The sequence below is a fragment of the Euphorbia lathyris genome, chromosome 2, assembly GCF_963576675.1.
Source record: "Euphorbia lathyris chromosome 2, ddEupLath1.1, whole genome shotgun sequence".
Taxonomy (NCBI): Eukaryota; Viridiplantae; Streptophyta; class Magnoliopsida; order Malpighiales; family Euphorbiaceae; genus Euphorbia; species Euphorbia lathyris.
In genome coordinates this window covers 65,240,532-65,312,620 of record NC_088911.1, presented here as the reverse complement: position 1 = coordinate 65,312,620, position 72,089 = coordinate 65,240,532, and the positions used below count along the sequence as shown (strand labels likewise).

The window sequence follows — 72,089 nt, the reverse complement described above, 5'->3', positions numbered from 1 at the left end:
GACTTGTACTTCTTGTCGTTCAACTCAGCAGCTTCATCTTGAAGCAATTGATAGAAGGCTTCTCGATCCTTCTTCATGCTGAGCTAGTGCTTTGCTAGAACGACTGCGTTTTGTCTTCCTGGGTCGTGAGGTCTTGATCTGTTGACTTGGGCTTGACTTCCTCTTATGGGCCTTTAGGCTTTTTATCTTAATGTCTTATAAATCAAATTAACTCAACATTGAACAAACACATTAGTGTGAATAAATCAAAGCATTTAAATTTAATGTGTTAGAATATTTTTATCATTCACATAAATAATTTTGTCAAATCAAAATCATGTGGAAAGGTGTTTCAACAAACTCCCCCATTTTGATGTTGGCAAAAATATTCAGTAAGGAACTCAGTGTTGAGCTCCCCCATGATAGTTGACCTTGTTTTTCTCAAGATACTCCCTCGTAAGGGTTGAGCTACTGACTTAGTTTTACTTTAAACATTTCAAGGTTTAATCAAGTAAGTCTAAGGTCAGTTTTCAGAAATAGGTCAGCTCATGGAACATATTCTATTTAACTCAGTTAAGTTCGGCGGAAGATTTAGATATCAGAGTATGCTGAGTATATCTTTGTTCAATGAGTTTTAGTTAAGAAGACATATAAAAGAAGTCAACTTATAGATCAACACAGCAGACAATCATGAAGCAATGTAGGCACATAACACAGTTGATTTAATGAAGATACGTTAAATGTTTAGCACAAAACATAAGTAAGCATCACATAAGTTTAGTCAATTTGAAAAAGGTAGATGCATGCATAGTTTTGAATTGATGGTCAGCACAACAAAATACATAAGGAAAAGAGTACAAGTTTTAAAAGCTAAATCTAGCAATCCTAGTCAAGCTATTTTTTCTTGTAGTTGATATGGGCAGAATGCTCTTTGGCTTTTCCCTTTTGTTTCTGCTGACTTCCAGATGCTTCTCCTGTATGCTGAGTTCGTTCAGCTTGTTCTTTCTCCCCCGTTTTGCCAGCATCGGGAGGAGGAGGAATGAAGGTGTCGTTGAGGGCAGCACGAGTTAACCTTACAGAGAATGCCTTAAGCTTGCGCGTGCTTTCATTTATACTATAAAAAACAGGAACACCATCATCCAAGACAGAACGGGGAACCCTGACCGAGGCACTGAGCATACTTAGGATGTATTCTTGAGACTTCCCAACCCAGGTGATGCTATCTGTCACACCCGACCCGAAACGGGATCGGGTATGAACGGAAAATAGGATAACCAACTTCTAACAGTCTGAAAGGCGAACCTATTTTAAAAATTTATTCGGACTACCTAAAATTTTATTTATTATTTGGCTTGGACTTGATAATTCTATCAAGCTTCCTACGTATCCCGAACGTCTTATAATATTTAAACCGGGAATCAAAGCCACGCAGTTCTACCAATTTTAGGTAGTTCTGATAGGTAGTTCTCTTAACTTATTAACTCGTTTTAACTTATTGACACTTTGAATAACACACTAATACTTTAATTGTATATTTCACTTTGTTATAGTTTTTATATATATAAATCATTTTATCAAAATGAATCGAATTAAATAACCATTTTATCAAATCGAACAATGTTTATCAAATCTAGTTCATGAATAAATAAATGTTTTACCAAACCAAGTCGTAATCAAATAAATTGTTTTAACAACCAACTCGTAATCAAACAAACGGAAAACATTAAATTTCAAATCATCAAGTATTGTCAAAACGTAATACTAAATTTGCGTGTGTGTCCATCCTCGAATTCCACCCGTGTAGCTTATCATAACATCAATCATATCAATAATCGAGATATCTCATTCATATCTCGCCTTGCCTAACTTTAGGACTACCAGCCGTGCACTCTGGCCATACCGCCTTTAGGTATGGTCTTACAAATACAACTCCTACCCCGGGCAATCTTAGATGGACAAAACCATTTTATTTATCTTTCAAACGATCACAACTCATGAAAATCATCCAAAATAATAACAACTGCAATAACTTTCTCAATCCAAAAACAATTCGCATATAAGATCATCAAATTCATTTTCTCGACTAAATTTTTAAAATACCACGATAATAAATAATTATTCTTCAAATAATCGAAATCAAAAAGTATATGAATATTCTAAATAATATATTTTAAACAATTAAAATCAAAAGTATATAAAATCACTTAAATAATAATTTAAACCGAAACTTATACCGAATACGTTTATGGGACTTATTTTTATCTATCAGCATCAGGATCGTTAATTCCGACCGGAGGTTCAGTTAGACTCGTTATATTATCATAAATCTATTTGAACTAATTTTATATTCAAAATCATGTATTCACGCACCAATTTTATATTTAACTTTATACCGACCTAATTGACAAATATCGGTATTACTCCTTCTAATTTTATAACTTATTTTAATTCGATAAATTAACGTCACTTAATTATTTTATAGAATTAAATTTTAAACCGAATATTTCTATTAGACTATTTATGTTCGTCACCGAAATTGTAAACTGTCACACTAAACTGATATCGTTAATTCTGACCGAAGGTTCAGTTAGATTCGTGATTCTGCTGGGAGTCTATTCGTACAAATTTTATATCCCAAACTTTTATATTATTATTATTTTTTTCAATTCATAAAAATTTAGACCGTAACAATTTATTAATTAAAAAGCATTAATTCTTTTTGAAACCGAAACGTCCGATTATCGTTTATTTTTATTACGTAACTATTTAACTAAATCCCTATTAAAGAGAAAATAGAAAATAATATTACCTCTTGTAGACTACCGTAAAGCTTGACACATAATTGCGGCTTTTAACCCGTTCACGCAAAGCCGTTTTACTCTAATACACGATGTCCATTATTTTTGCTCTTTAAAAATTATAAAACTAAAATGAAATTTACATTTGCTTATATAAACCAAATCATTTTTTTTACCATAAACCATTTTTTTTATAACAAGGAAACTATTTGTAATTTAAAATATTAATATAAAACGATTTTTATTCACTTTTTCAAAACCAAAACTTTCTTCTCTTTTCTTTTCAATGAATCACTACCCAAAGATATATATATATATAGTTGATATAAGATTGAATAAAAAATATAAGATGCATGACATGTGGACTTTATATAGTTAGAATATTGACAAATGTATATAGATTTATTAAATTAGTCACATGTAATATATATGTGTCATTCAACATATTACTTATTCTTATCAATTTATTTTTTTTTAATTTGAAATACCATGAAATTGATTACCAAATACCAATATGATTTTAGAAACAAATATTAAATTTGATCCTTCTAATTTATAACCTTTTACAAAAGGTACCCAAAACATTTAATTTATAACTAAAAAACATTAAATTAAATCCAATAATATATCATATTAATTAATACCGTCTATTTCGAAAATAAAAATTAGAATTTTTTTTGTTGACACGGTCGTGACACTATCAGTCAGCATGGCATAGGCTTGATGAAACATTTTAAGTAGAGCCGAGTCATAATACTGACGCTGAGCATTCGAATGACGCACATGTTTGAAGATGGATTGGGAGTGTTGCAGAAGCTCATTCGTCTTGAGTTGGTCAGTTTCCATCTCTTCCTTACTCAAGTTGAGTAGACGAACAACCTCACTAATCTGCTCAATGGAGCATTGAGAGGTGGAAGAGAGTTGCTCGTTGGTTCTGGCTTGCTGAGAGTGAAGTTGGGTGAAGAGTTGATGAACTTCAGCAGAAGTTGTATACATTGAGTCCGCAGCTGATAGGTTTTGAAGTTGACCCTAGAGAGAGTTCATGTGATTGACCATTGTCAGTTGGAGTTCGACCAGCTTTGTTATTGATTCCTGCTTGGGCTGTTGAGACTGAAGTGATGTCATGACACTCAGAAGATCCTTAAGACCTTTGATTTCTGTGAGAAGCTGAATGACAGATGAAAGTTGAGTTGGCTCAACAGGAACTGACCCAACGGCTTCGGCATTGGTTTGATGAAGGTCCTGGAGCAAAGCTTGAATTGAGTCAATGATTCTTCGACCAGACTAAGTAGCGTGCAAGTAGTTGTAGGATCCATCAATGTGTGGCCCAAATGCCGGAGTATGAGTGGAACCGGATGGAGGAGGTGTTTAGTTCAGTTCATTATTGGAAGTGCCAGCATGATCAGCGTCTGGTCTTATGTTCAGATTGCCAGCAGAAGCTGACTGGTTGATATTCTGCACTTGAGGATTTGGAAGTGGGAGATCGGCAGAATTATCTACTTGCTCAGTGTCAGGCTAAAGCTGACTGGTTTGAGGAGGTTGAGGTGTTTGAGCACTGACCTGAGCAGGTGTTTCCTTTGCTATCTCAGTATGTTGAGGAGCAGGAACTTCGAGCACTTGCTCGGTATCAACTTGATGTTGAGTAGTAATTGAGTCGGCATGTTCCTTTAGTTGAGAAACAAAGGCTTGCTTTTCCGGGTGCTCTCTTGGAGGAGACTCAGTGGGATTGGAGAAGAACTTAAACTGCATATCAGAGAGATCAGTGATCGGATCCCGCAGTGGTGAGTCATCCATAAGGTCAATCACTGGGGATTTATGAGCCTTCTTTTTAAGTCTCCTTAATCTCTTAGTCTTTGGAGGAGAGGGGTCAGCAGGAATAGACTCAATTGAGTCAGTAGGTGAAGTTGCCCCTTGATCAGCATGATCCTTTGCTGTTGGTTCAGCTTCTTCTTCAACCAGCTCAGTGTTGGTTGGTTCATATTGCTCAACATCTGCTGTCTCATGTTGCTCGACATCTACTGTCTCCTCAGTATCAAACTGACCTTCCAATTCTTCTTCATCTTGGTCAGTGGGATTTTTCTCAAGATCAATGCCCTGACTTCTCACAAAATGAGAGTCTTCAGAGATAACGACTCCAAGTGGGGGTACGTCGATAGGACTTAACCCAGAAGAGATCTTCTTCTTCTTTCTCAGTGGTTGCTCAGGAGTGTCCTCTTTTTCTACTTCTTCCTCAAGCTCAGCTTGCCTTTTGAGGTTTTCTGCTGACTTAAGTCCAACCTGACCTTGTGCAATTGAGGCTTTGTTCCCTTAGACACAAACCGAAGCTTTTTCGGTGGAGCGTCAGCGTCTTTGGAAGAGCTTTGAACAACTTTCCTTTTTCTGTCCTGCTTGTCATCTTGAGCTTTCCTCACTTTCTTTCCTTTTCTGGCCAGCATCCCCTCTGTTTCCTGAACAGCGGCCCCTTTTCCTTTCTTAGGGACAATGGGTTGATCGTAGACCAAGCCGAATAGTGCAGCTGCAATAATTTCAGTCCCCTGGACATGAATTTCCTCAACCAAATTCACCTGGTGATCTTTGAGAATTCTGGTAATAAGGGAGCCTAACCTAAGGGTTCTAGTACTCCTTTGAAAACCACCGATCAGAAAGACTGGCATGTTGATCGGCTGGTAGGTCAGCATGTGCCAGATGAAGCACTGTTCGAAGTTCGACGCTGAGGAAGTGGAGTTGACCTTTGGAAAGAGGAAGTTGGCCAGTATGTGGTGGGCCATCTTTTGATTCTGACCCATCGAGGTGCTCGAGATTTCCCCGATATAACCGGCAGGTTTGCAAAACTCAGCGGGATAATCAATTTTATCTTGGTCACCTGATTTTCTAAGTTTAGCTCCTTCGTTTTTCAGTTTTAGCAGTGAGGCAAGGTAAGAAGGGTTGATGAAGATATCTTTTCCTTGAACCTTGGTGACCATGTAGTCCCGGTTATCATCATCGGCTCTTAGGTTAGTGTAGAACTCCTTCACTAACTCAGGGTAGGTGGCTTCTCGAGTCGAGAACAGCTCGGTCCAACCGTTCTTTGAGATCCACTCATAGAAGGGTTGCTCAGCTTCCATAAATCCCTTCGAGAACCAGCGGGAGTGGTCAACTTTATATCCCCTTACACTGCTGTAAACCAGGGAGTAGGTACGTTCCATCGGTTTCTTTCCCTTATCCTGCTTCTATTTCCCTTTCGAAGAGGTAGCTTGGTCAGCCTGGGTTTTCTTGCTCGGGGTAGTGACCTTAAAGTGGTCACGCTGACCAGGTTCTTGAGACTTGGTGGGAGTCTCACTATATTCCTGCTGAGCAGGAGATGGAGGGTTTTCATCGGAGCGGTTATCGTCGTAACCGGCACCGGAGACATTCTGAGAATCGTTAGACATGATTCTTAGAGAAATTTGAGAATTTTGGGAACTTTAGAGAAGAGAGAATTTGAATACCAGAAATTTCTAAGCATAAAGAGGTACAAGTAGGAATTCGTCCACTATTTATAGGGGTGTCGAGTTGATCTGAAGCGTTAAGGTGGCCGTTTGACCTCGAGATACTCAACCGACAAAGATTTTGGCATTTATGACACAATCGGCGCATGTATTTTCTAATTATTGCGCTTACGTCATCCTAGGTGGCTATTTAATTCGCGTATTTAGCATTAATTTGTGCAACAGATCTTTTACTCAGTGTTAAGAGTTCTAAGCGTTTAATGTTCTGAGTAGTCAGTTCTACGCAAAGGAATCATTCGAGTGCTTAATAGCTCAGCTTAAGACAACCACTCAGCGTGTATATCTACTCAGCATGTAATAGATATTGATTTGGCATAAATCACTCATCATGGTAATCAACTCAGCATGCATATATCACATATTATACTTGGAATTTACTGAAGAGGATTAAACATACCAATGGCTTCTCTAAGTATGTTGAATTGCTCACGAGCCAGTGGCTTTGTGAAGATATCAGCAAGCTGCTCATCCGTTGGGACATAGGTCAGCTTGATCTCTCCATTGAGTACATGATCTCTGATGAAGTGATGTCTTATGCTGACGTGCTTCATCCTGCTGTGCTGGATTGGGTTCTTTGATAGGTCAATGGCACTCTTATTGTCACATTTGAATTCAATTGTTTTAGTCTGAACACCAAAATCTTCTAGCCATTGCTTAATCTAGAGGACTTGAGCAACACAGCTTCCAACAGCAATGTACTCAGCTTCAGTGGTTGATAGGGCTACTGACGACTGCTTCTTACTGAACCAAGACACAAGACATCTTCCAAGGAAGTGACATCCTCTTGAGGTGCTCTTTCGTTCAAGCTTGTCTCATTTGTAGTCAGCGTCAGTGTATCCAATGAGTGTGAAATCATAAGTATTGGGATACCATAAACCTGCATTCACTGAGCCTTGCAAATATCTAAGGATTCTTTTTACAGCTATGTAATGAGATTCCTTAGGGTTAGATTGATATCTAGCACAATAACATACTGAGAACTGAATGTCCGGTCTACTAGCCGTTAAGTAGAGTAGAGAGCCAATCATACCTCGGTACAATTTGCTGTCTACTTACTTACCATTTTCGTCAGCGCAGAGGGCAGTGTCAATGCCCATAGGGGTAGATATTGACTTGTAGTTCTCAATTTCATACTTCTTCAATATCTCCTTAGCATACTTAGTTTGACTGATGAAGATGCCATTTTTACCTTGTTTGATTTGAAGTCCGAGGAAGAAGTTGAGTTCTCCCATCATTGACATTTCAAACTCAGTCTGCATTTGCTTACTAAATTCCTTGCACATTGACTCATTAGTAGCACCAAAAATAATGTCATCAACATATATCTTTACCCTTCCTCTTAATGAATAAGGTTGTATCAGCTTTACCTCTGACATAATTTCTAGTCAGCAGGAAACTGGTCAGCCTCTCATACCAAGCACATGGTGCTTGCTTGAGACCATACAGAGCCTTTTTGAGTTTATAAACGTGGTTTGGGAACTTGGGATCCTCAAACCCTAGAGGCTGATTAACATAGACTTCCTCGTTTATAACTCCATTAAGGAATGCACTCTTAACATCCATTTGAAATAATTTAAAGTTCATATAACTTGCATATGCACATAAGATTCTTATAGCCTCTAGCCTTGCCACTAAGGCGAAGGTCTCACCGTAGTCAATACCTTCTTGCTGACTGTAGCCCTGAGCTACAAGTCTTGCTTTGTTCCTGACTATGTTCCCTTGTTCATCTAGCTTGTTGCGGAAGACCCATCTTGTTCCTATGGTCTTCTGGCTTCTTGGATTTGGCACTAAGTCCCATACTTCATTTCTTCTGAATTGATCAAGTTCTTCTTACATTGCACTCATCCAGAACTCATCATGCTCAGCTTCAGAGAAGTTCTTTGGTTCCTGAACTGAGACGAATGCTACGTTGCTGAGGTATCTCTTGAGTTGATTTCTTGTCATCAGGGTGTTTTCAGCAGCATCAAGAATGGCACTTTCTGAGTGTCCTCTTGGTATTCTTATCTCTTTTGATAGAGTTATGTCTTGAGCTAGTTGTGTTTCAACAATCTCTGCAGGTATAGATTGGTTGATAGCTCCCATTTGTATAGGGTTTTTAGGCCCCTTTTAGCTTCCTTTTGCTTTATTTCCTTTCAGTTTTATTATCATTTTGTTATCTTTTAGTTAGAATTAGTAATTTCTCTTATTTTTGGCATTTTCTGTGTTTTCAGGTGTTTTTGGGCCTATTTGAGCATTTCCGAACCAGACCCAAGCCTATTGGAGCATTTCCGGATTCTTCAGGGACCATCAGAGCACTTTTGGGATTCATCAGGGACCATTAGAGCACTTTTCGGAAGCCCAGCGACCTAAACAGATAAAAGCCGGAGCAAAATCGCCCCATTTAGGACCTGTCTCGTCGAGACAATACATGTCTCGTCGAGACAGGCCCTCGTCTCGTCGAGACACTCATCGTCTCGACGAGACGAGGCGGGGAAAGGTGCACCAGCGCCTTCCCCCTTGCTGGAATGCGCGGATTTGGACCTAAAAGCCCATTTGAACACTTTGTAAATGCCCTTGTTACCCTTGAGGCATTAGGGTTTCCTCCCTAACTCTATAAATAGGGAGCTAAACCTAATCCTTGGGGGGGGGGGGGGGGGGATTAGCCATTCAATAAATTGGAGAGCCGCTAGGGCTTTCTCTCCTCCACAATGTAGATTTAGCTTTTATTTCAGTTTTATTTTCATGTTTCTAGATTAGGTATATTTCAGTTTTTATTTTCTTTTGTCAAGAACGATTGATGGAAGAAGCTCCGCATCTTCTATTTTTATAATTGGAATCGGCAAAACGGGTTTTGGATTTCTATCTCTTTCCCTTTCATCTTTTGCGATTATATTCCATTGTTCCTATTTTCCTATTGCTATGATTGGTTTGTCTATGAACTGCTCTCCATCCAATTTGGGATGGGGATGAAGTTGATTGTATGAATATGTATGATTAGGGATCTAGGACCTTTGATTGATTAGTTTATGCATGCTTAATGCCTAGAAATTGTTAGGAACAGGATTTATGCTAGAATGAACATTGATAATGATCAACTAGTCTGTTTATGTATATAATGTGCTTAATGCCTGTGACCCTGACATTAAATAGGATTATAGATAGATGAGAACTTGACCATGGAATCGTCTATACCGAACTTTTGTAAATCTGACTTCGCTAGAGACCACTAGGAATGAGGCTTTGTGGCTGGGCTACGGCTTTAGCCTTAGTTGTCAATAAACCTAATGCTTTGCATGACCTAGGGTATATGCCTAATCAAGCCGTCACCCGAATGCATGTGAATAGGTTAGACAAATTCCGTACAAATTTGTCTTTCACTTAGGACAATTACCTTCAATCATTGGTAAAACACAAATCTGAACTCCTTAAACCCATACATAGGATTTAATCAAAGGAATCCTCAACCTATATTGTGCCCTCCGTCAATTCACCTTCTACCCTGTCAATTGTTCACTTTATTTTGTTATCTTTATTGCTTTCAATTAGTTAATTAGTTATCAAAAACCCAACTTTTATCCAACCCTCTAAACAATTAGATCATTCTAGGTAGATTTGCTAGTTATAACGAATAGTCTTTGTGGTTCGATCTCGTGATTAGCACAATATTACTTGTTGCGATAGGATACACTTATCCTATTAAATGCTATATACTTTACGAGCATCAATTGGTCAGTGAAAAGAATTTGAGTTTCGCTTTTACCTTTGGTCAGCCCTTGAGGTAGTGACTCAGCGGCTGTTTCTTGGTCAGCGGGTGCTGAGTATGGATCATCCTCAGTCAGCTGCTTGTCTTTTCCTGCAGGGTTAGTTTCATCGAACTCAACGTGTACTGACTCTTCTAAGACCTGAGTTCGTTTATTGAAAACTCTATATGCTTTGCTGTTTGTTGAGTAGCCTAAAAAGATAGCTTCATCAGCTTTTGAATCAAACTTAGCAAGGCTGTCTTTAGTATTTAGAATGAAACATTTACAACCGAAGGCACGAAAGTATCCAATGTTGGGCTTTCGTCCTTTCCAAAGTTCGTATGGAGTCTTCTTTAATATGGGTCTGACTAGAGCCCTATTAAGTATGTAGCAAGCTGTGTTGACAGCTTCTCCCCAGCAGTACTTTGGAAGCCTATGCTCACTCAGCATTGTCCTGGGTATTTCAACCAAGGTTCTGTTTTTTCTTTCAACAACCCCATTCTGTTGAGGCGTTCTAGGAGCAGAAAAATTATGGTCAATGCCGCTGGCTTCACAGAATTCAACAAACTGTTGGTTTTTGAATTCTCCACCATTATCACTTCGGATGTGAGCTAACTTTAGCTCTTTATCATTTTCAAGTTTTCTTACTAATGTTGAAAATGTCTCAAAGGTTTCATCCTTTCTACTCAGCAAGATGATCCAAGTGTACCGAGAAAAGTCATCTATAATGACCAAGGAAAATCTCTTACCACCCAAGCTCAGCGGCTGGACTAGTTCGAAGAGATCCAAGTGTAGCAACTCAAGTGGACGCTTGGTTGAGACAATGTTTTTACTATGAAAAGATGTTTTAGTTTGTTTTCCAGCCTGACAAGCATTGCATAATTGATCATTTTCGAACTTAAGTTCTGGCAGTCCCTCAACTAATTGCTTTCTTGCTAATTTGGCCAGGAGGTCCATGCTTACATGACCAAGTCTCCTGTGCCATAGCCAGGAATTTTCTTCCTTTGACACTAAGCATACATTTTTCGAAAATTTCTTTTCCAAATTAAGCATAAAGACATTATCAATACGAGGGGCAGTTAAAATCAATTCATTTGTTTTTCCCTCGAGTATTTTACATCCAGTGTTATCAAATATAATTTTCTCCCATTATCACATAGCTGAGCTACGCTGAGTAAGTTATATTTAAGTCCACTGACTAGGGAGACTGACTCAATAGTAGGATTACCACCAACGGTTCCTGACCCTACTATCTTACCCTTTTTGTTGTCTCCGAAACTTACGCTTCCACCTCGTTTACGCACAAGTGTGATGAACTGAGTTTCATCACCAGTCATATGCCTCGAGCATGCGCTGTCAATGTACCACATTTTTTACTTCTCAGCACACCTCAGGCTCACCTGCAATATAGCTAGTTATCTTTAGGTACCCAAGTCTTTTTGGGTCCTTGTTTGTTAGGCTCAGCAGGTAAGGCATCATATTTAATCTTATGACGACACACTTGGACAGTGTGTCCATTTTTCCCACAGAAGTCACAGTTGACCTTCCGTTTGGGATATCTCACTGACTGGTCAGCACCCCAGTGCTGAGCATGTCAGCACACCTTTGTGGTGTGTCCCTTCTTCCCACAGAAGTCACACTGGACATTCTGCTGAGGATTCCATCTATGCTGACTAGTACTTCAGTACTGAGTGTTCAGAGGAATACTTCTTTTATTCGGAATCTTGAGTTGATTCTGAATTGATGTGATGTCCTTTCTCAGTTTCTTAGAATCTGATTGGACCTCTGAGACAAACTTGTGCATAGTTTCTACGTTGCTATGCAAAGTTGAGTTGTCTTGGAGAAGATATCGAAGGTCACTCAGTTTGACCTCTTCAATCTCGTCATATCGCCTGCTGAGTGCTCTAACCTTCTTGTTACACTTTTTGATAAGTGTGTAGAGGTCACTCAGGGCATTTATCATTTCATTTCTGAGCAGGGGTAGTGATATTACCTCAGTTGAGTGTGCCTCATCGTCAGATGCAATAGAGGGGTCAGCATGCTCAGAAACACAAAGCTCAGCAAGATCATCTGCCATGAAGCAGATCTTTGCTGACTCAGTGGCATCAGCTCCTGATGATGATGACTCATCACTATCACTCCAGGTTGCCACCATTGCCTTCTTGATGTTCCTCTTTTCCTTCCTTGAGGTAGAACAGCTTGATTTGATATGGCCAGTTTGATGACATTCAAAGCATGTGATTAGCTTTGAGCTGTCCTTCTTGTACTTGCTGTCGCTGGACTCAACTTTGTACTTGTCAAACTTCTTGTAAGGCTTCTTTGAATATTTATCATTCTTTCTGAACAGCCTTTTCATTTTTCTAGTGAACATGGCCATCTCTTCATCGTCTGTTGAGCTCCCGTCAGTGGAGTCAGCTTTCATGACAAGAGACTTTTGCTTCTTGTCCTCAGACTTCTCCTTCACCTCGAAGTTCTTCATTGAGATCTCATGGGTCAGCAGAGATCCAATGAGTTCATCATATTTGTAGGTGGTCAAGTCTTGAGCTTCCTCAACGGCAGTTTTCTTGGCTTGCCAGCTTTTGGAAGACTCCTCAGTATCTTCTTGACTTGCTCTTCCTCAGTAAAGATCTTGCCAAGTCTTTTGAGCTCGTTGATAATGTTTGTGAACCTTGAGTTCATTTCAGAGATTCCTTCATCATCATTCATTTCAAACAGCTCGTACAACCTCATGTGCTTGTTCACCTTGGACTCCTTAACTTTGTTGGTTCCTTCGTAGGTGACCTCCAGTTTCTTCCAGATTTCCTGTGCTGACTCACAACCTGAAATTTTGTTGTACTCTGCAGCATCTAACGCACAGTGAAGCATGTTTATAGCCGAAGCATGATTTTGTAGCTTCTTGAGGTCATCTTCTGTCCACTTAGCCTCAGCTTTGACAACCGTTTGGCCGTCAACAGTTTCAACAAGAACAAATGAGCCTTGGGCTATATAGAAAGCCATGCACTTATATTTGTTGCCTGAATGAAATTTTTCATTCTGTTCTTCCAAAAGGTATAGTTAGACCCGAAGAACAGAGGAGGCCGAGTAATGGACAGTCCCTCAGGAAGAATCTGAGTTGTCTGATTTCCTGGGAGGAAACGAGTGCTGTTCTCAGCCATTGTGGGATCAGCTCAAGATAGTTATATCATGCTCAGTGAGCTTTTAGGCTCTGATACCACTTGTTGGATAGGAACTATTTAAAATTTTGTCCGTTAAGGCTGACTTCTTTTCTTTGAGAAAAGGTTTACACAGCGGCGCTAAGTAGTTTTAAGACACAAGCTTAGTCAACTGGTGACTAAGTCTGCTTCTTTCCTTGAGTCAGGAGATAGCACTTAAGTCTATTCCTGAACTCAGCTTCTTAGTGCACTCCACTCAGTGTCTGTTCGTTACTTAGTCAGCTTTATAGCAAGCAATATATAAAGGAGTTTAAAGGTTAGAAATATGTTACTCAGCAGACATATCCTGGTTTGTCCTCTCCGCCTACGTCCAGTCTCCGAAACTCGTTCCGAGCTTTTTGAATCCTCTACTGAGCTCTTTAAAGGTAGAGCATAAAACCTTTTACAACAGAAGCTGAGTATACAAGAGTACCTTCCTCTATTCCTCTACTCACTCCTATAACTACCGCTGAGTACTATAACCGAGTACTCAGCTTCTCATTTCTATTCTTCTAGAAATGATAAGTGTTTGTCCTAAACAACAATTGCTAAGACACTTTAGATGAATGAAATCACTCTAGACTTTTACACAATGATTGTAATTGGTGTAAGATTTGCTTTGCTTTTCTCACAAAAATTCAAGTATGAATTTGGTCAGCGTTTTGACTTGATTGAAGATCTGCATCGAATGAAGCATTTGAAAGGCCTATTTATAAGCACCGGTGATTTCGAATTTCGAAATAACCATTGGAGGCTAATGGCTTCCTATCGCTTTCACTCTGGACGTGCTCAGTGTCGTTGGCCAATGAGATTCTTGTATCTTCTGTGTACGGCAGTGCTCAGCAGCTTTTTGTCAGATGAACAGAATGTTCCGACATTTATAGTAAAGTCTTCCAGACAGCTTACTGCGTCTTCTGAGCTTTACCCAAAGTAGAAATACTTTGTCTCTACGTTGGTTCTGTTCTGCCGCTGACTTGTACTTCTTGTCGTTCAAATCAGCAGCTTCATTTTGAAGCAATTGATAGAAGGCTTCTCGATCCTTCTTCATGCTGAGCTAGTGCTTTGCTTAGAATGACTGCGTTTTGTCTTCCTGGGCCGTGAGGTCTTGATCTGTTGACTTGGGCTTGACTTCCTCTTATGGGCCTTTAGGCTTTTTATCTTAATGTCTTATAAATCAAATTAACTCAACATTGAACAAACACATTAGTGTGAATAAATCAAAGCATTTAAATTTAATGTGTTAGAATATTTTTATCATTCACATAAATAATTTTGTCAAATCAAAATCATGTGGAAAGGTGTTTCAACATCAGTTACTTTGTTCAATGAGTTTAAATAAGAAGACATGTGAGAAAGGTCATGAATCTAAATCAACACAGCAGATAAGCATAAAGCAATAAACAAATAACACAGATGTTTAGAAGAAGATACGATAATATATTAACTCAGTCAAGCAAGAAACATGTCAGCAGCAAACACTAAGTTTACACAAGTTAAAACATCTATCTTCTAATGTTGACAGAAACTTGGTTCGATTTGGGCTTGGTTTGCTGACTGGGCTTCATTGTATCTTGTTGCTGAGGTTGTGTGCTGGGAGGGACAACAGAAGTTGATCCTGGATGTTTCTTCTTTTGAGTTCCTTCTGCCGGATGTTTGTCTTTCTCCCCCGTTTTGCCAGCATCACAGGGTTGAGGGACAACAGCATAAAACTTTCCTTGATCAACAGTACGAGTTAGCAAGGTTGAATACTGTTGGAGTTGACCCGTACTGTGCTTAAGCCCTTCAAACACTTGGATACCACCAGCCATGTTAGACGCCGGAATGTCCATATGAGAGCTGATGACACTGAGTATAAACTCAAGGGACTTGCCCATCCAGGTAATGGAGTCCATCATTTTGGCGTAGGACTGATGGTACATCCTGAGAAGTGCAGCATCATAGTGATGGCGCTGATTGGATTGATGTTTGACATGCTGATAAGTAGACTTGGTGAGTTAGAAGATTTCAGATGACTTCGCCTGATCGGTTTGCATCTCTTCTCTAGATAAGCTGAGCATGCGAATAGCTTCAGCGATTTTCTCTATAGTACATTGAGAGGAAGAGGAAACCAACTCTCTAGTAGCAGTCAGCTCAGTATTGAGTTAAGTGAAGACCTGAGCTACTTGTGCTGACTGAGCTACACCGGAGTTTGCGACAGATAAGGCATTTAGCTTTCCTTCAATAGTATCCATATGGTGCACCATATGCAGATGAAGGTTGGCCATCTTTGTAGCAAACTCCTGCTTTGTCTGCTGAGCAACCATATTGGTGAGAACACACATAAGCTCCTTAAGACTTTTAAGTTCAGTCAGAAGTTACGTTATGGTGCTCAGTTGAGTAGGCTCAACAGAATGATACTCAACATCAGAGGAGTGCGTTGAATGTCCGCGATCAGTTCTTGAGCAGCTTGCAGGATTCTTTTCCCAGAATGGGAAGTAGTAAGGAAGCTCAATGGATCGGCTGATGGATTCTCAGGAACTGAACTTTGGTTAGTAGCAGGTATCTAAATGTTGGGTTGCTGACCAGAACTAGAGGTGCCCTCAAGATTGAGTGAAGGGTGATCAATGGGAGTGTCATCCTGGGAAATGGATTCGTCTGTTGTAGCTGACTTGTTGACTTGTTGCTCAGATTGGATCGGACCAGTTTGCGCAGCAGCAGTGCCTTCCTACTCAGTTTCAGTCTGGAGCTGAGTATTGACTTGTGGAGGAGTCAGCTCGAGATTGTCCTGAGCAGGAGTGTCTTCAGATGCTTGTTCATTCATTTGAACAGCAGGTTCTTCGATCACTTCCTCAGTTGAGGTGTGAGCAGCAGTGTCGGCAGACTTCTGACCTTTAGAAGCATCAGCTTCGGCATGTTCCTGACTACGAGAAACAGTGATAGCTCCCATTTGTATAGGGTTTTTAAACCCCTTTTAGTTCATTTTTGCTTTATTTCCTTTCAGTTTTGTTATCATTTTGTTAGCTTTTAGTTAAAATAAGTAATTTCGAGTATTTATAGCGTTTTAGGCCTATTTGAGCATTCCCGAACCAGACCCGAGCCTTTTGGAGCAATTCTGGACAATTCAGGGACCGTCAGAGCACTTTTGGGATTCATCAGAGACCATTGGAGCAGAATTCGGAAGCCCAGGGACCAAAACAGAGAAAAACCCGATCTTTTGCCCATTCGGTTGCCTGTCTCGTCGAGACACAGGCCTGTCTCACCGAGACAGGCATTGTCTCGCCGAGACATTAGGCTGTCTCGACGAGACAGCCACTCGTCTCGACGAGACAGCCTCTGTCTCGACGAGACGAGGCGGGAGAGGCGTAAAAACGCCTCTCCCCAACTGGAAACTCGAAATTTAGGTCTTCTTAACACCTGTTTAACACGGGAAAAGACGTTTGTACCCCCGGAAGACCTAGGTTTGCTGCCTACGACTATAAATAGGCAGCTTAAATCAGTTCTTCGGGAGATTACACAGTTTTAATTTTGCAGACACTTTTACATTCTTTTCAGCTTTAATTCCAAACACTTTGTAGTTGTAGATTTATTTTCTTTGAAGAACAGCTCAAAGGGTGGAGGGTCTACCTTGTTTACATTGTAATCAGACAAACGGGTTTTAGAATTTCTTTCTCCTTCCTTTAATTTTTATTACATTTATTCAAGAATGCCATCGTTTATCCTTAATTGCATATTTATTATGATTGGTTTGTCTATGAACTAATCCCCATCCAATCTAGGATGGGGATGAAATTGGTAGAATTGTTATGAATGTTTAGGGTTTAGGGTTTAAGGAATTCGCTTTTGATTCGATCAGTTTATGCGTGCTTTATGCCTAGGTAATGTTAGGAACAGGATTTATGCTAGAATGATCATTGATAATGATCAACTAGCATGTTTATGTATATAATGTGCCTAATACCTGTAACCCTAACATGATAACAACCCAAATTATTCTTGAATAAGGAATAAGGGAAAATTAATAGAAATAATGGCAAACCATTATTCCTTCTAAAAGAGATATTTATATATGATTAATGTGGAATTAATGATAATTAATGCAGGGGCGAATATGAAAATAATGAGGAAAAGGAAGGAGTCTCTAGCATTATGCCACGCCACGTGGACCATGGCGAGATACGCCATAACGAGATACGCCCGATGAGAGCGAGTAGCGGAGACCCGCCATAGCTCTCAAGGAGAGCGTACATACGCCTTGACGGATCAAAGAATACGAAAAGGGATATTCATCTTACTGACAGAATATTATCCTAAGGACCAAAAGGGATATTCACCTTGAGAACGCCGCAAGAAGAACCGGATGGCGGATCTCCACGGTTCAGCTCAGTGAGATCCGTTGGCGAACCTATGAGGCGAATCTCCTCTTTCACCTGATTCATCACAGTAACGGCTAACCGCCGACTCGGCCATAAAGACCATTAATGAGCTATCAATTAGCTAACCGCCAGGTTAAAGGTAACCAGTAACCGCCAGCTTAAAGGTAACCAGTAACCGCCATTAATGGAGCATTAATGGAGACCTTCTAGTTGCTGAAGGTTACGACTTCCTAGCTATATATAGCCTACATCCCTAGGCTATCAAGGTACACTTTTACTTACCCTTTGTCAATTCAGTTTGCTCTCTTGTTCTTCCTTACTAACTTTGGCATCGGAGTGTCCCCGGCCGATCCCAATGGCGCCTCACAGGGAAGTGCTCTGATCAAGGATTTTTCCACAAGTTATCAATTGGTGCGGTGATCGTGGATCTCTAACAAACAGAAGATCACAAAATCTTAATTGTATAGAGTTTCACAAAGAACAAAACAATGGAGTCAACAGAATAGAAATCACAATCTCAAACTTTGGCTCAATCAGTACAACAAATCTATCCGAAAATACAGTTCTCCATATATTGGTGGGAAAGAGTTTTCTACATTAAATCTGGAACTTTATGATGAAAAAGATAAGTTTCCTCCCCTTTCTTATTCCATTTTTAATTAAAGAAAATTGAGATCCCTCACTCTTATAAAGTGCTATGAATATCATTACATGTTATTATGATAAATCTAATAAACTGTGAAAGATGAAGTCATAGACACAAACCTTTCATTAAATCTTACATGCTTACTATGCCCTCATATTTTTATGCATGACAAGTGTAATATGATATTATCATTGAATTAGTACAAACGCATGTATAAGACCCGTAATCTTGGGATTTACAAAAGAAAAAAATCATCCATTCAATGTGATTTTGTCATTTGATATTAAAATATCATAAAAGGGCTCATGTAATTACAATTGATTTAGATCTGGTCGGTCATTTAAATGAACATGCATATAATTATTAGAAGAAATTACAAAGAAAATCATATTTGGTTTTTTATGGTACAATTCACCATCATCTATTCACCACCATCTATGTATGGCTTTTCTCATATATAGTACTTTTAATATCAGAAATTCATATTTTTGAATATTGTTTTGTCAAACAGTTATTTCATCCCCTTTTTTTACAAGGATGTGTTTATTCATATAAAAACTGTTTATTTGACATTGTTAGAATTTCTGTTACCAACACAAGAGACTTGAAAATATTGAGTCTATTTGTAATTATCCTGTAATTGTCCCTAACTATTAAGGCCATTATGAGTTGATGAATTACCAAAGTGGATAAACAAAACTTTCATGTCCTAAGCTAACTACAAAATAGTGCAAGTGTCGGTTTCAGGACCAGAACATTAATTTATGCAAAATTCTTAGGATATACATGAGAATTCCTTAAAGATTGGAGGATTGTATGTGAAGGTAGGTAAGAGTGAATTTTGAGTAATTTTCCCTACACTCAAAATTGGAGGAGAATCATGGTACATGTATTTTTCTTCCAAAATTACCCTTTATATTTATTTTATTTATACAAATGAAATGATATAAGAGTAATTTCATATATAACTATATTTCTTTAATTACACCTCATTCAAATGAGGCTTTAATGATCTCTGAATGCCATTAATGTATGGATGCACAATATTAATTGCAAGTAAATAGCAACTATGTAAGATATCTTTCCTAATATAGAATGTCATAACTTTTATGATGTTTAAAATAAATATGCTATCTTGGATATTAATGTGCATTGAAATACAAAAGGACATTATTCTTAAACCATTCTCATTATGGTTATTTATTAAGAATTCATTATGATATTCATGTGCAGTAGCAATCTTTATGGTTATGACCGTTATACGTGATATTATTATTAAAACAAGCACGATTAAAGTTCTATTATGAATTTGTTTGACATATAATATTTACTCGGTTTTATCCTTTGACTAAGTTCATTCTAGAGTCAGGGACCAACGCGAAGGAATTATTAAGTTGATTCCAAGATGAACTAAAAATTCCATAAAGAGACATTGCATCATACATGATATTTGCCAACAAGGCCAATACAAACAGTCTTTTGCTATGAAGTATGTTCCATGGATCAAGCCATTGATCCCCAAGTGCCAAACACTAGCATGAAAAATAAAGCTCAATCCAGAGAAGTGTATATTCAGAGTCACTTCAGAAAAATTCCTTGACTATGTCATTAGCAAAAAAGGAGTTAGATCAAATCCAGATAAAATAAAAGCCTTGCGAGGAAAAAGGTGAAAAGAGCGTCTAAATAAAAGCCATGCGAGGAAAAAGGTGAAAAGAGCGCCTAAATGAAAACCCCACAATGGGTGAGAAAGATCCAGAGGTTGAACGGGCAGATCATCATACTAGAAATATTGTCAACAAGCATATCAAGGTATAAAACAATTCCTAGCAGAACCACCCTTGATGAGCAGACCAATCTGAAGGGGAGACCTGCATTTGTATCAATCTGTCATGGATAAAGCTATATGCACCGTGGTTATTCAAGAAGAAGAAGGTCAGCAGTTCTCCATCTATTATTTTAGCAAAATGTTGAAGGATGCGGAGACAAGATATTCGAAGCTAGATAAAATGGCTCCCACGGTTGTGACAACATCCCTCCGTGTTAAACCATATCTCCAAGCATAACCTCAACATGATCGAGATTAAGATCAAGAACCGGCTTCACCATCATGATTCAACATTGAACACACGAATGATGAGATTGAAAGGTGAGTGCATGCCGCTCCATATAGACAAGAGAACAATGCAGAAAGGTACGCCATCAAGTTAACATGAATTCGCCATTCACAGCACGGATCCTGGGGTACGAAGCGGACAGAATGTTTAAAGCTTCCAACTTGCCACAATATAAAAGAAAAGATTCAATATAAGCGGGACATTACATATCCCGAACCCAAAGGAGGGGAGCATGTAACCGTTGGAAGAAACGCCAAAGCGTACTACAGGTTGGCCACCACACTGAAGCTTGCTGGGAGCTGGCAAACTAGATAGCTTTGTCCAGAATAACAAATAACAAGATGACAAGCAGAAGACAGATCCCAAAAATAAATTCAAAAGTGTCATTAATGTCATAGCAGATGGACCAGTGTATCAGCCACCCGTGGAAAAAGCAAAAATATCCGCTCTGGATAAAACATCCCTCCATTGCTCCTTTTGCAGAAACAGGTCCGGTAATCTCTCCACATGCAGATGCATTGGTAGTAACAATGGCGATTCAAGGATGGGAGATAAAATAGAGCAAGTAAAGACACGGGCAGTTCTCGCAATGTCATCACCAAAGGTCACACTATCCGAACCAAGGGCCAGGTAACTTTGGAATGCAAGCTGGCGGATGATGATCAAGCGTGGATTGGTGATCTGGGGTTCTTTATTACGGATGGACAATTAGCTTATAACATCATTCTTGGGAGGCCATTCATCTCATAGGTTGCAGCCCTAATTTCCATCCACCGTCTGGCGATGTACATTCCCACCAGCAAAGGAGGAATAATGATTAGCGGGAACCAAAAGGTGGCTAAAGAGACTTATACTCGGAGTCACTATCAATCCGCCCAAAATCCAAAGAGGACGAAGGTGAGAAATATTAACTTGTCACTACAGCTTTGGGCGACACAGAAACACTCCTTATTGCTGATGGAAAGCGGGTGCGGATCGCCAAAGGATTAAAACTTGAGATCAAAGAGGATGTTAAAAAAAGTTCTCATTGAGTCTGAAAGCGTATTTACATAGGAGAATGAGATCCCCACAGGAGTAAGCCCAGATGTGATTACTCATAAGTTAAACATCATTGAGGATGCGGTTCTAGTTGCTCAGAAAAGACGGAACCATGGGCCTAAAAATCAGTATTTTTACATATTCTTATATGTGCATTAAACTGTTATAGTATCCTATATTTTATAATTTATTCTTTCTCGCCATACTTCTTATATTCATTTGCCTAGCTTTTAGTGCTGATATACGCCCAGTGGCTGGCGAATGAAAAGTTCCATAGGTGGATCAATTACCTCAAAGATAGGACAATTGATCCCATCACGGGCGGATCCCCTTTCCACAAAGATAAGAAGCACAGACCCTCAGGAGCTTTCAAATGAGCTCAACTCTCTCCTCAAAGACATGAAAAGGATTGACCACCATCAAAAGCGGGTTAAAATCGTCTCAAACATGAGATCATTACACCCTCAACTTTCTCCTCAAAGATAGGAGAACATTCTCATGGGCGGATCCATCTTTAGATGATCACCATTCGAGAAAGAGTTAAAACATTCCTTGGACGCAAGGACTTTACACTCTCTCACTCCCCCAAAGAAGGGTTCACAAGTCCTACGGGCGGATCGCTTCACCTCAAAGATAGGTAGCAAGTTGATCCCCTAGGCAGCTTTACTTCCTCTAGAAGGAATAGAACAGCTTCTAAACCTTCACAAAGGTTCATACATTGGGGTACGGCTGGCCACCTACCCTAAACAATCGGAGAAATCCTAAACCAGATTCTAGAAAATTACTTGCTAAAAGATATAATGCATTAGTAAAAATAGTTCTGGAAAGCAAAGGGTTCATCCAACTAATGAAGCCTCGTCTTCATCTCCAAATAATGAAGCCTCGTCTTCATCTCCAAATAATGAAGCCTCGTCTTCATCTCCCAATAATGAAGCCTCGTCTTCATCTCCAAATAATAAAACCTCGTCTTCATCTCCAAACAATGAAGCCTCGTCTTCATCTCCAAACAATGAAGCCTCGTCTTCATCCAATCAATGAAGCCTCGTCTTCATCCAATCAATGAAGCCTCGTCTTCATCCAATCAATGAAGCCTCGTCTTTATCCAAAAAATGAAGTTCGTTTTCATCAAAGTAATGAATCCTCATCTTCATCATAGAAATAACAAAGTCTCGCCTCCACAAAATGCACAACAGTCCCTAAATGGCTGATCATTCTTACTGATCCCTAAGGGCGGGTCATTCTCCTCAATACGGCAGAACTGAAGAAAATAAGTCCCTAAAGGTGAATCATAATCCTATGGGGTAGGAACAAATGGTCCCATAAAGGGCAGGTTATTCCTTTCTAAAGGAAATATAACTCTCAAGAAGCCCCTAGAGGCTAACACTGGATACGGTTGGCCACCTATCCACGAAGAAGCAAAATCCCCTAAAAGCGCATCATTTCCATATATGATCCCCCATCTAGGGCGGGTCCACTTTCCTCCAAGATAGAAAAATAAAACACCATTTAGACAGCCCTAAAGAGCTTTTTATACCTTTAGGGGGGGCTTCTGATAACAACCCAAATTATTCTTGAATAAGGAATAAGGGAAAATTAATAGAAATAATGGCAAACCATTATTCCTTCTAAAAGAGATATTTATATATGATTAATGTGGAATTAATGATAATTAATGCAGGGGCGAATATGAAAATAATGAGGAAAAGGAAGGAGTCTCTAGCATTATGCCACGCCACGTGGACCATGGCGAGATACGCCATAACGAGATACGCCCGATGAGAGCGAGTAGCGGAGACCTGCCATAGCTCTCAAGGAGAGCGTACATACGCCTTGACGGATCAAAGAATACGAAAAGGGATATTCATCTTACTGACAGAATATTATCCTAAGGACCAAAAGGGATATTCACCTTGAGAACGCCGCAAGAAGAACCGGATGGCGGATCTCCACGGTTCAGCTCAGTGAGATCCGCTGGCGAACCTATGAGGCGAATCTCCTCTTTCACCTGATTCATCACAGTAACGGCTAACCGCCGACTCGGCCATAAAGACCATTAATGAGATATCAATTAGCTAACCGCCAGGTTAAAGGTAACCAGTAACCGCCAGCTTAAAGGTAACCAGTAACCGCCATTAATGGAGCATTAATGGAGACCTTCTAGTTGCTGAAGGTTACGACTTCCTAGCTATATATAGCCTACATCCCTAGGCTATCAAGGTACACTTTTACTTACCCTTTGTCAATTCAGTTTGCTCTCTTGTTCTTCCTTACTGACTTTGGCATCAGAGTGTCCCTGGCCGATCCCAACGGCGCCTCACAGGGAAGTGCTTTGATCAAGGATTTTTCCACAAGTTATCATAACATTAAATAGATCATAGATAGATGAAATCCTGACCACGGAATCGTCTATGCCGAATTTGCATGAACATGACTTCACTAGAGACCACTAAGAATGAGGCTTTGTGGCTGGGCTACGACTTTAGCTTTAGTTGCCAAAGAACCTAATGCTTCGCATGACCTAGGGTATATGCCTAATCAAGCCGTCACCCGAATGCATGTGAATAGGAAGGACAATACTGATCACATTAGCCTTTCACTTAGGGCAATTACCTTCAATCACTAGTTGAACTTAAACCTAAACCCCTATAAACCCATTCATAGGAATTAACCAATGGATTCCCTCTCCTAGGTTGAAACTATCATTAATCACAATCCACCATGCGGCTAGTTCTGTTTACTGCTTTCTTAGTTTAGTTATTTATTTTATTAGATTAAACACAATATTGCTTTTCAACCCTGCTAAACAGATAAATTACCTTTTGAATTGACTGATTAGGATAGTAGTCCTTGTGGTTCGATCTCGTGCTTAAGCACTGTATTACTTGTTGCGATAGGATTCACTTGTCCTATTTATTGCTATATACTTTACGAGCATCAAGTTTTTGGCGCCGTTTCCGGGGACTATTGTAATTTTGATTAGTTTAATTTTGATTGGTATATTCGTTTGTTTAGCTTACCATGAACCGACGTTCTCGGAGTCATTCTCCATTACGGTTTGATCCTGATATAGATCGTCTTTCTCACAGGTTAAGGAAAGAACGCCAGGCAGCCTTGCTTAGATAAAGAGCCGACGAGAACTTCAACACAACAATCCCCGAGGAAGTTTGTGAAGAGGAACCAATGGCAGATAGGTCTATTATGGAGCTGCTCAAGGCACAGAGGCCGGCTGCGACCTCAAGCATCCTTGATCCCGAGATTACGGCAGCTTCCTTTGAGATCAAACCGGCGATGATACATATGATCCAGAACTCGGGTCAGTTTGGTGGGGATTACCATGAAGATCCCAACGCACACCTCAACAAATTTATGGAGTATTGTGGCACCTTCAAGTACAAAGATGTTACACCTGGACAAGTCTTCATGAAGCTGTTCAGATTTTCTCTGAAGGATGATGCTGCAGACTGGCTGAGCTCACTAGCATCGGGTTCTCTGACGGATTGGAACGTCACAATGGCTGCATTTTTGGCCAAGTTCTTCCCGCCATCAAAGACTGCACAGTTCAAGAGCGACATCACTTCGTTCCGGTAGTTTGAGAGTGAGAACCTGCATCTGGCATGGGAGAGATTTCAAAAGTTGTTAAGGAAGTGCCCCCACCACGGTTTCGAGGTGCACCATCTTGTTGACCTGTTCTATTCAGGTATCACTTCTGCTAGCAGAGCTTCACTGGATGCCGCAGCGGGAGGTAATCTGTTCAACAAGACGGCAGCTCAAGCTTATAGTCTAGTAAAGGAGCTGGCCGAGAGGAGTGCACATTGGCAGATAGAGAAGCCAAGTCAGAGGAGGGGAGTGTTTGCAGTCGCTGCCCCAAGTACATCTGCAGAACTTGATCCACAGATTACAGCACTGACTGAGAAGATGGACCTCTTGGTGGCTCAGTTTCAGAAACCTGAAGTAGTGGCAAAGTGTGAGCTTTATAGCAGTGGGCACAAGAAAGCAGAGTGCCCGATGGTCATTGAGTCTGTGAACTACATCAAATAGTAGGGGCCGTATAGCACGTCTTGGAGGCAAAACCATCCAGGGTTCAGTTGGTCCAACAACCAAGCAGCTTTAGGACCACCAGGATTTGCAGCTCCTCCACCTCAGCAGAACCAAAACCAGAACCAGGGGCAAAGGCCCAAAAGTGGGATGGAGGAGAAGATTGATGCTATGGTGAAGATCCTTGGAACAATGGAAGGTAGGCTAGCCAACAATGAGGCCTTCTGCAAAGGCCTGGAAACTCACATAAGCCAACTGGCTAAAATTAATTCTGAGCGAGCTACCGGACAGCTACCGCCTAATAATGAACCGAATCCAAAGGACAGATAACCACCAATACCCTGAGGGGGATGGACAGTCTAAAGCTCTATAGACTTTAAATAATTCTTTCTCTTTTATGTTAATTTCTATCATAAGGACAGATAACCACCAATACCCTGAGGCACCCCAAAGATGAGTACAATTTTTTTGAATAATTCTTTCTCTTTTATGTTAATTTCTATCAAACTATCTGATTTATTAACTTCTTATCATTTTCTTATTTTTATTAGGATTTCATTAGGATTTGTTTTTCTTTAAGTTTTAATTGAAATTTTGTTTATATTAGTTGTTTAGGTGCATTAGAATAGAATAGATTAGATAGAACTAGAATAGAATGGATTGAATGAGTTAGTGAATAAGTACTCGTTTTAGTAAAAAAAATATGAAATGAAATGAAGTAAAAAAAAAAGCAAAAAAATGAATTCGGCCTTGTCTCGGCGAGACAGCTAGTGTCTCGTCGAGACAAAGGCACGTCTCGTCCAAACAAAACACGTCTAGACGAGACGTGTTTGGGGGACCGCAACGGCATTTCTGCCAGCCGCATTGTCTCGTCGAGACACACAGTGTCTCGACGAGATGAGCCGCCAAAGGCTTATCTTGGGCGGCTCATTTAGGGGATTGGCCGAACCAATCCCCAAAAACCCCCCCAACTTCCCTAATCTAACCCTCACCTAACCCCTTTTTAACCTACCCCTTCACCTCCTATCACCACCATAACTCTCATTCCCTTTCTCTCTCTTCAAATTCCTTTACTCTCTCTCTCTATCTCCATAAACCCAAACTCTCTTTTACCTTCTTCCACATCTCCTCAACTCCATTCTTTCCTTCCTTTCATTTGTTTTTCAAGATCATTAGCTGGTAAGTTTTATTTTACTTTGATTTTAGTGATTTTGGTTGATTTCTGCTTGTTGGTTCCTGGATTTGAGATTGGAAGAATTGGGGATTTGCATGTTTTAGGGTTTACCTTTCTTATTGCTTTATTTTAGGTTAACTTAGGGATTTTGACTGAGATAGAGCTTATTAGGGATTGCTTAAGAACTTAATTTTGATGAAATTAGAGATTGATTGTTTTGAGGGTTATGTTGGTTTTAGATTATCATGTTTAGGGATGGTTTCTTGTTTCGCATTTCTTAGATTTGGGATTTGTTTTCATGGTTTTTGTAGAAATTAGGGATTTGCATGTTTCAGGTTAATTTTACGAATTCCTTTTCCATGATTTTCCTTTTTGATTTGTTTGTTAACTTTTCTTATTTAGGAGTTAGTTCGTTTTGGGTTGCTTAATTGTTCCACTTTCTATTGAACAATCTTGCCTACCTTTTAGGAACTTTTGTTAACTTTAGTTGTTATTGTATTTCTTTTGTGTTCGTGTTCTTTGTTTTGTAGATTCAGTGGAAGATCAACCACCACGCCGTCGTCTCCGTCGCCGTACCGACACACTCCCGGAAGAGTTGGTGCCTATCCCTGGCCCCGTTCGTGCACGAATTGTCGATCCTCCTGCCCCCGCACCAACCGCAGACCGTTACCACCAAAGCCCACTATCACAGAGGTATAAATGTCCTTTCCTTTTAGAGTCTGTGGATGAGGGAAAACTTTTTCGAAAAATCAAGAAATATGATTGTGCAATCCCTCAATTTTTTGATTGGGATTGGTTGAAACAGTGTGGTTTCCATGAGCGTGTTCAAACTTTTCTGTCTAATATAGGTTGGTTAATAATTGAAAGGCGTCGTCGCCCTCTATCTCCCTCTTTTATTTTAGAGTTCTACACGACTCTGAAATTGGAGACAGACGACGACGGAGCTAAAAATTTACATTTTCGCCTTAATAACATTGCGCGCATTTGGACTGAGGAGGATATGAATCAGGCCTTCGAATTCAAAGAGGCCGATGTCACTGAGTGGGCACGGGACTTATCCCACAGCCAATACTTCACTAAAGTATCAAGAGAGCCTTGTTATAGCAAGAAAACAGCCACTAATGCAAGTTTGACGGACCTAATGGACCGTCTAATGCACAAGTGGATTTCATTTAACCTTAATAGTTAGAGGGAGGCTGATAAGGTCACCGAAACGGACCTTCTGTTGTTGTGGTGTATGAAAAAGGGCCATCCAGCTCGGATGGCCCACGTCCTGTGATCCCAAATGGCTAATTTCCACTTCACTAAGCGCACTACCTTCCCGTTTGGGGCTATAATTAGCCGAATGGCATTTTTAGAGGAGCTCCAAACGGAATTAAACGCCAGACCCTCCACTCCATTCTTATTGCTTGATAAAAATTACCTGAATAGAGCAGGCATTATTCACAAATCTGGTGTGTGGACTAGAGATTATAAGGCAGTACAGCTGGAGCCAGTTCATCTAGAGCAGGTGCAGCAGATATGATGGCAACAAGTTCTGAAGAGGAGGACGATGAAGATGAGGATTACCAACCGGGTCACACTGGTGCACTCGAGGAACGGTTGGAGCTAGCCATTGTTGTGGGTGAACAAAATAGGGAGAGTATCCGGGCACTCAATTACGAATTCCAGGATTTTCGCCTCGATTTCAACAACTTGGCGAGTGATATTCGGGGTTGGATGGATCGCCACCCCTAGGGAGTATTTCTATCCTATTTTTCTTTTTAGCACTTTACTTTATGCTTTGCGTTTGCATTTCTGGAATAAATGCATATCGTAAGTGTGGGGAGGATGCAATAGGATAGAAAACTTCGGAGTTCTTCCATTGATTATGCATGTTTTTACTTTTAATGTATTTTGCTTGGCTGTGTGTGTGCGTGTTAGTTTTTAGGATTTCTGAGTTTTGTGTTTTCCCTGTTTTTGTCATTAGCTGTTAGGAATAAAAAGAATCCTAAGCAGTTGATTTTGATGCATTTAGTAATCTTGACATGACAGTTGAAATTGTGCCCTAAATATCTGAAAGCTCAGTTGAAATTGATGATGCATGTAAAGACTTGTGAACAACATTTGGGTCTCCAAAGAGTGTCATTTAACTAAAATTGACATGGAACGATTCGTTAGGTGAGGCTAGGATTGTTACAAATAACCCCTAAATTGTGAGTTAGAGCCTAAAGGTCAATATTTTAGATTCATTTTTAGGAACAGTTGATCTCTTAGGTGTGGGATTACAATTATTGTCATTATGCTCATAGGAATTGCATCCAATACTGGTTGAATGTTGTGTTATAATTGAACTTGAAATGTTTAGGCAATCTAGGTATAGCCCCTTATGAACTTAGCCTTTTCTTTGATTAGCCAAAATCCCTTAACAACTCCACTAGTTAAGCCCCTTTGAGCCTTATTTACCCATTTTCTTTGATCAACCTAGTTACAAGGCCTTAGCCTTCTTAAATACCCTTTTCTCACCCTAGTTAATTGACTCAATTTAGTTTTGATAAACCCTTGGGCACACACCCGGAAAATTTCCATTAGCAACAACAGAAAGGTTGTAATTCTATACAGAGGAAGTAACCCAATTGACCCTTTGTCCCCTCTATCTCAAAAGAAAGAAAAAGAAAAAAATTACATATGGTTCCAAACGAAAAAAAAGAAACTAAAAAAAAAGGAACCGAATAATTGTAGAGGATTCTTTAGTTGCTTCCCAAACTGAAAATTTAAAACAACCTTGAGCTGTCATCTTGCACATAGCAGAAAAAGTGCCAATTTGCAAATAAATCCTAGCTAGTTGAGTCATTAACTTTGAGCCTAAATTCCCTTTTTCCTACCCCCGAACCTTTAGCCTTGTTACAACCCGGTAAAGACCTATAATCTTGTTTAATTATGATGTGTAATTTCGACCGGATGGATGATGCAATCCCAACGTGACCATTTTGTGCAATAAACTGTAGAGCGTTTACCAAATGCATATTTTGTTGGGGTTTAGTGTCCTATAGACAATTGTTCTAGGATACAAACTTAATGTAAATGAATTGTTCTTTATATCATTTGTTTAATGAGATATATGTTTTATAACTATATAAAGGCAATCCCTTTTAAGCACTAAATAAAGTCTAATAAAAGGAAATCCGTAAGTTTATTTAAAGTGATTATAAAGTGTTCATACAAGCATGAAGTGAGACAAAACTTTATAGTAAACTGATAAACTTAAAACCACCCCAAGTCAAGTGATATGTTTGGGATTGACATATCACTGTTGAGACTTGTATGTAACAATGTCTTCTGTTCGACAGAAAGCTGATCTCACAAGCTTCATATATACAGATATCTGGACAGTTACATAGATCCGATGAAACGTTGTTCATTAGGATTGGGGATCCGATTTGAGATAACAGGATGGGTAGATTCATCCTTGTCACCTGTTCATCTCATTAGTATTAATAGGTATAACTAATCCTCAGACTCAAAGGAATATTAATTGGTATTCTGGATTACGGAATGTGATGCTTTGACTCTGGTGTAACACGATCCTTAACAGAGATGACTCTGGGGTGTGAACAGTAGACGTTGGGTATCACAGGAAGTAATTGCGGAGTCGTTATATATTGGATTGAGCATTTATCACTCCCGATAAATGGGAGATACATCCATGGATCGCTTGTGGAAGACTCGACTCTAAATCCTTGCAAGGTGATAGCTTAAGAGTAAGAAATACAGATTTCACTTAACCTATCTTTTGAGTTGACTCGGCCTGTACAAGTAAAACAAACGTCTCGCTATATGTGACTTGACATCACCCATAGTCATAAGATTCAGTTCAAGGATGTAGTTGATAAAGGATCGAATTATATTGTAACTAATACGGAAAGGTTAACGACAGAATCAACCTGTCTTCTTATAGCTCTGGGGGAATGATTACGGACTTGCTAGTCACATACTCTGTACATCATTCCGTTATGCAAAGATTAAATATAATTCTTTGAAAATTAATTTAATAACGTTGCATACGGCTAGAAGCAATAAGAACCTAATGGATCACACATAAGACTTGGAACCTAAAAGAGAGATAGATGTTAATTAATTAATAGACTCCCAATTGAGCCCAATAAGGCCCATGGACATAAGGGGGTCGAAATTCATGTAGTGATATACATGAATAATTAATTTGATTTTGTTAATCCTAATTAGATTAGGAATATGAATTAAATTAATTAAAAGATAATTAAGTTAGGAGTTTTAATTAGATTAATATACTCATATTATTATCCAATAAGGTTATTATTATTATCCTTAATATATTAGATATATAGTGAGATAATAATTAGGAATTCTATTCCGAATGGAATTCCTATTCAGTAACCTAATTCTATCTAATTAGGGATTAGATACAAGAGATTATAAATACCCCTTCCCTTGAGATTTTCGAAATCCAAGCAAGCCATACCCTACTTGTGATTTTCGAAATTCACCTAGTCCAAGAGAGAGAAAATTCGACACCCCTAGTTCGAGGATGAGATTTCTCTACGGCTTCGTTTGATCAATTGATTTTCATCTATTTCTTTTATCCTTGATCTTGTGTTGATTAGTTAGAGGCAATCTACTTTGGTTGCTATTCAACGGTTGATTCCAAATTAATCCTTCCCGTGTTTTATTTCGTGTTTGGGAACTCGAAGAAGAAAAACAAACAAAAGGGAGAAATTCGTTTTACTACTCCTACATCAGGTCAGTTCACGATTTTGCAGATTCCCGGAGATTGAACCGTTGGATCGTCGCGATTTTTGGGCAGGAGCTTCTAGACATATTCTTCCACGTTTCCACCGAAGGGATTTTCGTTCGGACGTCTGTTTCGGATAGGGGCAGATTGGTAGACAGTTTCTATCTCTTTTGAAGTTGTGGGCACTTCGTTTGCAACGGTAGATAGAACTTCTAAAAGGTATTTCTTCTTATCCTTCTTTATATGAAATAACGGTTAACGGATCTTGTGGTTAAATGGAAATAGGTTAAAATTTTTATATTTCCGCTGCTATACCTTAGCCTAATTTCCAACAGTGGTATCAGAGCCATCGTTAAATCCGTTATTTCATATATGGAAATTTAGAAGTTTTTCAATAGGATTGAATAAATATTTATAGTTAGGATTAATTAACAAATTGTTTTGATTAATTGATTCTAAAGATAAATAAGTTTTAATTAATTGTTAATTAAAACAGATTATGCGTATGTTCCTAATTATTTTGGTTGATAATCATCATAACAAAATCTATTAGTTTTATAGTTAGATTGATAAAATCAGTTTTATTAATTCTAAAGATAAAACGGAAATCTATAGTAGTTTTTCCTATTTTCTGAAAATCGTTTTAAAACCGTTTTAGAACTGATATATATATATTTAAAATCGTTTTTATATTTAAATATATATGTTTCAGAAATTGATAGTTTTCTGTTTTGATTATCGAATGAAAATTTGTTTAAAAGTTTGTTTTACCAATTTGTAAATCAAAATGTTAAATGAATTAACATCAAAATAATTGGGACGTGCATAATTAAAGTTTTGTATAGTTATATTAATCTAAAGATTAATATAAAAGATACGAAACTATTAGAAGTAAAATTGGATGAAAGTTAATTTGATATGTTAATGTGATTAACATAAATATTACATAAGATAGTTATGTAATCAACCAATTAAATTTATTTAATTGAATCTATGCATGTTTGGAGTTATGGATATATTTGGACCCTCTTTAGTCTTTTGGTATTTTTGAAATAGGGCCTGTGAGTCCTGTCTTTCTACTATCTATTGTAATTTCTCCTCTCATCTGATTCCCTTCAATTCAATTGAAGTTTTCTTTAGTAGTATAGAAATTAATATGTAATTTCAAGGCGCCATGGAGAAGACGGAGGACCTAAAGAGAAATATGTAATAGTTAGTATTTCCTTAGGTTTGCCCTTTTATTCCGTCTCTGGCTCGACGGAATAATTTAGATGATATGTCCATAACGCCAATGTATGTGAATGTATGTGTCTGATGTATGCTAAAGCAAATCAAGACTAAGTTAGATTATGAGACCTAAAATAAAATCCCTCATTAAAAAGTTAAGTAAATAAACAAGTTATTAAAATCGGTTGCCCCTCCCTAATATTATAATTCAGCCGGCAGTGCTGAAGGCCTTTGGGTTGTTGAGCAAACTCAAGCTCGGGGTCCTTTCGGTAACACTTGAATTATCGAAAATCATTTTTCATGAATATGAGGTAATACTTAAATTAGATTATGATAATTGGATGAGTAAACTCATGTTGTCATAAACTAATGGGCAAGACGGTTGGGATTAATATGAATAGCATATTAGTTACTAATGTGGTTAGTAACCCAATAACCTAGGAATCACATTAAAGATGTGATTGATTACATGAATCTACCTAATGAATGAGACTAGCTTGTTGAGTAAACTCAAGGCGAAATCTCAGGAGTTAGGATCCTAGCTCACTAAAGGATTTGTGAAATTCTTCGAATTAATATGGAGGGCTATTAATTTGGCAAAATAGTGGGAGCAATCTAAAATAAACTAAAAGGCCTATAATTTTAGATTGATATACTTTAAGCAAATGAATGACATACGTTTACTCTTTCTCACTCTCAGGTTTAATTAAACCCACTCTTATAATCATGACTAAAACCAATCTGCAAAACATTCTTACCGATAACAAATTGAATGGTTCAAACTTCACCGACTGGTTTCGTAACCTCAAAATTGTTTTGAAGTTCGATAAAATAGGGTATGTACTTGATACATCGATACCCCCTCTCCCTGCTGATGATGCTCCCATTGAGGAAATTGATGCTTACCATAAGCATAAGGCTGATGATGATCATGCCGGATGCATCATACTTGCATCGATGACACCGGAATTACAAAGGCAACATGAGGAAATGGATGCCTATTCCATCATCATGCACCTAAAGGAATTGTTTGGGAAACAAACCAGGTGCGAACGCTACGAGATATCCAAGTTGCTATATTGTAGTAGGATGCAAGAGGGCACATCTGTCATGACACATTGTGTCAAGATGATTGGCTACATTACCAAACTTTCTAGTATTGGATTTGCGATGGATAACGAATTAAGTATAGACTTAATTCTTCAATCCCTCCCAGAAAGTTATTCACAGTTCATTATGAACTATCAGATGAATGACTTGCAAACCTCTCTTGAAGAGCTTGCAAATATGCTCAAGTCAGTTGAGCCCAATATAAAGAAAGACAAAGCCATACCGGCTCTTGTCATTGAGGGATCAAAGAAAAGGAAAGGGAGCTATCCCAATCCTAATTATCCCAAGAAAGGTAAGAAAGTCGTGCCCTACAAAGCTAAGGGAAAGAAAGTGAAGAAGCCCAAAGGAGAGTGCCACTTCTGTGGTAAAGACGGGCATTGGAAAAGAAACTGTTGGTGTACCTAGCCTTCCTCAAAAGGGGAAGAAGCTGGGACTTCAACATCTGGTATGTTTTATATTGAAATTTCACAGTCTGAATCTTTTGGTACTTGATACCGGATGCAGCCTGAGGATATTCCAGGAATATCTAGAAATATTATTTCTATTAGCCGCCTTGTTGACGACGGCTTTTCATATTTCAATAAAAGACAAACGTTGCGATTTTTATAGAGATTCGATCTTCTATTTTTCAGGAATATCACAAAATGGGATTTATGTGTTAGATGACAAAATTTCTGGTTTCGCAAATGATACCAAAAGACATAAGCTAGATAATTCAACTTACTTGTGGCATTGTCGTTTAGGCCATATAAACAAAAGACGCATGCTTAAGCTATATCAAGATGGGCTTATAAATTCAATTGATCCTGAATCATTGGAAACATGCGAATCATGTTTAAAAGGTAAAATGACAAAGACACCCTTTAGCAATAAAGGTGAGCGTGTATCAGACACTCTAGGACTTATTCATTCAGATGTAAGCGGTCCTATGTCAGTCCAAGCAAGAGGAGGATTCAGATTCTTCATAAGCTTCATAGATGACCATACCCGATATGGTTACATCTACTTGATGAAGCACAAGTCAGAAGCTTTTGAGAAATTCAAATGCTTCAAGAATGAAGTAGAAAATCAATTGGGAAAGAAAATAAAGACACTTCGATCTGATCGAGGTGGCGAATATCTTTCAGATGATTTTCTGAATTATCTAACTGAATGTGGGATATGCTCACAATGGACACCTCCATATACACCACAACACAATGGTATGTCCGAGAGGAGAAACCGTACCCTATTAGATATGGTACGATCCATGATGAGCATGGCCTTACTTCCAAAGACGTTCTGGGGCTATGCCTTAGAAACTGCCCTCTTCACCCTAAATCGAGTACCAACTAAATCCGCTAGTTCCACACCATATGAATTGTTCGTTGGTAGGAAACCCGTGTTTTCATTTATGAGAGTATGGGGTTGTTCAGCCTTTGTCAAACGCATTGCGTCCGACAAACTAGATTCGAAATCTGATAAATGTTTCTTCATTGGATACCCTAAGGAAACTATGGGATATTACTTCTATCATCCAGATGATCAGAAAGTAATCGTATCCAAGCACGCAACCTTCTTAGAGAAAGAGTTTCTCGAAGAAACACAAAAGGGAAGCATGATTGAACTTGACGAAGTTCAAGAAGAAGAAACACCGACTGAAACAACAGAGGCGGTTGAGGTACCCGAAGGAGTCCCATTAGATGAGACTCCAGTGCCACCTATTCGTAGATCACAAAGAGTTCGTGAACTCCCAGTTAGATATGGTTTTCTAGTGGGAGATGATAATGAGGTTCTCGTGTTAGACGACGAACCCGAAAACTACGAAGAGGCTCTTACTAGTCCAGATTCTAAAGCATGGCTTGAGGCCATGGATTCTGAAATGGATTCCATGTATACTAACCAAGTGTGGACTTTGGTTGATCCACCCGAAGGGATAATACCCATTGGGTGCAGATGGATCTTCAAAAAGAAGACAGACATGGATGGAAAGGTTAGCACCTACAAAGCTAGGTTAGTAGCGAAAGGATATCGTCAGAAGCAAGGAATTGATTATGACGAAACTTTCTCTCCTGTGGCTATGTCCAAATCAATCAGAATCATGCTTGCAATTGCCGCTCACTACGATTATGAGATTTGGCAAATGGATGTGAAAACAGCTTTCCTAAACGGAAACCTGCTTGAGGATGTATATATGATGCAGCCTGAAGGTTTCATATCGAAGGATGCAAATAAAGTTTGCAAACTTCAGAGATCCATTTATGGACTCAAGCAAGCATCTAGAAGCTGGAATAAGCGTTTTGACGAAACCATAAAACAATTTGGTTTTGAACAAAATTGCGAAGAAGCTTGCATTTACAAGAAAGCAAGTGGGAGCTCTATAGCATTTCTCATACTATATGTGGACGATATATTATTAATGGGAAATGACGTTGCTCTCTTACAGTCAGTGAAAGTATGGTTATCTGGTAACTTCTCAATGAAAGACCTTGGTGAAGCAGCTTATATACTTGGTATAAAGATCTATAGAGATAGATCGAGAAGACTGATTGGTCTTTCACAGGCTACATACATTGAAAAGGTGCTAAATCGGTTTAGCATGCTTGAATCGAAACGAGGTAACTTACCCATGTTACATGGAGTAAAGTTAAACAATCATCAATGTCCTAAAACCGATGATGATAAACGACGCATGGCTGTAGTCCCGTACGCCAGCGCAATCGGTTCGATTATGTATGCTATGCTATGCACTAGACATGACGTAGCGTTCGCGTTATCTGTAACGAGTCGTTACCAAGGGAATCCGGGAGACGAGCATTGGATTGCCGTCAAGAACATTCTTAAGTACTTGAGAAGAACTAAAGATATGTTCCTAGTGTACGAAGAAGGTGATCTGAAAATAGAAGGATTTTCAGATGCAAGTCATCTCACAGATGAGAATGATTATAAATCCCAATCAGGATACCTGTTTATCTTGAATGGGGGCGCGGTCAGTTGGAAGAGTTCCAAGCAGGGAAGCGTAGCTTTCTCTACGACCGAGTCAGAGTATATCGCAGCTGCGGAAGTAGCAAAGGAAGCAGTTTGGATTAGAAAGTTCATTACAGAACTAGGTGTGGTGCCTGACATTGTCAATCCCATTACACTGTACTGTGATAACAATGGAGCCATTGCGCAAGCAAAGGAACCACGGTCTCATAATGCATCCAAGCATTACCTTAAGCGATACCACATCATTAGAGAGATTGTGGCTAGAGGAGATGTGAGAATAGAAAGAGTACCTACAGAGGACAACGTTGCAGATCCGTTGACAAAGCCTTTAACCCAGAGAATACATGATCGTCATTTAACTTCTACTGGGATAAGTTTTAGAAACAATTGGCTTTAGTCCAAGTGGGAGTATGTTGGGGTTTAGTGTCCTATAGACAATTGTTCTAGGATACAAACTTAATGTAAATGAATTGTTCTTTATATCATTTGTTTAATGAGATATATGTTTTATAACTATATAAAGGCAATCCCTTTTAAGCACTAAATAAAGTCTAATAAAAGGAAATCCGTAAGTTTATTTAAAGTGATTATAAAGTGTTCATACAAGCATGAAGTGAGACAAAACTTTATAGTAAACTGATAAACTTAAAACCACCCCAAGTCAAGTGATATGTTTGGGATTGACATATCACTGTTGAGACTTGTATGTAACAATGTCTTCTGTCCGACAGAAAGCAGATCTCACAAGCTTCATATATACAGATATCTGGACAGTTACATAGATCCGATGAAATGTTGTTCATTAGGATTGGGGATCCGATTTGAGATAACAGGATGGGTAGATTCATCCTTGTCACCTGTTCATCTCATTGGTATTAATAGGTATAACTAATCCTCAGACTCAAAGGAATATTAATTGGTATTCTGGATTACGGAATGTGATGCTTTGACTCTGGTGTAACACGATCCTTAACAGAGATGACTCTGGGATGTGAACAGTAGACGTTGGGTATCACAGGAAGTAATTGCGGAGTCGTTATATATTGGATTGAGCATTTATCACTCCCGATAAATGGGAGATACATCCATGGATCGCTTGTGGAAGACTCGACTCTAAATCCTTGCAAGGTGATAGCTTAAGAGTAAGAAATACAGATTTCACTTAACCTATCTTTTGAGTTGACTCGGCTTGTACAAGTAAAACGAATGTCTCGCTATATGTGACTTGACATCACCCATAGTCATAAGATTCAGTTCAAGGATGTAGTTGATAAAGGATCGAATTATACTGTAACTAATACGGAAAGGTTAACGACAGAATCAACCTGTCTTCTTATAGCTCTGGGGGAATGATTACGGACTTGGTAATCACATACTCTGTACATCATTCCGTTATGCAAAGATTAAATACAATTCTTTGAAAATTAATTTAATAACGTTGCATACGGCTAGAAGCAATAAGAACCTAATGGATCACACATAAGACTTGGAACCTAAAAGAGAGATAGATGTTAATTAATTGATAGAAGCCCAATTGAGCCCAATGAGGCCTATGGACATAATGGGGTCGAAATTCATGTAGTGATATACATGAATAATTAATTTGATTTTGTTAATCCTAATTAGATTAGGAATATGAATTAAATTAATTAAGAGATAATTAAGTTAGGAGTTTTAATTAGATTAATATACTCCTATTATTATCTAATAAGGTTATTCTTATTATCCTTAATATATTAGATATATAGTGAGATAATAATTAGGAATTCTATTCCGAATGGAATTCCTATTCAGTAACCTAATTCTATCTAACTAGGGAATAGATACAAGAGATTATAAATACCCCTTCCCTTGAGATTTTCGAAATCCAAGCAAGCCATACCCTACTTGTGATTTTCGAAATTCACCTAGTCCAAGAGAGAGAAAATTCGACACCCCTAGTTCGAGGACGAGATTTCTCTACGGCTTTGTTTGATCAATTGATTTTCATCTATTTCTTTTATCATTGATCTTGTGTTGATTAGTTAGAGGCAATCTACTTTGGTTTCTATTCAACGGTTGATTCCAAATTAATCCTTCCCGTGTTTTATTTCGTGTTTGGGAACTCGAAGAAGAAAAACAAACAAAAGGGAGAAATTCGTTTTACTACTCCTACATCAGGTCAGTTCACGATTTCACGGATTCCCGGAGATTGAACCGTTGGATCGTCGTGATTTTTGGACAGGAGCTTCTAGACATATTCTTCCACGTTTCCACCGAAGGGATTTTCGTTCGGACGTCTATTTCGGATAGGGGCAGATTGGTAGACAGTTTCTATCTCTTTTGAAGTTGTGGGCACTTCGTTTGCAACGGTAGATAGAACTTCTAAAAGGTATTTCTTCTTATCCTTCTTTATATGAAATAACGGTTAACGGATCTTGTGGTTAAATGGAAATAGGTTAAAATTTTTATATTTCCGCTGTTATACCTTAGCCTAATTTCCAACATATTTTACCTAAACACTTGAGTGCAAGAGCGACCACCTGTGAGCTAGCAATCTTAGTCCTCGCCTTTCATTTTTGCAAAGTGTTGGTTGATAAAATTACTTGATCAGTTTTGGAGATTATGTTGAGGTTCACTTCGTTTTTAATTGAACTTGAGTAGTCTGAAACCGTATGGATAATAAAGGTGCAATGGATCCTTGTCCGTGTATGGGAGCTATTTGTTGATGTTTCACTGCTTTTGATTCTTTCTTGCTTGAGGACAAGCAAGATTCAAGTGTGGGGAGGTTGATAGCTCCCATTTGTATAGGGTTTTTAGACGCATTTTAGTTCATTTTGGCTTTATTTCCTTTCAGTTTTGTTATCATTTTGTTAGCTTTTAGTTAAAATAAGTAATTTCAAGTATTTATGGCGTTTTCTGTGTTTTCAGGTGTTTTTAGGCCTATTTGAGCATTCCCGAACCAAACCCGAGCCTTTTGGAGCAATTCCGGACAATTCAGGGACCGTCAGAGCACTTTTGGGATTCATCAGAGACCATTGGAGCAGAATTCGGAAGCCTAGGGACCAAAATAGAGAAAAACCCGGTCTTTTGCCCCTTCGGTTGCCTGTCTCGTCAAGACACATGCCTGTCTCACCGAGACAGGCACTGTCTCGTCGAGACACTAGGCTGTCTCGATGAGACATCCACTCGTCTCGACAAGACAACCTCTGTCTCGACGAGATGAGGTGGGAGAGGCGCAAAAACGCCTCTCCCCAACTGGAAACTCGAAATTTAGGTCTTCTTAACACCTGTTTAACACGGGAAAAGATGTTTGTACCCCCGGAAGACCTAGGTTTGCTACCTACGACTATAAATAGGCAGCTTAAATCAGTTCTTTGGGAGATTAGACAGTTTTAATTTTGCAGACACTTTTACATTCTTTTCAGCTTTAATTCCAAACACTTTGTAGTTGTAGATTTATTTTCTTTGAAGAACAGCTCAAAGGGTGGAGGATCTACCTTGTTTACATTGTAATCAGACAAACGGGTTTTAGAATTTCTTTCTCCTTCCCTTAATCTTTATTACATTTATTCAAGAATGCCATCGTTTATCCTCAATTGAATATTTATTATGATTGGTTTGTCTATGAACTAATCCCCATCCAATCTAGGATGGGGATGAAATTGGTAGAATTGTTATGAATGTTTAGGGTTTAGGGTTTAAGGAATTCGCTTTTGATTCGATCAGTTTATGCGTGCTTTATGCCTAGGTAATGTTAGGAACATGATTTATGCTAGAATGATCATTGATAATGATCAACTAGCCTGTTTATGTATATAATGTGCCTATTACCTGTAACCCTAACATTAAATAGATCATAGATAGATGAAATCCTGACCACGGAATCGTCTATGCCGAATTTGCATGAACATGACTTCACTAGAGACCACTAGGAATGAGGCTTTGTGGCTGGGCTACGGCTTTAGCTTTAGTTGCCAAAGAACCTAATACTTCGCATGACCTAGGGTATATGCCTAATCAAGCCGTCACCCGAATGCATGTGAATAGGAAGGACAATACTGAATTACCTTCAATCACTAGTTGAACTTAAACCTGAACCCCTATAAACCCATTCATAGGAATTGACCAATGGATTCCCTCTCCTAGGTTGTAACTATCATTAATCACAATCCACCCTGCGGCTAGTTCTGTTTACTGCTTTCTTAGTTTAGTTATTTATTTTATTAGATTAAACACAATATTGCTTTTCAACCCTGCTAAACAGATAAATTACCTTTTGAATTGACTGATTAGGATAGTAGTCCTTGTGGTTCGATCTCGTGCTTAAGCACTGTATTACTTGTTGGATATGATTCACTTGTCCTATTTATTGCTATATACTTTACGAGCATCAAACAGATGCTTGTTTTTCCTGAGCTGGTGAAGGTTTTGCAATTGGTTTGGAGAAAAAGTTGAACTCCAATGCAGTCAGGTCAACAATAGGATCACGCAATGGAGAGTCATCCAGAACATCAAACACGGGTTGTTTGCGTGACTTCCTTTTGAACCTCTTGTCACTGCCTTCTTTGGATAGTTTTGGAGAAGGGGTTTGGTCAGCAGAGATGGTGTTTGTTGACTTAGGAGAAACATCAAGATGGACGTCCTCAGCTTGTTCTTCTATAGGCGTGGTGTCAACAGGAGACTCAGTTTCTGGCTCAGTGGCCTGTACTTTAGCAGTTGAGTTGCTGGGTGCATTCTTCCCTGTCTGCTCAGCAGAGACATATTTATCCTGTTGATCACAAGGAGTTGTTTCAAGGCCATCAGTTTCTTGAGCTCGAAGGAAGAAGGAGTCTTTTAGAACAGCAAAGTCTAGAGGAGTTGCGTTCAAAGGTGTGACTCCAGAGACCTTCTTCCTCTTTAAGGGTTGCTCAGTTTCCTCCTGTTCATCCTCAATCTCTTGGACATCAGCGGGTCGTTTTTGGGAAGCCTTAGTAGGGTCAGCTTTCTTCTTAGCTGACTCAGCTGGAGAAGGTCTGGTCATTACCACTTTAATTCTTTTGGCAGTTTGGATTGCCGGCTTAGCTTTCTGTGCAGCTGACGTGTTTGCTTTTCTCTTTTTCCCTTTACTGGGCAGCTCAATTTCCTCTTCATCTTCTATCACAGTTTCGTTTCCTTTCTTTGATTTGGATTTGAAAGGAAGGATGTGTGCTAGTCCAGTAAGGATCTCAACAGTGATTTCCGTCCCCACTACACTTTCTTTGCCTTTGAAGCTGATCTTATGATCCTTCAGGATCTCGGTGATGAGTGATCCCATTCGAAGAGCACCAGTGCTTTGTTGAATTGCCCCGATAAAAAACACAGGCATATTTAGAGGTTTGTAGGTCAGCATGTGCCAGATGAAGCACTGCTCGAAGTTAGATGCGGAAGATGTGGCGTTGACCTTTGGGAACAAATAGTTGGTCAGGATATAGTGGGCTTATCTTTGATGCTGACTGAGTGAAGTGCACGAGACTTCACCTACATGTCCTTCTGGCTTACAGAACTCAGCAGTGTACTTGACTCGTTTATAGTCATTGGTTTTCCTTAATTCAGCTCCTTCCTCCTTTAAGTCTAAGAGTGTGGCTAGGTATAAGGGGTTGATGATGATTTGTTTGTTATTTACGTATGTGACCATGAAATCAACATCGTCTTTAGCAACCAGTAAATTTGAGTAGAACTCAGTCACTAGTCTCGGGTAAGTCAGGCCGTTGAGAGAAAAGAGTTTAGTCCATCCATTTTTGGATATCCATTTGCTGTAGGGTTTCTCAGCTTCAACGAAGCTCTTGGAGAACCATCGTGAGGGAACGACATCGAGGTTCTCAACATCTGAAAACACAGATAGGAAGGTTCTTTCCTTAGGCTTCTTACCCTTGTCCTTCTTCTTCTTCTTTGAAGGAGTTGAGTGTTCGGTGTTGGGGTCAATGCCAAGGATGCTGACTTCATCCATGGGTTTGTCGTGCCGACCATGACCCGTTTGAGCTTCTTCTTCAGAGGTTTCATCATACTCCTGCTCAGGTGGAGAGGCAGGATTGATATCTGATCGGTTGTCTTCGTACTGGTCATCGGAGATATTCTGGGAATCAGACATGGTGTTCTTAGGAATTTTTCGAGGGATTTGGGATTTGAGAGAGAGAGAGAGAGAGAGTGCAAAAATCAAGCGTAGAAAGTAAATAGTGAGAAATCTTTCACTATTTATAGCCGGTAAGTGTTGATTTGATAGGTCGGAGAGAACGGTGGGAATTTGAACCATCGATAATCAGTTATTACTGACATTAATTGCGAGAAACGGCGCGTGGTTTTACTAATGATGACGCTTACGTCATCCTAGAGGCTACTTAAATATGCGTGCAAACCCTAGTTGTGCAAGTTGCTTTACTCAGCAACGTAGTTACTCAGCAGTTCAAGTGCTGAGTGTATAAGTTAGTTTTATAACTTTGCATAGTAAAAGCACTCAGCATGCATAGCCACTCAGAATGTAACAAATCACTCAGCATGAATAATACTTAGAATTTATTGAAGAGGATTAAACATACCGATAGCTTCTCTAAGTATGTTGAATTGCTCACGAGCTAGCGGCTTTGTGAAGATATCAGCGAGCTGCTCATCCGTTGGGATGTAGGTCAGCTTTATCTCACCTTTGAGTACATGGTCTTTGATGAAGTGATGTCTGATGCTGACGTGCTTCATCCTGCTATGCTGGATTGGGTTCTTTGATAGGTCAATGGAACTCTTGTTGTCACATTTGACTTCAATCATTTTAGTCTGAACACCATAATCTTCTAGCTATTGCTTGATCTAGAGGACTTGGGCAACATAGCTTCCAGCAGCAATGTACTCAGCTTCAATGGTTGATAAGGCTACTGACGACTGCTTCTTACTGAACCAAGACACAAGACAGCTTCCAAGGAAATGACATCCTCCTGAAGTGCTTTTTCTCTCCAGCTTGTCTCGTCCATAGTCAGCGTCAGTGTATCCGAGAAGTGTAAAGTCATGAGTGTTGGGATACCATAAACCTGCATTTACTGAGCTTTGCAAATATCTAAGGATTCTTTTCACAGCTATGTAGTGAGATTTCTTAGGGTTAGATTGATATCTAGCACAATAACATATTTAGAACTGAATGTCCGGTCTACTGTCTGTTAAGTAAAGTAGGGAGCCAATCATACCTCGATATAATTTGTTATCTACTGACTTACCACTTTCATCAGCACAGAGGACAGTGTCAGTGCCCATTGGGGTAGATATTGACTTACAGTTTTCAAGTTCATATTTCTTCAATATCTCCTTAGCATACTTAGTTTGACTGATGAAGATGCCATCCTTGCCTTGCTTGATTTGAAGTCCAAGGAAGAAGTTGAGTTCTCCCATCATTGACATTTCAAACTCAGTCTGCATCTACTTACTAAATTCCTTGCACATAGACTCATTAGTAGCACCAAAAATGATGTCATCAACATATATTTGAGCCAGCAGGGTATCTTTACCCTTTCTCTAAATGAATAAAGTTGTATCAGCTTTGCCTCTGACATAATTTCTAGTCAGTAGGAAACTAGTCAGTCTCTCATACCAAGCACGTGGTGCTTGCTTGAGACCGTACAGAGCCTTTTTGAGTTTATAAACATGGTTTGGGAACTTAGGATCCTCAAACCCTGAAGGCTAATTCACGTAGACTTCCTCATTTATAACTCCATTAAGAAATGCACTTTTGACATCCATTTGAAACAATTTAAAATTCATAAAACTGGCATATGCACATAATATTCTAATTGCTTCAAGCCTTGCTACTGGGACGAAGGTCTCACCGTAGTCAATACCTTCCTGCTGACTGTAGCCTTGAGCTACAAGTCTTGCTTTGTTTCTGACTACATTCCATTATTCATCCAGCTTGTTGGGGAAGACCCATCTCGTTCCAATGGTCTTTTGGCTTCTTGGATTTGGCACCAAGTCCCAAACTTCATTCCTTTTAAACTGATCAAGCTTGTTGGGGAAGACCCATCTCGTTCCAATGGTCTTTTGGCTTCTTGGATTTGGCACCAAGTCCCAAACTTCATTCTTTTGTCTTTCATTTTAGGTCTTTATCATTTTCAAGTTTTCTAACTAATGTTGAAAATGTCTCAAAAGTTTCATCCTTGCTACTCAGCAAGATGATCCAAGTGTACCGAGAAAAGTCATCTACAATGACCAAGGAAAATCTCCTACCACCCAAGCTCAGCGGCTGGACTGGTCCGAAGAGATCCAAGTGTAGCAACTCTAGTGGACGCTTGGTTGAGATGATGTTTTTACTGTGAAAAGATTTTTTGGTTTGTTTTCCTTGCTGACAAGCATTGCATAATTGATCCTTTTCGAACTTAAGTTCGGGGAGTCCCTCAACTAATTGCTTTCTTGCTAATTTGGCTAGGAGGTCCATGCTTACATGACCAAGTCTCCTGTGCCATAGCCAGGAATTTTCTTCCTTTGACACTAAGCATATATTTTTTGAAAATTTCTTTTCTAAACTCAGCATAAAGACATTGTCAACATGAGGGGCGGTTAAAATCAATTCATTCGTTTTCCCCTCGAGTATTTTACATCCAGTGGCATCGAATATAACCTGTCTACCACTATCGCACAGCTGAGCTACGCTCAGTAGGTTATATTCAAGTCCTCTGACTAGGGAGACTGACTCAATAGTAGGATTGTCGCTAATGGTTCCTGACCCTACTATCTTACCCTTTTTTTGTCTCCAAAACTTACGCTTCCTCCTCGTTTAAGCTCAAGTGTGATGAACTGAGTTTCATCACCCGTCATATGCCTCGAGCATGTGCTGTCAATGTACCACAACTTTGACTTCTCTGCACACCTCAGACCGACCTGCAATATAACTAGTTATCTTTAGGTACCCAAGTCTTTTTGGGTCCTCGTTTGTTAGGCACAGCAGGTGATACATCATATTTCATTTTATGATGGCACACATTGGTGGTGTGGCCAGTCTTCCCACAGAAGTCACAATGGACCTTTGTTAGGCATGAATATGACTGCAATTAAACAGCATGTTAATAACAATCTGTGAGTGTTTTAGGCGAAATATTCCTAAATAAAAGAACTTATAAGTGTTTTATGCAGATTTGTATTGATTAAGTCAAAAGGGCTACCACACAACCTGTTTTGCAACGAACCTTGAGGAGTAGAGCAACTTTTGATCCAGCGGATCTCCGCTGCATACTTGATGACGGATAGCGACTGGACAAGTGGCAGGAGCGGCGTGGCAGTGACAGCAGGCGTAGGAAAGGTAGAAAAGCAACATGATGACAAGATGGATCACCCCATTGAGTGTTCAAGGGTCAAATTAGAATTAATCATTTCCTAGTATCTTAGCTGTAGAAAGACAATCTTTTTGTAATATTTTGTGGTACGGCTCGTATTTCTTCCCTTATATAGACGTAGTGGAGGGAAGGAGAGGGTACCTTTTTGACTTCGGATAATCGTTTAACTAGAATTTTGGCTTCTTGGAGAGAGATATAGCTCTCTAAGGAAGATGACTCCATCAATGGAGGTTTGTGGAATTAACTCAGGTTGTTCACTCTACACTATGAGTGAGTAGTCATTTTGAACGGGTTTGGCCAGTTAGGGCCGGTTATGTAAGTCTTCTATTATCTTATTTATGAATGAATGGTGATATATTATGTTGTGCTTGATGAATCTTTAACTTCATTGCTTAAGGCATGTATGTTAGTGTTAGATGCATGATAGGAAACTGCTTACATCTTCACGGAACTATTTGTCAAGCATTCAACCCCGAAACAGAGATGTCAGGAGGTTGTATCAAGGGTTTTCTTAATAGAAATGTTGTTTCGATCGTAATGCAAGAAAGAACCAACTTTAGGGACGCTTGAGGTTGTAGTACATCTTAGAATCTTAAGAACACACGAGAGTTGACTTAAGTGAGCATTAAAGCAGAGACCTTGACTTCACTTTACGTCATTCATGAATAAATAGGGTGTTTAGAGACTGAAAGTAACCTGTTCCGCTGTGCTTAACCTGTTCTGCCTTTTACCGTCATTAAGTACTTCTGTTAATCAACCAAATCATTGACTTTGTTACTGTTTAAACAACATCTCTCAATTTAAAGAATACACACACCACGAACACCCTGTTCTACAAAGTATTTCTTATAAACTTTGGTCCTCAATCCCTGTGGATACGATACTTGACTTATCACTTTATTACTTGTATCTAGTACACTTGCTAGAGTCCATTCAGGAGACAACAAGTTTTTGGCGCCGTTGCCGGGGATTGAAAGCAACAAATTTTATACGAACTTTTCTGTGAAACAAGGTGTTTTTAATCTGTTTGCTAAATAGTGCAGCCAGAAGGAATTTTTATCGGTTTATGCGCAGAGCTGGACCTCCTATTTTTCCTATCGATCTCGAATTGGAGAGAACGTGTAGATGAAACAGAGCGGGAGCTTGACGTGCAAGACAAAGAGAACAACAAAGAGAGAGAAGAATGGCTGGAAGGGTACCACCCGAACAACCAGTTCAACCAAACCAGGAAGAAGAGGGAGAAAATAATAACCCTCCTGTCATGCGAATCAGAGATTATTCGAGACCAACCACAGAAGGACATTCATCATGCATCGTGCTGCCCAACGAAAGGAACAACATGTTCGAGGTGAAAGCATCTATGATACAAATGTTGCAGGCAGTCGTACAGTTCAATGGATACCAGTCGGAAGATCCAAATGGGCATATTCTTGAATTTATCACGCTGTGCAACACTTTCAGATCAAACAGAGGCGTTGCTGACGACATAATCCGACTAAAGCTGTTTCCTTTTTCTCTAAGAGATAAAGCGAAGAATTGGTTGAAAAACTTGCAACCAGGAACGATTACTACTTGGGAAGAAATGGCCAGCGCTTTCTTAATGAAATATTTCCCACCAAGGCAAGCCATTAAGCTCAGAAACGAGGTTTCCCATTTCGTGCAAGAAGAGGATGAATCCTTAGCCGAGGCATGGGAAAGGTACAAGGAATTACTAAAGAGAGTCCCCAATCATGGCATCCCTATGTGGATGCAAATGCAGAACTTTTACAATGGGGTAACCAACATTTATAAGATCCAGATCGAGTCCATAGCCAATGGAAACCCCGAAGATCTGGAACCACAAGCCTTGTACGACCTTATTGAGAGAGTAGTAAGCACAAGTTATAACTGGCACTCCGCCAGAAGTGAAGGAAAAAGAGCGGGAAATGAAGATGTTGTGTCAAAATTGACAAGCCAGGTAGAACAGCTTGCCAGACAGCTCGGCAAGATAAATGTGTCCTCGATCCACAACGAACCACCATTCAATGACATTTGTGATTTTTGTGGAGGCCTTCATTTCAGCATCAACTGTCCCGGAGTTAAGCAGGGAAAGGGTGCACAGGCAGAATGTGATTATGCAGGGTATAATCAGAGGAATCCACCGAACCCATATTCTAACACATATAACCCTGCCACAAGAAATCATCCGAATTTCGGATGGACATGCCAGCCCAACCAGCAGGAACAATCGAGATATCAACAACAGCAAGGAGGACACTACTAGAGGCAACCCCAGCAGCATTATAAACAACCTGTTCCACCAAAAGAAGATGTAGAGCCAGATATGAAGACGATGATGATGCAGTTCATGAAACAGACACAAGCATCAATTAAAAATCTGGAAACACAAGTCCTTCAATTAGCTGCATCTACGTCAAAAGGGAAGGGAATAATACCAAGCAACACAGAGCCAAACCCAAAGGGCGATGTCATGGCAATCACCCTGAGATCTGGTAAGCAAACTCAACCCATTATATCTACTGATGAAAATGGTGAATGTGCAGAAACATCCGAAGGAACTGAAGGAGAGCAGGAACAAGCTGTTCCTAGTCGAGAAGAAACCAGGAAGACAAAAGCTACCAGTGAGCAGGATCAGGAGGAAAGCGAAAGGATGTACAAGCCACCTCCGCCTTATGTTCCGCCTGTGCCATATCCAACGTGGTTGATCAACAAAAAACTGGAAGAACAGAATTCTAAGGTGTTAGACACCTTAAGGAAATTGCACATCAACATTCCGTTCGTAGAAGCACTGGCACAGATGCCGTCGTATGCAAAGTTCTTGAAAGATCTCCTGTCAAACAAAAAGAAGCTGGAGAACATATCAATGATCCAACTCAACAGAGATTGTTCTTCAATACTCCAAAACAAGCAGGAGCTACCGAAAAAGCTAAAAGATCCAGGGAGTTTTTCTATCCCTTGTTCAATTGGAAAGCTAAATATTGAAAATGCACTATGTGACCTAAGAGCTAGCATAAACCTAATGCCTTATTCTGTATATGCTAAACTAGGATTAGGAGAGCCACAACCTACCATAATGTCTATTCAATTGGCCGATCGATCAGTATGTTACCCTAGGGGAGTGGTGGAGGATGTGTTGGTCAAAGTAGGAAAATTCATATTGCCTGTTGATTTTATCATAATGGACATAGATGAAGACCTGCATGTTCCTATTATCCTAGGTCGACCGTTTTTAGCCATGTGTAGAGCATTGATAGACGTGGGAGAGGGGCAACTATTCTTGAGGATTAATGGGGAGGAAGTCATTTTCAAAATGAACGAGGCAATGAGACGAGCTAACAATAATGATGACACATGTTGTTTCTTAGATGAGTTTCAAAGTCTTTCTACTTTGCAGGAACAGGACACTCTGGAGACTCTATTGGGAGAAGAGGTGAACTTATGTGAAGGAACAGGCTGTTCCATTGAATCCAACTTACCTACACCTCCTTTCGATCCTACTATTCCCACTCATCAAGAACCACCGGAGATACCAACTGTGCTAGTATCTAAACCAGAATTGAAACCGTTACCTGCACACCTTGAGTATGCCTTCCTGGAACCACCTAGCGGGAGTCCAGTTATTATATCCTCAAAGTTAACTCCTGATCAGAAAGCTCAACTCATGGAAGTTCTGCGAAGGAACAAGGATGCAATCGCATGGAAAATTGATGATATCAAAGGTATCAGTCCGGCAGTCTGTGTCCACAGAATCTTGATGGAGAAGGAGCACAAGCCATTTGTCCAGCCACATCGCAGATTGAACCCCCACATGAAGGAGGTTGTGCGAAAGGAGGTGATTAAGCTGCTGGATACCGACATTATTTACCCAATATCTGATAGTGTGTGGACCAGCCCTATTCACGTTGTACCAAAGAAGGGAGGAACAACCGTAGTACTCAACGAGAAAGACGAGTTGGTTCCCACGAGAACAATAACAGGATGGCGAGTTTGTGTGGATTACAGGAAGCTCAACGAAGCCACAAGGAAGGATCACTTTCCTTTGCCCTTCATTGACCAGATGTTAGAACGGTTAGCGGGGTATGCATTCTATTATTTCCTTGACGGTTACTCGGGGTACAATCAGATTGCAATTCACTGTGAGGATCAGGAAAAGACAACGTTCACATGTCCATACGGGACCTATGCCTACAGGCGCATGCCGTTCGGACTGTGCAACGCTCCAGCCATGTTTCAAAGATGCATGATGTCTATATTTCATGATATGGTGGAGCGAACTGTAGAGATATTCATGGACGACTTCTCTGTTTATGGAAACTCTTTTGAGAGCTGTCTCAACAACCTCGAGGCCGTGCTTGTGCGATGCAAGGAGACCCATTTGGTCTTGAATTGGGAGAAATGCCACTTCATGGTTACAGGTGGAGTTGTTCTCGAGCATAAAATTTTAGAAAAAGGGATGGAAGTGGACAAAGCTAAGGTGGAAGTGATAGAAAAGGCGGCTGTTCCGACCAATGTAAAAGATGTGCGAAGTTTTCTGGGGCACGCAGGGTTTTACCGCCGGTTTATCAAAGACTTTTCAAAGATTGCGCTGCCCTTGTCAGCATTACTTCATAAGGATGCGGAATTTTCTTTTGATGCAAGCTGTCTAAAGGCTTTCGAACTGTTGAAAGGCAAGCTGAACAACTCGCCTATACTGGCAGGACCCGACTGGGAACAGCCTTTTGAGATGATGTGTGACGCAAGCGATACATGTGTGGGAGCTGTTCTAGGGGAGAGGTTTGAGAAGAAATTTTAGCCTATTTATTATGCAAGCAAAACATTAACCGAGACCCAGCAGAATTACACCACGACGGAAAAAGAGCTCCTCGCAGTTGTGTATGCCTTCGACAAATTTCGCCCCTACTTGGTGCTATCAAAAGTCATTGTTCACACAGACCATGCTGCACTACGCTACCTGTTCGCCAAAAAGGATGCAAAACCAAGGCTGATACGGTGCTTGCTTTTACTTCAAGAGTTCGATCTCGAAATTAAGGATAAGAAGGGAACAGAAAATGTAGCAGTTGATCATTTGTCAAGAATTCCTCACCAAAGCAACCAAGAACAACCTGAGATTTTGGAGAGTTTTCCAGACGAACGTCTCTATATTGCACAACATGCTCCATGGTTTGCTGACATTGCCAATTATCTAGCCAGTTCACTTAAACCTCACAACCTGTCCACTAATCAAAGGAGGAAGTTCTATGCTGAAATTAAATATTATTTTTTGGAGGAACCCTATCTTTTCAGGTTGTGCGCAGACCAAATTATTCGCAGATGTATATCTCAAGAGGAGGGACAGACTGTTCTAAGCCATTGTCATGACCGGGAAGCCGGAGGACACCATAACGCTAACAGAACTGCAGCAAAAGTACTTCAATCAGGTTTTTTCTGGCCAACACTTTTTAAAGATGCCAATCTGTTCGTTCGCACTTGCAATGAGTGGGAACGAACATGCAATATCTCAGCTAGAAATGCCATGCCCCTCAATAACATAGTTGTTTGTGAAATTTTTGATATATGGGGCATACATTTTATGGGACCTTTCTCTACATCTTTTGGGCATAAATATATCTTAGTAGCTGTTGATTATGTGAGCAAGTGGGTTGAAGCAATGGCTAGTCCCACCAATGACGCCCGTGTGGTTGTTAAATTCCTGAAAAGGCTGTTTGCCAGATTCGGTGTCCCACGAGCGATCATTAGTGATCAAGGAACCCACTTTTGCAATGCCAAATTTGAGAAGCTGATGGGCAAGCTTGGAGTCTCTCACAGAATTGCCACACCTTACCATCCACAAACAAGTGGACAGGTAGAGATTTCCAATCGTGAAATCAAAAGAATTTTAGAAAAAACTGTTGGCAGTTCTAGGAGAGACTGGGCAAACAAGCTTGACGATGCTCTTTGGGCATATAGGACGGCCTATAAAACACCCATTGGGATGTCCCCGTTCAGATTACTGTACGGCAAGTCTTGTCACTTGCCGGTTGAAATGGAACACATGGCCTTTTGGTCATTAACCTTCTTAAATTTTGAGCAACAGGCTGTGGGAGATCAACGAAGACTTCAACTCTGTGACATGGAAGAGTTTAAGCTGTTTTCGTATGAAAATGCGGTGAATTACAAACACAAGACCAAGATGTGGCACGATAGAAAAATCCAGATGAAGACGTTTCATGAAGGACAAAGTGTTCTCTTGTACAATTCAAGACTCAGGTTGTTTCTTGGGAAGCTGAAATCAAGATGGACAGGACCTTATCGAGTGAATAAGGTGTTTGGTCATGGTGCAATCGAAATTGGCAAGGAGGGTCAGGAACCTTTTAAGGTGAATGTGCAAAGATTGAAACCCTATCTAGAGAACGATCACACAAGGAAAATCGATACAGTTCACTTCCAAGACCCCCCACGCCAGTAGAAGCACAAACAAGGTGTTCGCTACAAACACCAATTGTAGCACAAGTAACTTTGCATTTAAATTAGTTTGCATTTCAAATTTTGTTAAATTTTGTTAAAGGTAGTTTAGATTCATTTAGTGTCGTGCAATGGTCCGTAATATGAACCTCCGGCGTAAGCAAAGATGTAAAACTTACACCTTTTTCCACAAGGGTCGAGTTTTACGTTTTTACTTGTTCAAATAGGGAGTTGATTTACCTTTCCATTGACAGACTGTCCTTGGAAACTGGGAGGCGAACTAAAAGTCTGAAAAAGTAAAATGTCTCATCATAGGTCACTAGGTACTTCTTTCACATGCTCTCCTTTCCTCGATAAAATCCAACGGATAGGGGAGTCATAAATTCAAATTTTGAAGCGTGACCGTTCGTCGCCCTAAGGTCTCTTCGGAGAAACGCGCCTCTTGCCAACCACTTGTCCAGGTGGCGTCCTTTGGACTGCTCTCATAAAGGCAGGTTGGCAACATGACGTTTCATTTCCTCTCCCTACTTAAGGAGACCAACCAAAAATACGGCCCCTCGTTCGACTTGTATTATTTTCACACTTTTATTTCACGGTTCACCACATGCTCTGTGCTCTTTATCATTGGGAAACCCTATTTAGACTTGAGCACAGGAGGAGAACTCGTGGATCTGGCAAGCAGGTAAAAATCGAAGGATCAACGAAGAAAGAAAAAGCTAAGGGCAAAATGACGGGAACAATCACAGTTGCTTTCATCCCTGACGAAAAATTGGTGAAAAAGTTGTCTCAGTTCAAAGATGCAGTAGTGCAGACATACTACGAGGAACTTGCGCAACTTGAATTCGGGCCTGTGAGAACAGTTTGCTGGGAGACCTTGAAGAAGCTCAAACTTGACGTGCGTGTGCGGAAACTCATGGAGGCAGGCCATTTCGGCTGTTTCTTTGAAATAACGGAGCCGGCCTACAAAGAACTCACGTTGGAATTCCTGGCTACGTTTAAGCACCATCCCGAGATCACAGACCCGGACGAGGAAGGAAAGTTTAGTTTCAGGCTAATGACTCACACCCAGCGGCCTTCATTGAACATGTTCAACAGTTTATTGGGTGCCACGGATGACGATGACCTAGAGTCAGAAAGTTACAAGGAGGCGTTCACTCAAACCCCTGATGTGTTTGACCCACAAAATTTCTGGCAATCTATTTCGAACCAGCTGAGGTATGACGGTAGTGTTTCCAAGGCGTCGAATATTGATGACTATGCCATCCGTTACCTACATAAACTGGTCTCTAGAACCATCTTTGCCCGCGAAAACCAGGCCACTATTCCCTATGCCGACCTTACGACTCTGTGGAGTATGACAACCGGGCCCAGAATGAATCTAGGCTATTGGTTTGGGGAGTACATTGCCAACTTTAGAAAGAAGAATTCCTCGGTCATTTGCTGTGGGAGCATTGTGACTCGGATTGCAGCAGAAATTGGAGTCTTTAAGCCAGAGGACCGCACCCGGCTCACTGTTGTGAACCACCCTGACCAGATTGATTTAAGGAGTTTACAGAGCATTGTTTTGGGAAACTGGTGAATGGTAAGTGGGTCTGGATGGCAGACTTTGTTGAAGCAAGGAGAGTCGAAAGCCGAAAAAGGAAGAGTGAACCTACTGTCTCTGTCTCCTCTGAGTCCGAGCAAGTTTAGCACGAAAAATACCTTGCCTTTTACATGAAATGTGCAAAGCTCACCAATGATGATATTGTCTGTAAGTTCAATGCCCTGTTTGCACAAAATGTAGCTAACCGAGACCAGATCCATGCCCTTGAGCATAAAACTGCTATTCTGCAAAGAGAGGTGGATATGCTGAAGCACCTCTGTGTAGAAGAGCATGGTCGGGAAAGTCCTTCAGGTACTTCGATCAAAAGTCTGGTAAGAGCGAAATCTGCTGTCCCTGAAACATATGTCGCGACCTCCTCGAAAGGGGATGGTACTGCTCCTGCTAAGGATCGAGAGGTTGAGTCCTCTCGCTCCCCTCTTGTCTAAACCTTCACACTTGTTGCTATCCAAGCATCCGGTAACACTTATAACCCGTCTTTGCATTTATTGTTACACTCCAATGCGACCATGTTATGATTCTTTTTCTCCCGTTTTTAGTGTAACATTGGGGACAATGTTGCTTTTTCTTTGGGGGTGGGATGCATGCGTTTAAAACTGCAAAAAATTTTGTGCATAACATGATAAAAGATGAAACAAGCTGTTGTTATAGAATGATATGTTTAACAAATTACCCTCTAATAAATCTCGACGTCCGCTTTAAGCAAATTGTCTGTTATGTGTTTTCTTGTAATTATCTCGTTCTCTTGTCTAATTCCTAGCTGTTTGTGCTTTTGTGATTGCGATGTGAGGTAATAGCTTTGTGTATTTATTTGAACTCCCAAATCGTGAAGTTCTTAAAATTTTTAAGTTTTAACTCAATCTTCACTTAAAGAATCTCATGCTCCAATGCAAAAGCCCTAAAATGTGAGAACTTGAGCCTACATTAGCATGAAAATGCATTGTTTCTTCATGAGAGGGCTAGTGCATATTGTCCTTAGGTAGGTATTGCTTTGGTTGCCTAGTCAAAATGGTAAAATTGTGGAAGAACATAGGAGGAAAAAGGCATTTAGATCCCAAATTCACTCCACAAAAAGCCTACCCGTGCTTTGCACCCACATTTTTAGGATATCCAACTTGAGCCTTAGCCTATTCTTTCTTAAACACTACGTACTAATTAGCTTCACTGAAATCCAAAAATACCTTGAATTTGTCTCATGCCTCAGAACAAGCTGCGCGAGTTAAGGAAAATTACAATTTTAAGAAATTCCGAGTGGATAAAAATAAATTTGTTGAAATGATGACATCTGAGGAATGATGATTGAGTGAAGTTTTGTTGTATGCTCAGAACATATCTTGAGGCTGAAATGAAATGTTTGAATTGGTTGCCTCTTGTATGTTTGAAGATTAGTTTGGCCAATGTTGTAAAACAAACTGTGTAGAGTAATAGAGTGAAACAAGTTCACTAAATGTTTAAAATGTAATTAAGTTGAATCGCTTGGCATGTGGACATAATTCTTACACTCAAATAGCCATTCATTTCCATACCCTGGCCTTAGCTTAATGTTACAACCTATGTGTAAGACCTTTAGACTATGTTCAGGAAACTTTTGATCCATCGAGATATGGCCAATAAGCAATGTCATAACCTAACTATGATTGTACTGAGCTTAGGAGTGATGATCCCTTCCCTTATGGCAACAAAAGCCATTTGAGAGTGAGTGAATCCTCCTGAACTTAGTGAGGCTTGGAGCAATGCAAGTGGTTTAAATGATGATTGAGGTTCAATTTGAAGCTTTGAGGAACTTCATAAGAAAGGGATAAAAAAAATTTAACTCTAGCGGAAAAAAACCTCATTAGCAATCATGATTTGCTTAAAAAAATTTCTGTCGTAAATTCTTTCTGTTTGAATCATTTTTCTAAATCTGTTTCGTCTGTTCATCTTTGTTCTATAAATATTCTTCCATTATTCATACCCAATCCCTTGTGATGTTGTTATCTTTTTGTTTACTTGAGGACAAGTAAGGATTTTATTTGGGGGTATTTGTTAGGCATGACTATGACTGCAATTAAACAGCATGTTAATAACAATTTGTGAGTGTTTTAGGCGAAATATTCCTAAATAAAAGAACTTATAAGTGTTTTATGCAGATTTGTATTGATTAAGTCAAAAGGGCTACCACACAGCCTGTTTTGCAACGAACCTTGAGGAGTAGAGCAACTTTTGATCCAGCGGATCTCCGCTGCGTACCTGATGACGGATAGCGACTGGACAAGTGGCAGGAGCGGCGTGGCAGTGACAGCAGGCGTAGAAAAGGCAGAAAAGCAACATGATGACAAGATGGATCACCCCCTTGAGTGTTCAAGGGTCAAATTAGTATTAATCATTTCCTAGTATCTTAGCTGTAGAAAAACAATCTTTTTGTAATATTTTGTGGTACGGCTCGTATTTCTTCCCTTATATAGACGTAGTGGAGGGAATGAGAGGGTACCTTTTTGACTTCAGATAATCGTTTAACTAGAATTTTGGCTTCTTGGAGAGAGATATAGCTCTCTAAGGAAGATGACTCCATCAATAGAGGTTTGTGGAATTAACTCAGGCTGTTCACTCTACACTATGAGTGAGTAGTAATTTTGAACGGGTTTGGCCAGTTAGGGCCGGTTATGTAAGTCTTCTATTATCTTATTTATGAATGAATGGTGATATATTATGTTGTGCTTGATGAATCTTTAACTTCATTGCTTAAGGCATGTATGTTAGTGTTAGATGCATGATAGGAAACTGATTACATCTTCACGGAACTATTTGTCAAGCATTCAACCCCGAAACAGAGATGTCAGGAGGTTGTATCAAGAGTTTTCTTAATAGAAATGTTGTTTCGATCGTAATGCAAGAAAGAACCAACTTTAGGGACGCTTGAGGTTGTAGTACATCTTAGAATCTTAAGAACACATGAGAGTTGACTTAAGTGAGCATTAAAGTAGAGACCTTGACTTCACATTACGTCATTCATGAATAAATAGGGTGTTTAGAGATTGAAAGTAACCTGTTCCGCTGTGCTTAACCTGTTCTGCCTTTTATCATCATTAAGTACTTCTGTTAATCAACCAAATCATGGACTTTGTTACTGTTTAAACAACATCTCTCTATTTAAAGAATACACACACCACGAACACCCTGTTCTACAAAGTATTTCTTATAAACTTTGGTCCTCAATCCTTGTGGATACAATACTTGCCTTATCACTTTATTACTTGTATCTAGCACACTTGCTAGAGTCCATTCAGGAGACAACAACCTTCCTTTGGGGACGCCTTATTGGCGGGTCAGCACCATTGTGCTGAGCATGCCAACACACCTTGGTAGTGTGGCCTTTCTTCCCATAGAAGTTGCATTGGACATTTCGTTGGGGAGTCCATTTCCGCTGACTAGTACCTGAGTACTCAGCGTAATGATGGATACTTTTCTTATTCGGAACCTTTAGCTGGTTCTGAATAGATATGATGTCCTTCCTCAGCTTCTTAGAGTCTGATTGGACCTCAGTGACATACCTATGCATGATTTTCATATTTTCATCTTGCTTGGTATTGTCCTGGAGAAGATGATGAAGGTCACTGAGTTTGACCTCCTCAATCTCATCACACCGCCTGCTGAGTGCTCATACTTTCTTTTTACACTTTTTTGACGAGTGTGTAGAGATCACTCAGGGCGTTAATCATTTCATTCCTGACCAAAGGTAAAGTTGTTACTTCAGTTGGTTGATCCTCATTGTCAGATGCACATAAGGAGTCAGCTTGCTCAGAAGGACAGGGGTCAGCAGACTCATCCGCCATGAAGCAGATGTTTGCTGACTCAGTGGCTTCAGCTCCTGATGAGGATGATTCATCGATATCACTCCAAGTAGCCACCATTGCTTTTCTCCCACTTTTCTTGTCCTTTTTCAGAGTAGGACAGCTTGACTTGATATGGCCAGTTTGATGACATTCAAAGAATGTGATAGCCTTTGAGCTTTCCTTCTTGTATTTGCTGTCGCTTGACTCAGCTTTGTATTTGTCATTTCTCTTGAATGGCTTCCTGCTGTACTTGTCATTTTTGCGGAACAGCTTCTTCATCTTTCTTGTGAACATGGCCATTTCTTCATCATCAGATGAGTCACCATCGGTGGAGTCAGCTTTTATGACAAGAGACTTTTGCTTAAATGAGCCGCCTAAGATAAGCTTTGGGCGGCTCGTCTCGTCGAGACACTATGTGTCTCGGCGAGACACTACAGCTGGCAGAAATGCCGCTGCGGTCCCCCAAGAGCGTCTCATCGAGACATCAGGGGTCTCAATGAGACATTCTTTTGTCTCGACGAGACACACTTTGTCTCGCCGAGACAAGGTACAAATTATATATATATATATATTTTGTACTAATTTATTTACTTATTCTAATCTATTCTATTCTAGTTCTATCTAATCTATTCTATTCTAATTCTATTCTAATTTACATAACCAACTAATGAAAACTAAATTTCAACAAAACTTAAAAAGAAACAATTCCTAATGAAATCCTAATAAAACTAAGAAAAGAACAAGAAGTTAATTAATCAGATAGTTTGATAAGAAATTAACATAAAACAAATAAAAGAATTGTTCAAAAATTGTACTCATATTTGGGGTGCCTCCAACAGTGCTCAATTTTATAGTCTGTAGAGCTTTAGATTGTCCTTCCCCCCTCAGGGTGCTGGTGGTGGTCTCTCCCTTGGGTTCGGTTCATTGTTAGGTGGCAGCTGCCCGGTTGCTCGCTCAGAATTTATTTTTGCCAACTGGCTTATCTGAGTTTCCAGGCCCTTGCAGAAGGCCTCATTATTGGCTAACCTGCCTTCCATGGTCCCAAGGATCTTCACCATAGCATCTATCTTCTCCTCCATTCCACTCTTGGGCCTCTGCCCCTGATTCTGGTTCTAGTTCTGCTGAGGTGGTGGACTGCAAATCCTGGTGGTCCCAAAGCTGCTTGGTTGTTGGACCAACTGAACCCTGGATGGTTTTGCCTCCAAAGAGTGTTGTACGGTCCAAACTACTTGATATAGTTCACAGACTCGATGACCATTGGGCACTTTGCGTTCTTGTGCTTGCCACTACAAAGCTCGCACTTTGCTGAAGGAAATTAGGGCTAAGGTATAGCAGCGGAAATATAAAAATTTTAGCCTATTTCCTTTTAACCATAGGATCCGTTAATCGTTATTTCATATAAAGAGGGATAAGAAGGAATACCTTTCGATGAACAATCTACCGTTGTTAAAGAAGCGCCCACAATTCTTCTCGGAGATTCCAACCACAAAGTTTGACACGGAGAGGTTAAGATGAAATCAACCCTTATGAGATGCAACCAAAATAGATTGCCTCTAATTAACCAACACAAGATCAAAGAGAAAGAGGGATGAATAAGATTAATCAATCGATGGAATGCCGTATGAATTCTTGTCCATGAACTAGGGGATGGGAATTCTTTTTCTCTCTCTAATTAGTAATTTCGAAAATCACTATAGGGGGAGGTTAGAGGCTTGGTCGAAATTCACATGGGAGGGGGTATATATAGTTGCTTGAATCTAAACCCTAGTTAGATAGGAATAGGTTACTTAATAGGAATCCAATTCGGAAAAGGATTCCTAATTATTATCTCACTATATATCTAATATATTTAGGATAATAATAAATAACCTAATTGGGTAATAATAGGAGTATATTAATCCAATTAAAACTCCTAATTTAATTATCTCTTAATTAATTTAATTCATAATCCTAATCAAATTAGGATTAATGGAATAAAATCAATTCCTTATCTCTATATACAAATTTCACCCCCCTCCATATATTTGGGCCTTACTGGGCTCAATTGGGCTTCCATCTATTAATCGTATCCATCTCTCTTTTGGTTCCAAGTCTTATGTGTGATCCATTAGGTTCTTACTACTTCTGGCCGTATACAACTATTAAATTAATTTCTTCAAGAATTATATTTAATCCTTGCATAACGGAATGATGTACTGAGTATGTTATTGGCAAGTCTGTAATCATTCCCCCAGAGTCCGTTAAGAAGACAGGTTGATTCTGTCGTTAACCCTTCTGTATTAGTTACGGTATAATACGATCCTTTATCAACTACATCCTTGAACTGAATCTTATGACTATGGGTAATGTCAAGTCACATATAGCGAGACGTTCGTTTTACTTGTTCTTGGCCGAGTCAACTCAAAAAGATAGGTTAAGTGAAATCTGTATTTCTACTCTTAAACTATCACCTTGCAAGGGTTTAGAGTCGAGTCTTCCACAAGCGATCCTTGGATGTATCTCCCATTAATCGGGAGTGATAAATGCTCAATCCAATGTATAACTACCCTGACATTACTTCCTGTGACACCCAACCTTTGCAGTTCACATCCCAGGGTCATCTCTGTTAAGGATCGTGGGACCGCAGGATCAAAGTCTCACATTCAGTAATTCAGGATGACCAATTAACATTCTTTTGAGTCTGATGATTAGTTATACCTAGTAATACCAATGAGATGAACAGTTGACAAGGATGAATCTACCCATCTTGTTATCTCAAATCGGATCCCCAATCCTAATGAACAACGTTTCACCGGATCTATGTAACTGTCCAGATATCTATATATATGAAGCTTGTGAGATCAGCTTTCTGTCGGACAGAAGACATTGTTACATATAAGTCTCAACCGTGATATATCAATCCTAAACATATCACTTGACTTGGGGTGGTTTTAAGTTTATTAGTTTATTATAAAGTTTTGTCTCACTTCATGCTTGTATGAACACTTTATAATCACTTTAAACAAACTTACGGATTTCCTTTTATTAGACTTTATTCAGTGCTTAAAAGGGATTGCCTTTATATAGTTATAAAACATATATCTCATTAAAACAAATGATATAAAGAACAATTCATTTACAATAAGTTTGTATCCCGCAACAATTGACTATAGGACACTAAACCCCAACATACTCCCACTTGGACTAAAGCCAATTGTTTCTAAAACTTATCCCAGTAGAAGTTAAATGACGATCATGTACTTTCTGGGTTAAAGGCTTTGTCAACGGATCTGCAACGTTGTCCTTTGTAGGTACTCTTTCTATTCTCACATCTCCTCTAGCCACAATCTCTCTTATGATGTGGTATCGCTTTAGGTAGTGCTTGGATGCATTATGAGACGGTGGTTCCTTTGCTTGCGCAATGGCTCCATTGTTATCACAGTATAGAGTAATGGGATTGACAATGTCAGGCACCACACCTAGTTCTGTAATGAACTTTCTAATCCAAACTGCTTCCTTTGCCGCTTCCGCAGCAGCGATGTACTCTGACTTGGTCGTAGAGAAAGCTACGCTTCCCTGCTTGGAACTTTTCCAACTGACCGCGCCCCCATTTAGGATAAACAGGTATCCTGATTGGGATTTAAAATCATTCTCATCTGTGAGATGACTAGCGTATGAAAATCCTTGTATTTTCAGATATCCTTCTCCATACACTAGGAACATATCTTTAGTCCTTCTCAAGTACTTAAGAATGTTCTTGACGGCAATCCAATGCTCGTCTCCCGGATTCCCTTGGTAACGACTCGTTACAGATAACGCGAACGCTACGTCAGGTCTAGTGCATAGCATAGCATATATAATCGAACCGATCGCGCTGGCGTACGGGACTACAGCCATGCGTCGTTTGTCATCATCAATTTTAGGACATTGATGATTGTTTAACTTTACTCCATGTACCATGGGTAAGTTACCTCGTTTCGATTCAAGCATGCTAAACCGATTTAGCACATTTTCAATGTATGTAGCCTGTGAAAGACCAAGCAATCTACGTGATCTATCTCTGTAGATCTTTATACCAAGTATATAGGCTGCTTCACCAAGGTCTTTCATTGAGAATTTACCAGATAACCAAACTTTCACGGATTGTAATAGAGCAATGTCATTTCCCATTAACAGTATATCGTCCACATATAGTATGAGAAATGCTATAGAGCTCCCACTTGCTTTCTTGTAAATGCAAGCTTCTTCGGAATTTTGTTCGAAACCAAATTGTTTTATGGTTTCGTCAAAACGCTTGTTCCAGCTTCTAGATGCTTGCTTGAGTCCATAAATGGATCTCTGAAGTTTGCAAACTTTATTTGCATCCTTTGATATGAAACCTTCAGGCTGCATCATGTATACATCCTCAAGCAGATTTCCATTTAGGAAAGCTGTTTTCACATCCATTTGCCAAATCTCATAATCAAAATGAGCGGCAATTGCAAGCATGATTCTGATTGATTTGGACATAGCAACAGGAGAGAAGGTTTCGTCATAATCAACACCTTGTTTCTGACGATATCCCTTCGCTACCAACCTAGCCTTGTAGGTGCTAACCTTTCCATCCATGTCAGTCTTCTTTTTAAAGATCCACCTGCACCCAATGGGTTTTATCCCTTCGGGTGGATCAACCAAAGTCCAAACTTGGTTAGTATACATGGAATCCATTTCAGAATCCATGGCCTCAAGCCATGCTTTAGAATCTGGACTAGTAAGAGCCTCTTCGTAGTTTTCGGGTTCGTCGTCTAACACGGGAACCTCGTCATCATCTCCCACTAGAAAACCATATCTAACTGGGAGTTCACGAACTCTTCGTGATCTACGAATAGGTGCCACTGGAGTCTCATCTAATGGGACTTCTTCGGGTACCTCAACCGCTTCTGTTGTTTCAGTCGTTGTTTCTTCCTCTTGAACTTCATCGAGTTCAATCACGCTTCCCTTTTGTGTTTCTTCGAGAAACTCTTTCTCTAAGAAGGTTGCGTGTTTGGATACTATTACTTTCTGATCATCTGGATGATAGAAGTAATACCCTATGGTTTCTCTGGGATATCCAATGAAGAAACATTTATCAGATTTAGAATCTAATTTGTCGGACGCAACGCGTTTGACATATGCTGAACAACCCCATACTCTCATGAACGAGAACACGGGTTTCTTACCAACGAACAATTCATATGGTGTGGAAACAGCGGATTTAGTTGGTACTCGGTTCAGGGTGAAGAGGGCAGTTTCTAAGGCATAGCCCCAGAACGTCTTTGGAAGTAAGGCCATGCTCATCATAGATCGTACCATATCTAATAGGGTACAGTTTCTCCTCTCGGATACACCATTGTGTTGTGGTGTATAGGGAGGTGTCCATTGTGAGCATATCCCACATTCAGTTAGATAATTCAAAAAATCATCAGAAAGATATTCACCACCTCGATCAGATCGAAGCGTTTTTATTTTCTTTCCTAATTGATTTTCCACTTCATTCTTGAAGCATTTGAACTTGTCAAAGGCTTCTGATTTGTGCCTCATCAAGTAGATATAACCATAGCGAGTATGGTCATCTATGAAGCTAATGAAGTATCTGAATCCTCCTCTTGCTTGGACTGACATAGGACCACATACATCTGAATGAATGAGTCCTAGAGTGTCTGATACACGCTCACCTTTATTGCTAAAGGGTGTCTTTGTCATTTTACCTTTTAAACATGATTCGCATGTTTCCAATGATTCAGAATCGATTGGATCTATAAGCCCATCTGAATGTAGCTTTAGCATGCGTCTCTTGTTTATATGGCCTAAATGACAATGCCACAAGTAAGTTGAATTATCTAGCTTATGTCTTTTGGTATCAATTGCAAAAACAGGAGTTTTATCATCTAACACATAAATCCCATTTTGTGATATTCCTGAAAAATAAAAGATCGATTCTTTATAAAAATTGCAACTATTGTTCTTTATTGAAATATGAAAACCGTCGTCAACGAGACGGCTAATAGAAATAATGTTACGAGACATCTCAGGAACATAATCTCCAATTGCGAGGGCGGCAACTCTTGCTCCATTTCCCACTCGCAAGTTTATGCTTCCTTTCTTTAGTTCCTTAGTCTGTTTTAGCTCCTGCATATTTGTACAAATATGAGATCCACATCCGGTATCAAGTACCCAAGATTCAGACAATGAAACCGTATTTATTTCAATATAGAACATACCAGATGTAGAAGCACCGCCTTTTCCCTTCTTGAGGGTGGCTAGATACTCCTTGCAGTTTCTCTTCCAATGCCCGTCTTTACCACAGAAGTGGCATTCTCCTTTGGGCTTCTTCACTTCCTTTCCCTTGGACACATCTCTCTTACCTTTCTTGGGATGTTTAGGATTGGGAAAATTCCCTTTCCTTTTCTTCGATCCCTCGATTACAAGAGCCGGTATGGCCTTGTCTTTCTTCATATTGGGCTCAACTGATTTGAGCATGTTTGCAAGCTCTTCAAGAGAGGTTTGCAAGTCATTCATTTGGTAGTTCATGATGAACTGTGAATAACTCTCTGGGAGGGACTGAAGAACCAAGTCGGTACTTAATTCGTTGTCCATCACAAATCCAATACTAGAAAGTTTGGTAATATAGCCTATCATCTTGACACAATATGTCATGACAGATGTGCCCTCTTGCATCCTACAACGATATAACAATTTTGATATCTCGTAGCGTTCGCACCTGGTTTGTTTCCCAAACAATTCCTTTAGGTGCATGATGATGGAATAGGCATTCATCTCCTCATGTTGCCTTTGTAATTCCGATGTCATCGATGCAAGTATGATGCAAGCGGCATGATCATCATCAGCCTTGTGCTTCTGATAAGGATCAATTTCCTCGATGGGAGCATCATCTTCAGGGACAGGGGGTATCGATGTATCAAGTACATACCCAATTTTCTCGAACTTCAAAACAATTTTGAGGTTACGAAACCAGTCGGTGAAGTTTGAACCATTCAATTTGTTATCGGTAAGAATGTTTTGCAGATTGGTTTTAGTCATGATTTTAAGAGTGTGTGTTTAAACAAAAACTTGAGAGTGAGAAAGAGTAAACGTATGTCATTCATTTGCTTCAAAGTATAACAATCTAAAATTATAGGCCTTTTAATTTATTTCAGATTGCTCCCACTATTTTGCCAAATTAATAACCCTCCATATTAATTCGAAGAATTTCACAAATCCTTTAGTGAGCTAGGATCCTAACTCCTGAGATTTCGCCTTGAGTTTGCTCAACAAGCTAGTCCCATTTGTTAGGTAGATTCATGTAATCAATCACATCTTGAATGTGACTCCTAGGTTATTGGGTTACTAACCACATTAGTAACTAATATGTTACTCATATTAATCTCAACCATATTGCCCATTAGTTTATGACAACATGAGTTTGCTCATCCAATTATCATAATCTAATTTAAGTATTACTCCATATTCATGAAAGAATAACTTTCGATAATTCAGGTGTTACCATAAGACCCCGAGCTTGAGTTTGCTCAACAACCCAAAGGCCCCCAGTACTGCCGGCTGAATTATAATATTAGGGAGGGGCAACCGATTTTAATAACTTGCTTATTTACTTAACTTTTTAACTAGGGATTTTATTTAAGTCTCATAATCTAACTTAGTCTTGATTTGCTTTAGCATACATCAGACATACATACATTCACATACATTGGCGTCACATTATCTAAATTATTCCGTCGAGCCAGAGACGGAATAAAAGACCAAACCTAAGGAAATACTAACTATTACATATTTCTCTTTAGGTCCTCCGTCTTCTCCATGGCGCCTTGAAATTACATATTAATTTCTATACTACTATAAGAAAACTTCAATTGAATTGAAGGGAATCAGATGAGAGGAGAAATTACAATAGATAGTAGAAAGGCAGGACGCGCAGGTCCTATTTCAAAAATACCAAAAGACTAAAAGAGGGTCCAAATATGTCCATAACTCCAAACATGCATAGACTCAATTAAATAAATTTAATTGGTTGATTACATAACTGGCTTATGTAATATTTAGGTTAATCACATTAACTCGTCAAATTAACTTTCATCCAATTTTACTTCTAATCGTTTTGTATCTTTATATTAATCCTTAGATTAATATAACCATATAAAACGTTGATTATGCACGTCCCAATTATTTTGATTTCAATTCATTTAACACTTTGATTTACATATTGGTAAAAACAAACATTTAAACGAATTTTTCATTCGATAATCAAAACAGAAAACTATTAATTTCTGAAACATATATATACATTTAATACAAAACGATTTTAAACCATTTAAAATCAAGTGGGTATCGGGCCGGGCCCGAGAGCGGGCTGCTGCCGATTGGCAGCAGCCCTTAGGGCACGCGGGACGCCGCTACCTTGCGGCAGCGGCGCCCCTGCACCGCACGCGGCTGCTGCCGCGAGGCAGCAGCCGCGCGACAGCGGCCAGTCGCGCCGTGAGGCGCGACTCGGGCTGCTGTCGTTATATATATATATATATATTATTAAATATATATATATATATATATATATATATGTATATATATCAGTTCTAAAACAATTTTAAAACGATTTTCAGAAATAGGAAAAACTACAATAGATTTCCGTTTTATCATTTAGAATTAATAAAACTAATTTTATCAACCTAACTATAAAACTAATAGATTTTGTTATAACGATATCAACCGAAATAATTAGAAACATAAGCATAATCAGTTTTAATTAATAATTAATCAAAACTTTATTTATCTTTAGAATTAATTAATCAAAACTATTTGTCAATTAATCCTAACCATAAATATTTATTCAATCCTATTGAAAACTTCTATATTTTCATATATGAAATAACGGATTTAACGATGGCTCTGATACCACTGAAGGAAATTAGGGCTAAGGTATAGCAGCGGAAATATAAAAATTTTAGCCTATTTCCTTTTAACCATAGGATCCGTTAATCGTTATTTCATATAAAGAGGGATAAGAAGGAATACCTTTCGATGAACAATCTACCGTTGTTAAAGAAGCGCCCATAATTCTTCTCGGAGATTCCAACCACAAAGTTTGACACGGAGAGGTTAAGATGAAATCAACCCTTATGAGATGCAACCAAAATAGATTGCCTCTAACTAACCAACACAAGATCAAAGAGAAAGAGGGATGAATAAGATTAATCAATCGATGGAATACCGTATGAATTCTTGTCCACGAACTAGGGGATGGGAATTCTTTTTCTCTCTCTAATTAGTAATTTCGAAAATCACTATAGGGGGAGGTTAGAGGCTTGGTTGAAATTCACATGGGAGGGGGTATATATAGTTGCTTGAATCTAAACCCTAGTTAGATAGGAATAGGTTACTTAATAGGAATCCAATTCGGAAAAGGATTCCTAATTATTATCTCACTATATATCTAATATATTTAGGATAATAATAAATAACCTAATTGGGTAATAATAGGAGTATATTAATCCAATTAAAACTCCTAATTTAATTATCTCTTAATTAATTTAATTCATAATCCTAATCAAATTAGGATTAATGGAATAAAATCAATTCCTTATCTCTATATACAAATTTCGCCCCCCTCCATATATTTGGGCCTTACTGGGCTCAATTGGGCTTCCATCTATTAATCGTATCCATCTCTCTTTTGGTTCCAAGTCTTATGTGTGATCCATTAGGTTCTTACTACTTCTGGCCGTATGCAACTATTAAATTAATTTCTTCAAGAATTATATTTAATCCTTGCATAACGGAATGATGTACTGAGTATGTTATTGGCAAGTCTGTAATCATTCCCCCAGAGTCCGTTAAGAAGACAGGTTGATTCTGTCGTTAACCCTTCCGTATTAGTTACGGTATAATACGATCCTTTATCAACTACATCCTTGAACTGAATCTTATGACTATGGGTAATGTCAAGTCACATATAGCGAGACGTTCGTTTTACTTGTTCTTGGCCGAGTCAACTCAAAAAGATAGGTTAAGTGAAATCTGTATTTCTACTCTTAAGCTATCACCTTGAAAGGGTTTAGAGTCGAGTCTTCCACAAGCGATCCTTGGATGTATCTCCCATTAATCGGGAGTGATAAATGCTCAATCCAATGTATAACTACCCTGACATTACTTCCTGTGACACCCAACCTTTGCAGTTCACACCCCAGAGTCATCTCTGTTAAGGATCGTGGGACCGCAAGATCAAAGTCTCACATTCAGTAATTCAGGATGACCAATTAACATTCTTTTGAGTCTGAGGATTAGTTATACCTAGTAGTACCAATGAGATGAACAGTTGACAAGGATGAATCTACTCATCCTGTTATCTCAAATCGGATCCCCAATCCTAATGAACAACGTTTCACCGGATCTATGTAACTGTCCAGATATCTATATATATGAAGCTTGTGAGATCAGCTTTCTGTCGGACAGAAGACATTGTTACATACAAGTCTCAACCGTGATATATCAATCCTAAACATATCACTTGACTTGGGGTGGTTTTAAGTTTATTAGTTTATTATAAAGTTTTGTCTCACTTCATGCTTGTATGAACACTTTATAATCACTTTAAACAAACTTACGGATTTCCTTTTATTAGACTTTATTCAGTGCTTAAAAGGGATTGCCTTTATATAGTTATAAAACATATATCTCATTAAAACAAATGATATAAAGAACAATTCATTTACAATAAGTTTGTATCCCGCAACAATTGACTATAGGACACTAAACCCCAACATTTGCCACTACTTCAGGTTTCTGAAACTGAGCTACCAGGAGGTCCATCTTCTTAGTCAGTGCTATAATCTGTGGATCAGGTTCTGTAGATGTACTCGGGGCAGCGACTACAAACACTCCCCTTCTTTGATTTGGCTTCTCTATCTACCAATGTGCACTCCTCTCGGCCAGCTCCTTTACCAGACTGTAAGCTTGAGTTGCCGTCTTGTTGAACAAATTACCTCCCGCTGCTGCATCCAGTGAAGCTCTGCTAACTGAAGTGATACCTGAATAGAACATGTCAACAAGATGGTGCACCTCGAAACCGTGGTGGGGCCACTTCCTCAACAACTTCTGAAATCTCTCCCAGGCCAGATGCAGGTTCTCACTCTCGAACTACCGGAACGATGTGATGTCGCTCTTGAACTGTGCAGTTTTTGACAGAGGGAAAAACTTAGCCAAGAATGCGGCCATTGTGACGTCCCAATCCATGAGAGAACCTGGTGCAGGTGAACTCAGCCATTCCACAGCATCATCCTTCAGAGAAAATCTCAATAGCTTCAAGAAAACCTGTTCTGGTGTCACCTCCTTGTACTTGAAGGTGCCGCAGTACTCCATAAATTTGTTGAGGTGTGCATTGGGATCCTCATGATAATCCCCACCAAACTGACTCGAATTCTGGATCATCTGTATCATTACCGGTTTGATCTCAAACGAGGCTGCCACGATCTCGGGATCAAGGATGCTTGAGGTCGCAGAAGGCCTCTTCGCCTTGTGCAGCTCTATAATAGACCTATCTGCCATCGGTTCCTCTTCACAACTTTCCTCTAGGATTGCTGTGTTGAAATCCTCATTGGTTCTCTATCTAAGCAAGGCTGCCTGACGTTCTTTCCTTAACCTGCGAGAAAGACGATCAATATCAGGATCAAACCGTAATGGAGAATGACTCCGAGAACGTCGGTTCATAATAAGATAAACAAACAAATTACACCAATCAAATCAAACTAATCAAAATTACAATAGTCCCCGACAACCGCGCCAAAAATTTGATGGTGGTGTTGTCGGGTATTTATAGATTTAATCTAATTATAAACGAAATAGTTCCCGGAAAATTTAATCTAATTATAAACGAAATAGTCCCCGGCAACGGTGCCAAAAACTTGATGCTCGTAAAATATATAGCAATAAATAGGACAAGTGTATCCTATCGCAACAAGTAATATAGTGCTTAAGCACAAGATCGAACCACAAAGACTATTATCCTAATTAGTATATTCAATTGGTAAATCTATCTATTTAGCAAGGGTGAAAAGCAGTTGGTTTGTAAACTAATAAAATAAACAACTAAACTAAAGAAATCTGTAAACAGAACAAGCCGTAAGGTGGATTGTGATGAATGGTAGTTACAACCTAGAATTGGGAATCCATTGGTTATTTCCTAAGTATGGGTTTATAGGGTTTCAGGTTTAAGCTCAACTGATGATTGAAGGTAATTGTCCTAAGTGAAAGACAAATGTGATCAGTATTCGTCTATCCTATTCACATGCATTCGGGTGACGGCTTGATTAGGCATATACCCTAGGTCATGCAAAGCATTATGTCTATTGACAAATAAGACTAAAGCCATAACCCAGTCACAAAGCCTCATTCCTAGTGGTCTCTAGTGAAGTTAGGTTAATACAGATTCGGTATAGACAATTCCGTGGTCAGGATTTCATCTATCTATAATCCTATCTAAGTTAGGGTCACAGGCATTAAGCACATTATTTACATAAACAGGCTAGTTGATGGTTATCAATTCTCATTCTAGCATAAATCATGTTCCTAACATCATTTAGGCATTACGCATGCATAATCTGATAAAATCAAAAGCGAATATCTTAAACCCTAAACCCTAAACATACATAATCATTCAACCAATTTCACCCCCATCCTAGATTGGATGAGGATTAGCTCATAGACAAACTAATCACAATAATAATGCAAAAGGGAATAAACGAAGGCATACTTTGATTAATATGTAAATAAAGATAAAGGGAAAGAGAAAGAATTTCTAAAACCCATTGTCTGATTACAGTATAAACAATGCAGGTCGATCCTCCACCCTTTGAGCTGTTCTTCAAAGAAATAAAATCTAACTACAAACTTAAATTGAAATCTAAAGCTAAAATGTATTTAAAGTGGCTATCAGAAATAAAAACTGTCTAATCTCCCGAAGAACTGAGTTAATCTGCCTATTTATAGATATAGGCAGAAAACCTAGGTCTCCCGGGGTACAAATGTCCTTTCCCGTGCTAAATTAGGTGTTCCATAGGTTAAATTTCGACAATCCAGCCTCTCCCGCCTCATCTCGTCGAGTAGAGTGCATGTCTCGTCGAGACAGCATAGTGTCTCGACGAGACAACCCTGTGTCTCGACGAGATAGGCGTCCAAAAGGGGCAAAAGACCAGTTTTTCTTCGTTTGGGTCCTTGGGTTTTCGAAATCTGCTCTAATGGTCCCTGACGAATCCCAAAAGTGCTCCCACGGTCCCTGAATTGTCTAGAATTGCTCCAAAAGGCTCGGGTCTGGTTCGGGAATGTTCAAATAGGCCTAAAAACACTTGAAAACACAGAAAATGCCATAAATAAAGCAAAAACGAGCTAAAATGATCCTAAAAACCCTATACAAATGGGAGCTATCAGCTGGGTGAGCTGACCTGCGGGAATCAGTCTTTTGACTGATTCCCGGCCCCACGATGCCACGATTGACCCCACGTCTTCCCACCTGCAAAAGGAAACGAATTAAGTCAGAACGAGGGCCCGAACCGCAACTATAAATAGAACTTTTAGCTTCAGTTTGTAAACATCTTTCATTATTGTGAAATACCTTAGCCTTCTCCCTTGAAGAATCATCTCCACCTCCTCCATCTCCTTCAACCTCCATTGAAGAACCTTCGAAGCTCTGCTCACCGAGGATTGTTCAAGGTCTGCCCTTAAGACCTAGAAAGCCGCCTGCAGGGTAGACAGGTTCCCTGAAAGGGATTTTCTCATACTTTTTATAATTTGTTTATCCCTTGATACAGTCTATGAATCCTAGGCTAATTGTATCCCCCTAACAATGTTTCTTCATCTTTAATAATATTTTAGCTTTTGTTTTGTTCAATTGGTTTATTTATTTAATCATTGTCTTACGCTTTATTCGATTGGTTTAACTCATTCATAAGTCCAAAAATTAAGTTGGCACATATTGTGAGTTGAATCTGACCCAGTCAAAGCTTAGGAGATTGACGACCTCTTAGTTGATTAAGCCCAAATTGCTGAGCCTTAGACCTAGTTTCGGCCTTACAAGGGAATCACGGACTAGGGACTTCAGAAGGATAAGTAGGGTTAATCGCCTTGAGTACAAATGACTTGAATTAGGTTTTTAATCAAATGACCTAACAATCTACTCTTATTATTATCGTATCACCCCATGTTCCTTCGGGTAATTTTATTAGTGAAAGATCACTTAGGAGTAGAATAACTTAATTAGGAGTATAATAACTTAATTAGGAGTATAATAACTTAACTAGGAGTAGA

The 72,089-nt window shown here is 39.4% G+C and overlaps 1 non-coding gene across 1 annotated transcript; it reads right to left on the bottom strand.

Annotated features, from left to right (window-relative positions):
- Positions 1 to 47,559: 47,559 nt before the first annotated feature.
- Positions 47,560 to 47,666, bottom strand: LOC136221362 (small nucleolar RNA R71). The gene has a single exon (XR_010685129.1). It is a non-coding gene; the product is annotated as a small nucleolar RNA R71 (small nucleolar RNA).
- Positions 47,667 to 72,089: the final 24,423 nt, after the last annotated feature.